The sequence below is a fragment of the Lactuca serriola genome, chromosome 2 (assembly GCF_051521515.1).
Source record: "Lactuca serriola cultivar US96UC23 chromosome 2, Lser_US96UC23_V15, whole genome shotgun sequence".
NCBI lineage: Eukaryota > Viridiplantae > Streptophyta > Magnoliopsida > Asterales > Asteraceae > Lactuca > Lactuca serriola.
In genome coordinates, this window is record NC_136409.1 from 211632233 (window position 1) to 211704321 (window position 72089).

Here is a 72089-nt window from a genome sequence, read left to right on the forward strand (position 1 = left end):
TTAGCATACCATATACGAGTTGAGGACCGAGTTGTGTGCCAAACTCGTACTGAGGGCTTGAGGGTATTGGAGCATTCCGGTTGCGAGCTGAGGGCCAGGGGAGCATGCCAGACTCGCACTGAGGGATGATCAGTTATATTTTAGTCTTAGGACTGAAGGAGGCAAGCCAATCATAAGTTGTGGGCTCGAAAGCAAACCAAACTTATGTTGTGGGCTCGGTGGCAAGCCAAATGTGAGTTGTGGACCGGAAGGCAAACCAGACTCACATTGTGGGCCCAAGGGGTAATCCTGTCTATAGAGCTGTGGACCCATTACATATTGTTATTTGTATATGTGTTTTTTGCTGTGAATCAGTATTTTGGGGGAACTCAGTAAGCTTTGTGTTTACGGTTTCAGTTTATTGTTTCAGGTGCTTCAGGTGTTTTGGAAAGGTGAAGGTGTGATCATACACATCCTCGTGTTTTTGGACTTATGGTTTCTGGTATACTCTCATATGAAACTATTCTGAAAACATTTTGTAATAACTAATGGCATTTGGATGCTTGAAAAAGTTTTAAATTGGCTTGATTTTTATGGGTGTTACAATATTCTTCATCTTCTCCCTCTCTCCCAATCTCTTTCTTTCACTCTCTTTTAGACTCTCTCTAGCCTTCTCAGTTAAAAACACCCACACACCACAACAAACCACCACTTCCACCACCCTAAACTCACCCAACTCCACCCTTATAACCCCCCTTAAACAACACCATCATCTCAACCCTTCCCCCTCATCGTGATCAGCTCAAAACAGGAAGAAGAAACCAAAGAAGAACCCCTCGGAAACCTCCCCCTGCCGCCAAATTTGGAGCCTTCTTGTCGCTGCATACCACCACCATCCGCCACCCTATTTGGCTGTAAGTCTAGCCATCGACCTCCTTTATAATTTTCGATTTTGGTTCATAGCCTTTCATCGATCACAACAATCACACGAACCATTTGTGCGTTGGTGCGTGGTTGTTGACGAGAGGAAGAAAATTAGGAGGTTTTAAACCTCCTAATCAAACAAACTTGTATGTTTCCAAACTTCCGTTCCAAATAAATGCTTTAAACCCTCATTTAACAATCCTTTTCAAATCAAGTCCTAAGTCCCTAAACTTCCATTAAAAATGTTCAAAACTTACCCCCACTCGAACATGTCTTTCAAAACAGACCTAAAGATACCAAACTTTCATTTTATTTATTTAAAGTACACCCCTCCTTGTGATTTATTTGCAAAATAAATCCAAAACTCAACCTTAGAATTTAAATAAAACATTTTAGTCCCTCATTTGAAAAGTATTGACAAACTGTGACATCCCCAATTTCTCGGCCAGAAAAGACCGATTTGTTTATGCTTTTTTTATAAAATCAGAGTAATCTTTTAAAGAAAACAGTTGCGGAATTTGTTCCCAAAACAAAATATGATAAAAAAATTATCAAAGCATTTCTTTGAAGAAATGTATTTTCATTATATAACAAAATCTCGGGATGTCATGTTCAATACAGACCAAAAGCATAAACAGAACAAAATAGACCTTACAACAGTTATTCATAACTACTGGCCTATAATCCAAAATCTCTCGTCAAGTCCACCAACTTATACTCTTGTGCCATTACCTGTAATGCAAAGAAAACTGAGTGGGTCAGGCTTGGGAACCTGGTGAGCATATAGGGTTTTCAACCCACAATAATATAATTATTATATTCAACCATCAAACTATCAACTCAATTACCCATCCTTATTATCTTTCTTAGGATTTTACCCTAGGAATTTAACTACCCGTCATTCATTCATTCCTAAGGATTGACCTACGGAATTAGCACAAACTTTCATTGCTACATAAGGCGCATCTGCCAACATTATCCTTTAAGCGCCTCTGCCAGGATTACGTCATACACTATGAGGTGCGACTGCCAGGTTTATGACATTCTCATTTAGGCGCATCTGCCGACATTATCTTATAAGCGCATCTGCCAAGATTATCCTATAAGCGCATCTGCCAAGATTATCCTATAAGCGCATCTGCTATTGTTATGACAATCTCTATTTGGCGCATCTGCCAAGATCACGACAATCACTACTTGGTGCATCTACCGATATTATTCTCAAGCGCATCTGTTAGTTTTATGACATTCTTTAATTGGTGCATCTACCAATATCATTCTTAATCATCTTTCATACCTCATCATTTTATCACATACCAACTATCTCATCTACCCATGTTCTACCCAACATATTTGTAGATATGGAATACATATACAGTTTAACTCATTTAAAAACTATATAAAACATTCATTCCATACTCATCTCACATAAACAACAATATATAAACACATAGCATGTATTTTATAACAAATACTTCATATTTATGTGTTGGAAGAAAGTAATCACACACTCTCCCAAACATATACTTAATACATTCAAACAATACTTGTATTATACCCGTGTTTATGAAAGGGACTATACACCCACACATATAAATAACTTTATATTATACACATAGCACGTATTTTATAGAAAATACTTAATATTTATGTGTTAAAAGAAAGTAACTACACACTCACGCATATAAACAACAATATATATATATATATATATATATATATATATATATATATATATACACATAACACGTATTTTATAAAATACTTCATATTTATGTGTAAAATGAAAGTGACTATACACTCACTTGATCAGAAGATAATCGGGCAGCACTACGGCTTGTAGAAGTAGTGTACTTCGATAGATCTGGAAGATCTTCACCAAAATCGAACTCCTCGCGGGCAGAGCTTCGGCTCGGGAATAACGCTCTTCGGGATCCTCGGGGCTTCGGATCTTGCTTCGGGGCTCGGGAATGATACCGGGGCTTTGGGATATGATTGGCACGCAAATCGAGGCAAAAATTAGAGAGAGGGAAGAGTTTGAACAAGAGAAAATGGCTGATTTCGAGTTCTATTTATAGGCTGAGGGTCTGGGATTACGCGGGGCGTAATCTCAAATTACGCAAGACGTACTCAGTATGCGGGGCGTAACTTGGTTACGCGGGGCGTACTTTGACGTCACTGCATGCGTCGATCTGTGGCACTCGAGTATTGGTCAGGCAACTTGCATCCGCCAGAGTACGCGGGGCGTACTCAAATTACGCTAGGCGTAATTTGACTCGTCAAACTTCTAAATTCCGTAACTTTCGCATACGAGCTTCGTTTTCGACGTTCTTTATATCCACGCGTAGGTGAGACTACGCTCTACAACTTTCATTTAGACTCCGTTGGCTAACTTTGACTTTATTTTTTATTATTTATTTTTAGAAGGCCCGGACAGGAAAACTTCGTTATAAAATCATAACTTTTTCGTCCGACGTCCGTTCACGCCTATCTTTTCATCGTTACGCTACTAACAACGAGATCTTCGATTCTCATTTAGATTGTTTCGGCTAAAAACCGCTTGATCTCAAATCGAGTATTCGGGCTGCATATTGCTAAGCTGAAACTTAGAAAAATCATAACTTCCTCAGACGAAGTCAGATTTGGACGTTCTTTTTATGCACGCTCACGGTTTAACGAACTCTAAAAATTTCGTTTAGATCACTAAGGCTAAATATTGCTCTAACATAAATTCACTTTTTACGTCGCGCTGTGTCGTGTTGGTTCTGTCGCGAAACTTCGACAGGTCATAACTTCTTCGTTATAACTCGGATTTCGGCGTTCTTTATATGCACGAAAACCTTGTAACATATACTATAACTTAGTTAAGATTATTCATTCTAAATAATCTTTCATTAAAAATTCATTTTTGACGCCTATTGTCTCTAAATTGACTAGCCCTGATCTACGGGCGTTACACAAACTTAGTCCCATTTGATTTATTTAAATTAGTTCATGAACCCTATATGTTGGTTAAATTACCAAACAAACCTCCACTATTACTTTATGATAATATTTCCTAGGCAATTAAATTAATCTCGGAGATTTGTGTTCACGGCAATACGTCTCGGTTTCTCGTGTCAATTCTCGAAACAAATCGACAACCACACTTTAAGGTGAGTGTTACGGCCCCACTTTTACATATTTTCGGGGGGGGGGGGGTACATGTACTACTTGTACTATATTGTATATACATGTTCCTAAAAGCTTTGTTTATACAAACAACATGATCAATTTTATGTGATATAAATCATAAAAAAGTATTCTTTACTACTCTACAAGTTACGGAACGGGGAATTTGGATTGAAGATGTAAGTCCCTAAAATGTCTGTGTATCAATCAGATCCGTTTGATGGTGCGGAATCCCAATCAAACAGATGATTTCAAATCAAATAGAAGAGAAGGAGAAGAAGAATAATATGAATCTATGTATGAATTGATTAGAATGAAGATCCGGATACAAAATATTCACACACACAAAACTTCTCTCTAGTTTCTCTTGGCCGTACACTCCTTACTGTTCATCAATCTCTACTCCTCACCCTAACACCTATACACATACAAGGGGAACATGGGCTAACTGAACATGGGCCGTAAATGGGTTTACGGTCGTAAACACAGCCGTAAACACGTATACGGCCGTAAACACCTAGTTGTTTACGGTCCAAGACACAAAAATGCATTTTCCTATAAAAGTAAAGTATAAACCATATTTTTGACCCAACAATCTCCCCCTTGGTTTATAACTTTCTTTTCTTAATTGGCCCAACAAGCTCCCCCTAAAAAGTAGCTGACTTTTCTTGTTAATCTTCATTGAGAGCTTAGCTTCAGCATTTATATTCATATTCTTCACAACTTCAAGATGAACTTGATGAATCTTCAATGAATGACTTCATCTTGAGCACTTAAGCTTTTCTTCATAATTTGGCATTAAACGCACATTGGGTGAGGAGGCTTCTTGTACTGATTCTTGAAAAATAGCGTTTTCAGCTTGAGAATCTTCAGAGAGAACATCAGAGAGAAAAAAATGTTCTGGATCACTTTAGCAGGTACAACGATAGCACCAGACTGATTGAGGAGGCTTCAATGCAATCCGTCACATAATCTTCAATTTCAGCTTCACCTTGCTTCTAGGGTTGAAAGATTGAATTTGAAAGAATAATCTTCATTTCTTTCTCCTTCGGATGAGAATTCTTTAATGCTCACGGACGACGCCTTTGGCTCAGAAATCTTCGACACAAACTCCACGAGTTTCATCTTCACCTGAATTCACTTTTCAAGACAAAACAATACTAAAAGAAAATTTAGCACACAAATTAAAATAGAAACAAAAATATTTTTGGATTTTTGGATTTTTCTGAATAAGAAATAAAACAGAAATAGCACTATTTTTGATCTTGAATTTTATGATTTTTGTTTGTTTTTTTATTTTTAATTCTCCCCCTTATATTTAAATTAGAAGAACACTATGAACAAAATTAACAAAAACAAAAATAATAGCTAACTTTAAGAGTGATTTGGGATCAAAGTTTTTAGACAACCTTTATCCGTTTATCAGTACCTCTCCCTTCATGAATAGATCTGGTCAATTGTCGGTATTGTGGTCCACTTAAACACGAGAGATTGTGACAAAATTAGGACATACTATAGGTGACAAGACAATGTGATCCTTTATTCTTAGATGAATTTCTAGGGACCATTTAACTGACTACGACTAGGGATAGTTGTCCACCTAAATTGAGCAGCGAGATCTACAGACAACCTGTATGTGTTCAATTTTAATTGTACTAGAACGTGTTTCCCGCTTCCTGGCATGCACCAGCCATCAAGGACTTCCAGAATACTCCTTACACCGGGTGAGCAGACAATTATTAAGAGGGAAGATAGATTTAGAATGCATATGTTGTACATCCAGGTCGGATCTCTTCCAATCACGCAAAGGATGAAACATATGACTGACTGAAGTTTTTAGAGTGATTGAGAAGAGAATGGTGCATATACTGTGTACCAGGTCGGATTATGAGTCACGCAAAGGAGACAGTATATGGCTAACAGATAGAAAGAATTGCATAGATAGAAGATGCAGAGAGATAAAGTTGCATATGTTACAGTCCAGGTCGGATCTCTCGATCACGCAAAGGAGGCAACATATGACTAACAGACAGAAAACAAGAAAATAACCTTCTACAGACCTAGTTTATCGAAATTCCCCAGTCACCCCATCCAACTGGAATTAAGGACAGAATATGCACATCGAGGAAAAGTGAATCCACAGCTCTAGATACGGGTTATTTAATGTGACTGGTAGATTCTCAGGTATATCTCCCGGCTCAACCTATCCGAGTGTCGTGATGTCAGGCTAAACGGATCTAACTAGGTCAAGATTTGTCAAGTCTTTGGATTCCTAAAGTTCAGCTCTGCCCAGTCAAGTCCATTTAGAATCTTTCGTGCCTACCAGCGCATCGAACACAGAGCCTAGACAATTCAGATTCAGTCCCTTACACAGATTCAGATTGCCTGTTATCACATAATTATTTCACTTCCCAAAACATCTCCTGCAAGCACATTCCATTAACACCATATTTTTGATTTTCTGATTTTCTAATGTTTTTGGATTTTTTTTTTTAATTTTCAAATTTTTGTTTTGTTTTTATTTCTCCCCCTAAATTTGTGCATATGAGAAAAACGCAAGTAAATGCGCAAATTTAAACTATCCTAAAACAAAAATTAGTCTTTAAAGCGAATCAGCTTAAGAAAAACTCAGGAGTATAGAGAAGAAAATTCAAACCGTAAGTCACCGATCGAATTTGCATCCAGAAGGTCTGAGAACATCACGCGTAATCTCAGAACAGATCCAAAAATTCTTCACATCGTTAAGTACTAACCCCATGAGTGATCCCTTCCTTTCTTCCCTTCCCGCAAAGGACACATACTCTCAAATAACGTTCTGAGTGTTTTACAGTTAAGAGATGCCTCCTATCATGTGCCAGGAACAACCACTACCAACAAACCGAAGTTTGATGATATGCTTCCATAGCTGCTCTGACACAGAACGGGATTAGTTGGTCTTTGAAACCCAGTCCATTTTGAAATTAGGTCGACCTTTGTCATCAACGCACGATACTCTCTCCCATGACATATTCTGCTTATCACAAATAAAAGACGATGAAATATTAGAGTCATTAGAAGATTTGGGAGTTTTCACCTTTGGTACCCATCTATATTCGGGTTTAACCCATTTTTTGTTGGATCGGATGGGTGCCTTGGTACTTGATGTTGAACACGAAACCGATCGCCGAGATGACTTTGACATAGCCGGTCTTGGTTTTGTTGGGGCATCTCTTGGATTAGACTTATTGGTCGGCATTCCCTTCTTGCCCTTGGGATTTTGGTTCTTGGCCTTGGAAGATTGATTCTTTGCCGTCTGCGCGTTCCAATCATCATTGTCTGAACGTGACCTGGAAGGGTTTCTTTTGAAGTATCTCCCACGCGTTTTGCCATCCTTGTGCGTTTTAGGGAACATATGCGCAATTAGAACAATTTTTGGCAATGTGTCCAGGTGTTCCACAGTGAAAACAAGTCTTTTCTTCATTGTGAAGTTATTTATTCCTGTCCCTGGTGGCGTATCCATGCCTTGTCTCCTATTGATCACACATGCACACTTGCAATAGGCACTCTGTTGCGCTGAAATTGGAGGCCTATATTTCTCAACGACAGGTTTGTTAGGAGTAACAGAATTCGAAGCAACAGATTCTGAGTTCAAGGAGATGTTGGATTGTTCATTGGTTTTCTCCTTGTTCTCATCTTTTGCTACTTTACCTGCACATGAAGTAGAAACATTAGTATTTTCAACATTAATAACTCCTCCTGACACAAATCCAGCTCGTTTTCCATATTGAAGATGTGCCTCCCTGGCAATTTCTTCCTGTGTCATAGGGATGGATGTGTAGTTATGATTGAAAGGTGGAGGAACACTATCATACCTAGACCCTTCTTTTGATTATCTTTAAATTTTAATTGGGTTTCAAATAAGGACTCGACTGTCTGACTTGACGCAGTATAATTTTTGAAACTGACATCTGTTTTTCCACACTTAATTTTCAAGGTGTCAAGTTCTTCATTTATAGCAGCAAGTTGTCTCTTAATATAGTCATAATTTTCACACTTGTTGCTATACTCTTCCTGAAGCTTCCTAAAGTCTTTGGTTTTTGCTTCTAATTCAACCTTCAGGGGTTTCTGTCATTTCCTAAGTTGATATCCTTCGTATTTTAGGTCCTCGACTTCCCTTTTTAGCAAATCATTATGTTCACGAAGAATTTTAATTGTATCTTCACAAGATGGAGAGCATGAAACTTCACATGATTGAGAACATGAAACTTCATTGACCGGAAGGTTTGCAGAACTCATTGTTTCTCCACATTTCAAAGCATCAAGCTCTTTAATTACATCAGCAATACTAAGACGATTGAGATCTTTTGTCTTCTTGACGACAGCTACGTTCATATCCCACGATTTTGGAAGTGAATTTAGCAGCTTTTTGTTTATCTCGGACTTAGTCAATAAGATCCCAACTATATTCATCTCAGTAGTGAGTGTGGTAAATCGCTGCAACTGAGTTTCGAGGGTTTCTCCAGGGATATAATTGAAAATATTGAAATTTTGTCTTAACATATCCTGATGACTCTCTTTCATGTTTTCTACTCCCTCGTAGACCTTAAAAGCCATTAAAAAGCACAACTAGAAGCCATAATCAAACTTAAAAGTCAAACCCTTTGATTATAAACCTCAAAAGTCAACCTTAAAAGTCAAATTTAAGAAGTTAAACTCAAAAGTCAAACTTGAAAAGTCAAACCGAAAAGCTAAATTTGTAATTTTAAAACTCAAACGAGAAGTCAAAGTTTAAAATCAAAGGTCAAACCTGAAAGTCAAAATCAAAATTTTAAATAAAAAATCAAAAATAAAAGTTAAAAATATTTTTTTTTAAATTATTTTATTATTATTATTATTATTATTATTATTATTATTATTATTATTTATTTTATTTTAATTTTTTATTTTGGATGAAAAAGGAATTTAAAATTAAAAGAAATTGAGTTTTGGGGTTAAAAGTGTCAAAAATCCGAAACTTGAAGCGAAAAAAGACGCTTTATGAATTAAATGGGGAAGGTATGTATTAACTCATGGCCCAGAGGAGTTGGAAGAAGCGTCGCTTGGTGAACCAGAGGTCGTGAGTTTGAACCCCGACACCTCCGCTTTTGCTTCCTATTTTTTATATGCGAGGCTGCTGAACATGCGATGACGAGGACCAAGGTGCGAGGCGAAGACCGAGATTGCTGGAATGCAAACTCCGAGGACAGACCGTAAACTCCGGACCGTGAACCTCGGGCTGTGAACTCCGAAACCCTAGCCGCCGGCCGCAAACTCCGCCACACCCTCGCAGGTTTCGACCAAAAACACCGATTTTTCGACCTTGAAGCTCCAAAACTCAATCAAAAACATTTTTTTATGAAAAACACGAAGAACAAACCCCCTTTATTTTTCAGAGATCTATCCAAAAAATGCAAGAATATTTCAAAAATAAGATCAAATAATGCTCCAAATCTGACAAAATTGACTGATACAACCAAGCTCTAATACCAATTGTAAGTCCCTAAAATGTCTGTGTATCAATCAGATCCGTTTGATGGTGCGGAATCCCAATCAAACGGATGATGTCAAATCAAATAGAAGAGAAGGAGAAGAAGAATAATATGAATCTATGTATGAATTGATTAGAATGAAGATCCGAATACAAAAGATTCACACACACAAAACTTCTCTCTAGTTTCTCTTGGCCGTACACTCCTTACTGTTCATCAATCTCTACTCCTCACCCTAACACCTATATATATACAAGGGGAGCATGGGCTAACTGAACATGGGCCGTAAATGAGTTTACGACCGTAAACACAGCCGTAAACACGTATACGGCCGTAAACACCTAGCTGTTTACGGTCCAAGACACAAAAATGCATTTTCCTAGAAAAGTAAAGTATAAACCATATTTTTGACCCAACAGAAGAGCCACATAGGGTTGTTGGATTTTAGAATGGCTTAATTGCAAAAATGATTTTTCCCTCCGATGTTTCATGTCCGACCCTCATCTGTAAATGTACTGAGTAATATTTATCATACAAAATACACATGAAATACCATTATATTGTGTAAACACATTACTAGTTTGTGAAATATTTGTTTAAACACTTATATGTTATAAGTAAACAAACTAGTTTTAAAACGCAATATCAATATATGTTATGTTGTTAAAATGACACAACTAATAAAAATAACATATACTTTCCGACTATAAAAGTGCTATGATTGTCTAGATGGTTATCAACTTGGTAGTTTCGACATACATCATACATAAACACACACACACACACTCACATATATATATATATATATATATATATATTTATATATTTATACAACATACATCATACATATACTCCCCGACAATTGCCAGCTCCTTAGCAGCCTTCTTCCCCTACTCCACCCCTGGTGCTACGCAAGTAGGGGTGTAAGTGAGCCGAGCTACTCGTGAGCTACTCGGGATCGACTCATTAAAAGCTCGAATTAAACGATCCTAAGCCGAGCTCGATCCTAAATATGAGGCTCGTTTATTAAATGAGCTCGAGCTCGAGCCGAGCTACAGTTAGTGGGCCCGCGAGCCTAAACGAGCCTATATATATATATATATATACACACACATACATACAGTCATACACACACACACACATATATATATATATATATATATATATATACATGGAGGCTCGTTTAGGCTCGATTAGGCTCGCGAGCCCACTGAATTGTTCACGAGCCGAGCTCGAGCTTGGTCAGGCTCGGGCTCGGCTCGGCTCGTTTACACCCCTATACGCAAGCCACCCGCATCTGCACTAAACCCTGGAGAAACCGGGGGCTCTCGATTACCCGGTCCACCACCCGGCCAAGCCCGTCCTTAAGGGTCCAAGATATATCCTTTTCCAGTGCTCCCCTTACGACATTCTCAGCAACCAAATCAACCTCCAGTTCCGTCGTCCGACCACTCAGACCGTTGTTCTTCAAAGTCAGGATCCCCACACGATCCTTCAAGCGCCCCACCTCTTCCTTCAGCTTCTCCACTTGATCCACCAAGCTTGCCCTCTCGAGCAGCATCGCCTCCTGCGTAGCCTCCAAGCTGCTCCTGTCGGCTTCTTACTTCGCCACCTGGGCCTTCAGCTCTTTGCACTCAATGCCCCTCATGTCAGAATCATACTGGAGGGTCTCCATTTTGGAGATACGTTCGGTGGCCGCGACCAAAAAAGATGACACTTGGGCGGCAGTGTAGCGCAAGTCGTTGGCCATATGATCGTTGGATAGGACAGGTAGGGCCTAAGTCGTCACTGGAGGAAATGCGTACTGACACCATACGAGAGCGGTGTCATGATCGGAGACAAGATCTTGAGCAGTTAGTCTCTAGGTTGGCTTATAGGCATCCGTATGAGAACTCACCAGAAGGGGGTGGTTGCGATTTTACCATAAGAAGTTGAAGCAAAAACATGGGGTGGCGAAGACCCAGTTTTCTCCTCGGCTCCCCCGGTTGCGGGAGAAGGCCTGGTTTTCTCACTACTTTTTTCTCCTATATGACAGGGCGGTTCAATTGCCCCAGTTTTTGTCCCATCCGACAGTTTCGAAGGACCTTCATCGGGGGTATAGGTGGAATCCTTGGTACCCTCCAGAAATAAACTTAGATTGCGTTTCTTACGAAGAGGATGACCGGTGTTGGCTGACTCGGATCGACCACCAGAAGAGGCTTCCACGAAACCATAATGCCTCTTAACACGGAAAAGACTCCTCAGAGACACTGAAGGTGTAGGATCCTTATGAGAAGCACTGGTGACAACAATGTCCTGCAGATCTAGGTCATAGCTGGTGCTGGCGGCACTGTCAGAACCAACAGTTGCCTCGATTCCTAGTCCAAAAACAGGGGGTGGAAGAGCCTCCACAAGATCAACGTCACGACACTGAAGCTCATCTTTGAACTAGCACTGAAGAGCTCTCTCTAAAGAAACAACCTCCTTCACACCTAGAAACAAAGCAAAAGATAACGATGGTAAAATAGAATGCCGATTTAAATGGGCTTTGCAAAAATTTCAAAAAAAAAGGGGGGGGGGAAGAGGAGCAAGAGAAATACCCTTTTTCTCAATGAAAAATCGGGCATCTTTACGCGAGGCCTCCAAGCGGTGCTCATTCTGTCGGCAGCCAAGAAGCAGTCAAGCCAGTCTTTACCATTGATGTTGATCTTCTCAAGGAAATCGTCCAGCTCCTTGTCAGCACCAAAAAGCATCGGAGCACGTTCGATGTACACCTTATCCCTCAGATAACTGTGCACCACGAGATCGTTGTTCACCCAAAAGAATTTCTCCTGCCAATTCTTCTTCGATTTCTTATCGGAGCACGGTCGATGTACACTTTGTAAACCCTAATGACTCATGACTTTCCACATTCTCATGCTCCATGTATTTTACCTCCAGAGACTATCCATGGATTAGTTTATCCCATCTACATACTCATATATCATTGGCCCACACTACAAGAATCATTGATTTATATAATCAATCCCCATATATTTAATTAGTCTCTTTTGACCACAAAATTAATTACAAATTAATTCTTGATCAATACTAGTTAAATAATATGATTTCATATTAATATATTATACTTGTAATATACTAATAAACCATAAATAACCTTATTCTCAAAATCCATCCTATCAAATTGCATTGGTGAAGGCAACCCAAAAAGGACCATGCTACAATCGGGTCAAGTGCATCTCAGTTATAGTTATGGGCTTAGACACCAAATCCAACATAGCCTTGTTTAGTTATTGATTATGGTGTTGGGTTGTTTTCCTCAGTTCGAGAGACCGTTCGCAACAGTAGTGGCAATGTAGGATTATTCGCATAACGTTTGAGGTGAGTCTTCTCACTATATCAATGGGTCGAAGGCACCAATGCTGGCCCATTACGTGTTATGTGGTATGCTAGTTGTCTCTGTAATACTTACATGGAAGACTCTGGGGGTGCCCATGGCAAATGGATATCATACCATGGGGTGAGCCCATGACATTTCAATTAAAGACCATGGGGGAGCCCATGGCATTCTAGATAAAGATCATGGGGGAGCCCATGGAAACTATATATATGTTGCATGATAATATGTGGTTGTATGTTGTATGGTATTTTTGGGAACTCGCTAAGCTTTGTGCATACACTTTTCACTTTATGTTTCAGGTACTCCAATTTTCAAATGGAAGGGCTCGAGATGATTGCAGAGTACACACCACATGTTTCCAGATTTTGTGAATTACTCTAATTTAATGATGTTTAGCGAAAACTTGTTGAACTTGGTCTTATGGACATATATGTATTAACGATTTATTAATCTACAAATAAAAAAAATCATGTCTTGATTTTTGGGACGTTACAAGTGTTGGATTAGGTGTCTAAGCCATAACTATATTTGGTATGTATTTGACCCGGTTGTAGCATGGTCCTTTTGGGTTGCCTTCACCAAGGCAACTTGACTGGATGAATAATAGAGAAAGAGGATAAATATGGTTTATTAATATATTATATGAATATTATATTAAAAGAGACATCATATTAATTAATTAACATTGGTCAATAATTAATTTAGAATTAATTATGTGGTCAAAAGAGGTTAACTGGATTAAGGGGACTGAAGTTGTAATTATAGGATAATTGCATAATGGTCTGAGGAACCCTTGGGAAAGGATTGGATGAAATCTTATGGGAGCCCATAAGGATTTCGTCCAAGGGATAGGGTTCTAGAAGATTCTTATGGGTTGCTTAGAGCCTAAGAAACCGGGTGAGGTCTTTGACCGAAACCCTAATTCCTCACCTATATAAAGACCCCTTGGGAATCTAAATTTTGGCCACTTGAACCCTAAGGATCTTAAAGACGATTTTAGTATCCTTTCTCCCCTCTCTCTAACATTCTCCAATTGCTTTGGTGTTTGTGATTCATTAGAGGCGTCGCATTTTAGGTGTTAGGTTCTCAAAAGCTCAAAGATCATCAAGCTACAATCAAAGGTAACTTTCTAACTTGTTTATTAGATGTTAATTTCAATTTTGGTATGCTAGTTTTAGGGTTTGAGAGCTTTAGATGATTATTGCATGTACAATTAGAAAAACCTAGATCCAAAGCTTTAGGGTTTGCATGTGCACCATAGGATTGATGATTTGCTCATAACCCAACAACAAGTTGGTATCAGAGTCTTGGTTTGAGGGATTTGGACATACTCTCGGGTGTGTCTGAACTCAAATTGAGGATTTGGTAAAGTGTTCAAAAGAAAAATGTTTTTTTAGAAAAAGGAATTTTCTAAGATAAGAAAAGGGTGTGGTGCATGCAATCAGCCGAGCTCAAGTAAGTTTTACCAAAATACCCATATGTGCTATCTACTATGATTTAATTTATGAATTGGAGCTAGTTAGGGCTAAGGATCTGCTTAATTTTTGCATGATAGAATGCTAGGATAGATGCCTTTGTATGTTTATTGTATGAGCGAGTAGACTTCCATGCTAGAGTTGATGAGTCAGTGATAGATTGGCTTGATATGTGTGATGTTTTGTAGTATTGGGAGTATTGGATGCTACGTTATAATGGAAATATTTATTTGTATCAGTAACTGCTAAGTGTATGCTTTGAAAATTGTATACGGTTAGGATCTTATAGCCCTAGAATAATTGATTTGGCCTTACTTCCTGTTCCTTGTCTAGTTGTAGTCCTACGGTAGAGTCTATTATTCGACAGTCAATTCGATCCTGTTTTGTGTATAATTTGCATGCATAAGGCAGCTGACAGTAAGGGTTGAATTTCTATCATGTGTTGTGGTGTGTGGGTTGAGTGTCATGTGATCGTTATATGGATTGGAGTGTTATTGCACGAATGCTGCTTGCTTTGTGCTTTGTGGAACTCTTAGATGGTGGGAGTCAGGTACTAAGTGAATATGATGGTATTCATGAGGTGGATGGTTGGCATTATGGGGAGTTCTTTAGCAGCTAATATCAGTGTGAGTTCGGGAACCTAGGTGAGCCTAGGCAGTGTTGCAACGGTTTTAGTCGCGTTGTTTAGTGAGATTTGGTGCATCTGTTTGAGTAAGTGTGGAAGGTAGTATTGGGACCGTACTACTGAAAGCACAGGATCTATACTCGAATAGGGGAGAGTCTTGGAGAATCTAATAAGCTTGTGATAGGAGGATCTTTGGGTGTGTTCCGGTCATTGGCATGTTGTAGTTCAATTTGGTGATGGGTGCTCGGGGAGAAGGTTCATGCTCTGGTTTCGGCTCAAGTGCAGGTGTCGATGAGCGAACAAATATGGGAATTCATCTCATCGGTGATTACTCGTGGTATTATGGAGCAGACTCCTGTAATCTTTTGGTTTAGTTAATGAGGAGATTTTGGAAATCGTGGGTGAACGCTTGGGCGCGATCCATGCCAAGGATTTGGCTAATGTTGGAGCTTACACTCTTTCATGCTGTGAGCGAGAGATTGATTCGAGCACCTAGGCAATAGGGGGGCAGATCAGGTGCGAGCAAGGGAAGGTCCCTGGGAGAGAACCAAGGTTTCAGATCAACGATTCGGAGGCCAGCGGGGCCAGGGTCAGCGCGACACGTGCGAGAAACTGTACGATGGAGCTTTTCGTTCCAGGGGTATGGGTTGTTACAAGTGTAGCAAGATTGATCATGTCAACAGGGATTGTCCTCAGGGGGCAAGCCCGTTATGTTTTCTCTACGACCATGTGGCCCACACGACCACCTTATTACCCTCAATATCCACACCACCCTCCACCGTACAATCCACAATTTCCACAACAATATCATCCTCCATTTCCACCTCAAGATCCTCTTCAGTAGTTCTGCTCTCTTCCTGATAATCGAGAACGATGTTATATTTTAAGCTTGGGGAGGGGCTTTTCATTTTATTTTTCTCTCGTTTTTGTTTTCATCTAATTTTTTTTTTAAAAAGAACGAAAACGTTTTCTTTCTATTATGTTTTTAATATTCTTGCATCTCAAATTTTGCATTGCATAATTTTCAAAAAACAATGTTTGTTTTGATCCAATCCAAGCAACCGAATCTTCTTCAAACAGTTTAGTTGGTAAGTGAGTCGTATGCCTTGAGATTAGACTTGCTCTTTTTATTGAAAATCTCAAAGCAAACTAACCACACACGAACACAACTCCCGAAGCTACTCGTGCAAACAAAATTTTCAAACAAAAATTTCATTTAAAATCACATAATTCTCATAACAAATTTCACAAAAATCTCATTTATTTAATTTACAAATTGCAACTCCATAACTGTTTGATTAAAATTCAGGATCCTCAAAACATAATTCTTTCACTGGTGTGTACAATCAAGCCGGTGCCTTCCTGCGATGCTAAGAAAAACCTAAAACACATAACACATAACACGGTAAGCACGAAGCTTAGTGAGTTCCCCAAAATACCACACATATCTCAATAGCCTCTCATGGTTATACTCAGATAAGACCCTCCGGTCAATGTGTCTAAGTGGGACCCTCCGGTCCCACAACTTGGGTGGACCCTCCGGTCCTAACTTAAGAAGCTCATAATAATAATACTCAACATAAATCACAAAAACATAATGCAGAATATCACAATACACATATAAGCACATAAGAACTAAGTCCAAACTCTCACTCATTAGGTCTAAAGGTAGCCCACTAACCAACCCATCAATAAACTAAAACCCATTGGGCCCACCAAGGCCCAATAATAAATGGTCTCTCCTGAGGCTCAACTCTCAAATCTAATGGCAAGCCCAACCCAAGGGCCCAAAGCACACACACACACACACACACACATATATATATATATATATATATATATATATATATATATATTCCTCTGGTCCAAAACTCTAGTGCAACAAGCCCAAACTCTAGGCCCAACACTCAAGGCCCAAAATAAGACTTAGCCCAAAAGTCCACAGTGAGGTCACGCGGGGCTTACCTCCCTTAGTACGCTCAGCGTACTCACGAATCCATATTGCTCATCGGGGACCCTTGGTTAGTACGCAGGGCGTACTGGAATTACGCTCAACGTACTTCCCAAATTCACTCTTTCTACTCATTTGGTCTTAAACTGTTAAGACCTTGGCCCTGGAATGGCTCTTACTCCATAAATCCAGTGACTTTAAGCCTTGGAATGGCTGATAAGGTCACAAACATACAAAACTTTCACTATTCTATCACAAAATGCTCATATCTCGTGCATTGCTTGATTCCCACGTCTAAGTCTTGATTTTTATGACATTACACCACTAAATACACTCAAAGGGGTTGATCAACATATTTGGAGCTCAATTTCTCATAAAGTCTCCAACTTTTGGGACAAAAACCCAAAAATACTCTACTAAGATGCACAAATCAAAAGAGTGAGAAAGTTTGAAGCTTTATACCTCTATATGAAGCTCCTAACATAGATATGCTCATATCCAAGGGCCTGGAATCTCACTCCTTCTTCTCCAAAGCTTCTTCTTCACTCCAAGAACACACAAAACACACAAAGGCTCTTAAATGCACTCACAAGCTCCATGAACGAAGGTTTAGGGTTTAAGAGGGTTTGAAATCTGAGGATGGTGGCCAGGAATGAGGCCGTCTCATTCTTTATATAGGGACACACCCAAAATTTGGGTTTTCACTCTGTGCCTAGTACACCCAGCGTACTAGGTGGCTCCGCTTAAAAATCACGCGCATGAGTACGCTAAGTGTACACACATGTACGCCCAACGTACTCAGCCGCCACCTTTCTCAAAAAAGGGATTATTCCTGCCAAAACTTCAAACTTCCATTGCTTCCTCGATATAACTCCGTTTCCAATGAACCTCATATCCACGAAAAGGTGACGAAATGCCCTACGCTCCTAGCAACTCGTCACAACCCCGTGACTTCCTCATACCTGTGCTGCAGCCCACGAACCCTAATCACGGACGATCCGAAACAGGATGTTACACGGGCCAGTAAACCCGAGGAATTTCTCTAAATCTAGCACACCAAGGTCATATGACCTAGATGTGTTGGTTGGAAACCCGTTACATGGATTTCAAAGAAATCCATGAGATTTATTTGTAGGAAAAATATAATTAGATGGTATGTATGTATTTATGTTTATAGTTTAATTGAATAATATGCATTATTGTATTGTAACGCCCGTAGATCTGGGCTAGACAATTTAGAGACAATAAATGTCGAAAATGACTTTTCGGAAAAATATTATTTAGAATAAATAATATTAACCAAGTTGTAGAATATGTCTCAAGGTTTCTGTAGATATAAAGAACGCCGAAATCCGAGTTATAACGAAGAAGTTATGGCTCGTCGAAGTTTTGCGGCAAAACCGGCACGACACCGGGAAGAGTAAATAGTGAATTTCTGATAGAATACTTTTTGGCCTTAGTAATCTAAACAAAAGTTGTAGTGTACGTTAAACCGAGAACATACAAAAAAAGAACGCCCAAATATGACTTCGTATGAGGAAGTTATGAATTTTCTAAGATTTAGCTTAATAGTGCACGACCCAAAACTCGAATTTTAGTTCGAGCGGTTTTTGGCTTACATGACCTAAATAAGAGTTGAATATGTCATTAATAGGAACTCAACGGTAACAGACGAAAACGGAGTCCGTATGAAGGAGTTATGAATTCTTCGCGGTTATTTAATAGTCTAATCTCCTCGCACTGTTAAATTTAAGATAAGTCGAGAATTAGCCGACGAAGTCTAAATGAAAGTTGTAGATCTTGTTTTTAAATACGCGTGGAAAAAAAGAACGTCAAAAGCGGAGCTCATATGCGAAAGTTATGAATTTTTGAAAATCGGTTGATTTCCACCCTGTGTGCGATGCCATGTGTCAGCACCAGGCTACGCCTGACTTACAACGTGAATATAAAAAATTCACAACGTGAACCTTTCTCCAGCCCCTATAAATAAGTGGTGAGGCCTTCATTCATTCTCACACCTTCCTACTTCTTCCTCTCTCTCTAGAACCTCTCTCTAGCCCCCGAAACCCCCCGAAAAGCATGGGAACCTCCTTAGCACGAGCCGGAAGCCCCGGAGCGCTCGACGGCTCCGAGAAAAAGAGCCTTTCGGCTTGGGAATGCTGCTCCAACGGAGCCCGGTTTTGAGAAAAAACCGCTATAAGTGAGCTACACCTAACTTATCTTTAGTATAGCTTATGTTTCAATATAGTAATGTTATTAGGACCTTATAATAAATATTTGGGCTATTATTATGAGTTATATAAGTGTCATTATAATATCTTTTTAACCACTCACGATACGGGGGATCCGGTTTGGAGGGCCGCTTGGGTTGTTGGATTCAGAAGTGCCTATATGCCAAAATGATCATGCCCTCCGGTGTTCCATGTCTGGCCTCGTCTGTATATAGTGGGGTGAAAAGTATTGTGTTAAAGCTTATATAATAGTAATAATATCTAGAATATTAATTATTCATGGTTAACGTTAGACTAAACCCTAGTGATATTGATACTAGGTTTTGTCGAGGAAAATTATTTTAAGAGTAACGAAGTGCTGTCCGAGTACCGAGTCACCACCTAGTCAAGTGAATGCATAGTTACTTTCATCTTACACATAGGTATGAAGTATTTTATATAAATTATGTGTTATGTGTGTATACTGTTTGAATACTTGTTGTCTATGCTGGATGAAACGATTTCATACATGTTTTAAATGATTTAAACTATATATGTATTTTATATCTACGAAAATGTTGGGTAAAACATGGGTAGATGAAATAGTTGATGTGAAATAAAATGATGAGAGATAGGTGATGATAATTAGGTGAGGATGGATAGGTGATGATGAATCGGTGATGTAGGATGAAAGATACTATAACCTTGTCCGACAATTTGGAGATGTAGTCATCTACCAGAGTATAGATGGCGACCACGGACTATTATAGACAACCCCGTGGAAACACCAGCAGGCTCATAACCTGTATGTGATGAATTACGAGTTCAGGCGATGTTGTAACTATGTATTCATTTGATGATACTCTAACCCTTAATATGAATTACGAGTTCAAGCGATGTTGTAACTACGTATTCATGTGATGATACTCTAACCCTTACTATGAATTACGAGTTCAGGCGATGTTGTAACTATGTATTCATGTGATGATACTCTAACCCTTACTATGAATTACAAGTTCAGACGATGTTGTAACTACGTATTCATGCGATGATACCCCAACCCTTACTAGGCACGTATGGAGGGAGTAATCCCCGAATCATTGTTGTCTATGGGATGTAGGAGATGATCCTTAGGAACGAACATATAAGGAAATACGATGTAAAGAGACGAGTGGTAAATACGATATAGGAGATGACCCTTAAGATAGTTCTTTAGGGAATATTAAATGAAGAAAATAGGGATGGGTAATCGGGTTAATTGTTTGACATGTATTATGTGAAGAAACAAATTAACTATATTATTGTGGGTTGAAAACCCTATGTACTCACCATGTTTTTCAACCTGACCCACTCAGTTTAATTGTATCACAGGTGTCGATATAAAGCTACACTACACTGAGAGATTAAGGAGATGTAAATCACTAGTGATAATGAATGTACGTTCTGTTTATGCTTATGTTTTTGTATTGACGATGACATCCTAAATGTTTTAAAATGAATAAAAATACTTTTCTTCGGAAATACTTTGATAACGTATTAATCATGAAAAATACTTTTCTTCGGAAATAATTTGATAACATATTTATCATGTTTTACTGTGAAGAATTTCTGCAACATTTTTGTTAAAGGAGGCACTCTGATTTTTTTTATAAAGCATAAGCAAAATCGGTTTTTTCTGGCCGTAAAAATGGGGATGTCACATGTATGTACTCAAGTTAGTAAAAACGCTTGGCTGCCAAAAGATCCCCTTGGACTTGGATTTGAACTTATGACATTGGGACTGACTGTTAACTACTTTGACTGGTGTAAGTGGTTTGAAATATTTATCCAATCTGGGTAAATTTTAAGGAATTTTTAGATTTTTTTTTTAGAAAAAAGTTGTTGTTAATCAAAAAATAGTTGGAGTCGGTCATTGTCGTATTTTGTGAAATAAAGACGATTGAGCATATTTTTCATCATATGTGTTTTCACGAGAGTAACTCCACAACTTGTTCCTTGTGTTGACTCAATTCTAGTCAGAGTGAACAAGTGTTGTGACTTTGGATTCTCTTGCATTAGGGAGTGGCCAAAAGCTTTGTTTTTACTATTATATAATATTGTGAAACTAATGCCAAGTTAACTCAAGGCACAACAGGTACATTCTCAACTATGCTACAAAAATGAGGTTAATTGGGTTGGATCTTTTTCATGTTTGTTTTCGTTATTACGTTAAGTTTCAAAAGTTTGGATTTTGATTTTCCTTTGTTCTGCGTTCTTTTATTCTCATTAGTCTAAACTTTTCTTGTTCTTCCTTGAGGACAAGAAAGGGTTCAAGCTTGGGGAGATTTGTTAGGTGCATAAATTGCACCTTTTCATAGGTTAATTTCATGTTTATTTATAGCATTGCATTGCATTTTTAGTGTAACTTTCATGCATTTTGCATTGAGGGACATTATCGAGGATTTATCGATATTTCACCATTTTTTGTGGATGTTTCAGGGTAATTTGAAGATTGGAGTATGCTTAGGATGTTCGAGGGAAGCTCTGGTGAAATTTCGGAGCTAAGTTGAAGAAATGAAAAAAAATCAGAAATTGACTATATTGTACTGCGTTACACGACGCGTGCTTTGGCAAGGCATACATTACGCATCTGTGTTTTGCATGTAATTCAGCACGGGAGGACCATTACACGGCCGTGTAACGGCAATGCATGCGTTACACGGGGCGTGTAACGTGATCTGATGGATTTTGAAATTGTAACTTCCAATTTATCTTTGGTGCCTGGCACATTGAGACATAACTTCGACTTGGGATTTGGAGAGGGCGATTTTGGGAGATCATATCACTACTTAGCACTTTGGACACACTTTAATTTGCATTTTATAAGTTGATTTGAAGATCAAATCAAGTTGAATTTTTAGTTTGAGTTAGCCATGTGTGGCTATCTTCTCTATCATTTCTGATTCCAAATTCTTACGTGTTTGTTGTTAGATTGTAATTTGCACCTGATTTTATGTTTATCATCAAGTAATCTTTGATTTGGTCTTAAACATATGTTTGATTGGTTCTATTTTCACTTGATCAATGAATCAGAGTTTTTATCAATCTAGTTAGTCAAATTGTGAAATTCGTATATGTTTTATGATTTGATGTTAGCAACATGCACTTGATTGGTTGTAAATAGATCACAATTAGTGTAATCAAAGATTAGATGTTCATATTCCCAAACTTATGAGGAATGTTGGATATTGTTGGTAATTGTTGCAAAAACTTAATGTCATTTAGTAAATTGATGCAAGAGCCTATTTGAATTAAATTAACTAAATTAAGTTTTATTTGAAGAACATATTTTGAATGAAATGCTTTTGTTAACTTGGATATTAGAGTTTATTAATATCTAAATACCAACCTAGATTGAACATGAATTATAGTCATATTATATCTACAACATAACACATACAATGGAATCAGAATCAGAAATGTCTTTCACTTATTAAATTTTAGTATAAATTTTGTTTGTTTATGAAGTTCAATTTGCAGTCATACAAAACCCCCCATTTTAACATTGATTGTATGATGTGTGAGAACATGGATAAATAAGAAATCCTGTATTCCTGTGGACTAACCCTGTTTACTCTATACTATCTTTAGTGTACGTAGTAGTAGTAGCAGTGACTTGTACTTTATTATTATTATTTTATCCCATTATTTGTTGGTTTGACCACCAAACAGTGTGTGGTACTTTGGGGAACTCACTAAGCTTTGACTTATAGTTTCAGTTTTATGTTTCAGGTACTTTAGATGACCATGGGAAAAGCGACGACATGATCATGCACATCCTCTTGGTTTTGATGATACTGATTCGAGACACTCTGATATATATGATTTCTATTTTTGAGAACAATGTTTTGTAAACGTTTGGTTTTGCTTTGGGTTTTGTTTGAAAACAACGGTTCCTATTGATTTAAAAATGAAACATTTTATCGTGATTTTTGGGACATTACAAAAATTGAGTCGACAAAAGTGTCAACTTAGTTGACATGGGTGTTAGTAGGATTGTATATAGTCGTACCTCAACCAAAGTATCACAAAGGAACACGACAAAGGTGGTACATCAACACACTGAAAACATTGTTATATAATTTGTTTAAAAAAAATCATTTATCAATTCATAACCGAACTAACATATTTTTTTAACAACTAACATATACCCACTAAATTCTACTCCTAAACTACTTTTTCAGTCCACTAGACTTGAACTCTCATAACCACTTAAGGGAGAGACAATATCAACACCTTGCTACTGTTATGCCAAACACACTTTTCCATCGAACTAAGGGGACATTTGGTTTGTTGGAATTATAATCCAATTTCTACACTTTCTTATGTTTGGTTTAAGCTTTGAAAAGAACTAGATTCCTGAACGAGTCAAACTTTTCTTCCATTGAGTGAAAATAAATTATATCCAAAATAAATTATCCTTTTTATTTTTAACAATACATATGAAACCCCTCTACCACCACCACAATCGCCACCACCACCTTCGTGATTACCCCACATCATTGCTAAGACCACCACCCATGATTACCGCCTAGTTGTCTTTATTACTCTTGCATGTATTTGTATGTATGTTTGGGCGGGGCCCGTTATATGTGTAAGACGATGCCCATTACATGTTATTAACAGACCTTTACCGGGTAGGACCCAATGTATGTATGGTATGTGATATTTTAGGGACTCACTAACCCTTACGCTTACAGTTTATGTTTATGGTTTTAGGTTCATCTGGTTTGAAGTGGAAGGGCCTGTCATGATCGCACAACATCCACCGATGTTCCACATTCAATGATTTTGATTTTTGTACTCTGATAACTATTTTCTACATTGTCACACTTGATTGGTTTTTGAAATGAATGATTGATGGTTTTGGTTGACTTAAAAATAAAAATTTTACTTAGTATTTTTGGGATGTTACATCTACCACCACTGCCATTGACACCACCACTATCTCCTCCTCCACTACCACCACCACTCACCTTCGCTATCAGCACGACCTCCGCCATCACCACCTACCACCTCTGCCACCACCACCTACCACCACCTCCATCACCACCATCAGTCATCACCATCTCCACTACAAACCACATCACCACCCACACTACCACTACCACCACCATCTTCCACCATTGTCACAACCACGACTTACTATTTTTCTTAATTTATATAGTATATGCTTATATATAAGTTATAAAACAAAATAAAATGAAGCAAAAAACAAGGACAATTATGCTATTTTATATTATTTCAATTCTATTTCTAGCCAACCAAATAAATATATAAAATTAGATTCAAATCTCATTTAATGTCAACCAAACAAAACATGAAATTGAATTACAATTCCTTATATATTTAAATTTTTTGATAAATTTCAAATATTTAAAAACATTATACGATCCAAATGCCACCTAAGAAACTTGTTATATGATTTTTTTTAAACCTTTTAAATAATATATTTTCAATTTGAAAACTAATCAGGAGATGGATGCATTGTATTTTATATTTTTTTAATATACCTAAAAAAATCCAAATAAAAAAATAAAAAAAAACTGCGGATTTGGACATCCAATCGCTATATAAATCAGTCAAAGTCTTTTATCTCTTTCCGGACTCCCAAAAAGCGAGAAACTCAAATCTAGGGTTTTGTACGAACTTCCGCCTTCTTCAGGTACCTCCTTGTGTGCGGGCATCTGGTTTTTCGATATTCTTTACTACTTGTGCGCTTATATGCAATACTTGAATCGATATAATTTCAAAGGTTTTAGTTTGGTGGATCTGGATCTGTTAACTTCATGTTTTTTCTCCTTACTTTACATTCAGGATATTCTTTTGTTCTTCTTGATTATTATATGTTTCTGTGTTGATATAAAAACAATCTGTATAATCTTTCTAACCTCTTTGGTGTTTTAGACGACTTGGCTATAAATTACGCTCTCTTCGGGAAAAGCGAACGGATTGTCTTGGACTTCGAAATTGATATTTATTTTCAATTTTTAACAGAATTTGTTTCCTGTAATAAGGATGGCTCAAACCTTGGAGGTTTACTTGCTTTGATCTATCAAAGCGCTTTCTTTACATTCAACATGCAAATCATACAAAATTTCTACTTGTGTCAATAAAAGAGTCACCGGTTCCTCTACATGCTCTTTAATGTTTCAATTGAGCAATTCATCCTAATAATCTTTAACTCTTTTGTAACCTTATTGTCTTTAGTTAGGAGTGATAGCCATCATCATTTAAGAATTTAGTCTTTCTGATGGAAAAGAACAATAAAATATGACAATTTTTTAACTTCTAATTTTTGTATTTGCTAAAATGTTTGGGGATGCATAGTCAGATGTCTGAACAAGTAAATTTTTATGAATTCTTGGGTACATGGGTTGTATTGTATGCTTACTTGGGAACTTGGTGTACATGTTACATTGCGTAAATGTTCACCCATTTGCAATTATCATCAAAATAGTGCAAAGAGGGATTCTGATTTGTTCATTAAGCTATGTTTTATTCTCATATAAAGATTCAAGGTGGTTGTTTGCTTCTGAAAAAATTGTTTGATGTTATTGCTTTTTAATAATCTTTATTGTTATGTAGGAAATATGCCTCGTTATGATGATCGCCATGGCAGCACTCGTCTCTATGTTGGCCACCTGGCTTCACGTACAAGATCGCGTGATTTGGAAGACATTTTTAGCAGATATGGAAGGTTAGCATTCAACTATCAACTATTATTAACACTCTATTTCTGTGATCTGTCTGTTTGATATAGTTATGCATATCCCTCTATGTTCATCATGTTACATAAGCCTCAATGATGTCTATGCACCATTGTACCTTCCTTTATTCACTTTTGGGTAGTACTAGTAGTTTTGCATAGCCCTTTTCCTTCTTGGACATTCTACTTGAAGGTGTGTACAAAACTAAACCATTGCCATTACTGGCTTAGTTTTTGATATATTCAACAACCCCTCGTTTTAAAAAAGAAAAAAAAAGTGCCATCCATCAAGTAAAAAAATTAACTTGAATGATCTTTATGAAGGTCTATGGTGAGAGGTTGCCCTTGGTGGGGAGATTCTGTAGGGAGACTTTTGGCGAATCTTTCTAAATTGTTTTGCTTGTTTTTTTGATGGAAATGGCAAACAATCTCAAAACTGGTGTTTAGTTCATCTTTGAGGGGCGAAGTAAACGTATCAAAACCCTTTGTGGGTACTTAATGTCATGATGTGATGGCCTTACTATTTCTGGAATCCATTTAACGCAGAATACGCGATGTGGATATGAAGCGCGACTTTGCCTTTGTGGTATGTAATTTTTCTTTCTCTTTTTTTTAATATTCCACCCCTTATCTTGATATATTTTACCGTTTCCCTCCTCTCTCTCTGTTTATACCCTTATAGGAATTCAGCGATGCAAGAGATGCTGATGATGCAAGATATAGCTTAAATGGTCGTGATGTTGATGGAAGCCGAATAGTGGTGGAGTTTGCTAAAGGGGTAAATCAATAATGAAATTTCCAAAATTTTGATATAAATTTTTTTTTTCTTGTGACAATTAAAATACATTTTTTTTTTTTTTTTTTTTTGTAATTTAATAGGCTCCACGTGGCGGTGGCGGCGGCGGGCGTGATGGTGGCGGTCGTGACGGTGGTGGCCGTGATGGTGGTTCTCGTGAGTTTCTTGGGAGAGGTCCTCCACCGGGGTCAGGGCGGTGCTTTAATTGTGGGCTTGATGGGCATTGGGCTCGTGACTGTAAAGCTGGTGATTGGAAGAACAAATGCTATCGATGTGGTGAACGTGGTCATATAGAAAGGAATTGTCAAAATAGCCCAAAGAAAGTCAAGTAAGCTATTTTATTAATTATTATTAGTATTTGATTAATGAAAAATTTAATTTTGTTTGTTTGTTTGTTATCAAGTGCTGATAGCAGGCGTGGAAGAAGTTACTCGCGGACCCCATCGCCACCTAGGCGTGGAAGAAGCCGCAGTCGTAGTTTTAGCAGGAGTCGCAGCTACAGGTTACTTTGTCTTTATTGTTAAATGCTAGAAATACCAACATGCTTTCATTTATTTGTGTAATATTTTAATTATTAATTAGTGTTATTTTGATTGAATTATGTATAGCCAATCAAGGTCACCTGTAAAGCGGGAGAGGGAGAGAGAGAGGAGCATTGAACGTGCAGAAAGAAGATCGAGAAGCCCAAGGAGACACAGGGGGGCTTCACCACCACCATCGAAAGGGAGGAAGCGCAGCAGCAGCCCATCGCCTGATGACAGAACCGCCGCCCTGCAACCATCACGATCACCATCGCCGTCACCAAGGCGGCCCAAGAGTAGGAGTCCCATGGAGGGTGATGATGGTGTCCCTGTTGAAGAAAATGGACACAGTAGGAGCCCTAGCCCTGCTCCTAGAGGCAATGGTGGGACTGGGACACCTGTTGAGGAGGATGATGATGTCAACAATGCTTCACCAGAGGGGAGTGAATCTGGTTAAATCAAAATGGTGAATTTGCCAACTTTTTAAGGATTGAGGAAATATATTCTCAACTATGACTTTCTTGATTTTGGACTAGTATGAGTGATGGATGATGATGTTAAACAAGATATAACTGGAGCTACTTGATTTGTTATATTTTTTTTTTCTGTTTTCGACTTCTTTTTTCTGCTTTAGGGATGTTAAATGATGGAAATGTCCCAAAACAATCTAGGCTTAAATAATTCACTTGTTTTAACAAAATTTAAAATCGACTAATCATTTGTAATTATCGGATATAATTATGTTAGTAGATGCAAATAATGGTCTCCCTTTTACAAATCAGCATGCTTCAATCCTTCCCACTGAAATACTTTACATTTGTTAATTTAACATTACATTTTACCGAAGTTTTAAAATTCGGTTTATATCAGCCTGTAAGGAAACTGGTCAACCAGCATCAGTTTAATGCATATTTTTAGACTGGAATGAACTTTTGTGCACTTTTTTACATCTATTTAAACATTTATTTTGATTTCTAATACTTATATCGACCAACTTTATAGACACTCAAAATAACAAAAAATTCTTTATATCAAATCTTTAATACGTTTTTGTCTATTGTTTAAGTAGTGTGGTTTTGTTACTTAAAAATGGTAAATATAATAAAGCTTTTTTTATGTGTTTAAATCTAAAACTATATTTTGGTTTGTTATTACCTTTTATGTTTTTTTTGATGTATTTGATAAGTCTTTCTTTAGAGCTTAAGTAGTGTGGTTTTGTTACTAAAAATGGTAAATATTATGAAGTTTTTTATGTGTTTGTATTCATCTAAAAATATATTTTATTTTGTTATTACATTTTATTTTTCTTTTTTAATGTAATAGGATTGATGTATATATGTATGCAAAAAACTAAAAAAAATTGGAAACGGGATTGATCCAACTGTGAAACCGGGAACCAATCATCAAAACACTACATTTTACAAATTTGTATGATTGACATGGTCACATTCTATGTTTGACAGTTTCCTATGATGTGATTTTGTTTTATGTAATAAAACAATCAATTCTAGTGATCTGTGAATGAGAGCGATTGATTCTCTTAAATAAACCATTTCGTTTCAAATTGAGACAATAAATTTACTATTATTTTTGTTAGAGCGTAACCATCATTTCCACATCAACATCAGGGGTCACATCTGTGCATGGATACACCAATGGAGATACGTATGAATTTTTCAAACAACATTTGAAAATGGCTTCCATACAAGCCAAATGGCACAACACATGAAGAAAATATATATATCTATCATCTTAGTGAAAGGACTGTTTTGTCATAAGTTTTGTACTTGAAGGACTGAATTCATAATTACGAAAAGATGACACCTTTAGACTTTAGTTTAGCCTTTGGACCATGATTAGTGGAAGGATCACAAGCATTTTATAAGGGCTTCATGTCGAAGGTATTATGGAAAAGTGGAATGAAGCTCCTGCGTGGACCCCATATCCATATGGATGATGAGATTATGCATAATGCTGCATCATGATGTATGACAAAAGATAAACATAATTGTACCATATACCATGCTTTTCGTATTTAAATTTTAAAATACATACACAAGCCACTCTTATCTTGTAAAATACATGATGATGCAAAAATAATTGATCTCTATTTTATCTGTCAAGAAAACATTATCGGTTTATTTTTTGTATTTATCTTATAAAAAACACAATAACTTATGACTGTAGATAATACTTAACAAAACTATAAAAAAAGACGAAATTAGATGAAACTTTTTTCCAAATATATTATTTTAATGTGAGTTTGTTGGTTTCAAACTAACAAATCAAAGTTCAAACCAAATTCAAGCATAAAGCGAGTATTATGTAGTCAATTAAGTTAGTTGAGTTTTCGGTTTAAGGTTTAGGATTTGAAGACTTTATAACTTATATATTATAATATAAAAATTTTTATTTAGGATTTCTATGAAACTATTATTTTGTTTTTGGTTTTTTTGGTTTTTTTGGTTTTTTTTTTTTTTTCATTTAAAGGTTTTTATTTTCAAAAAAGCCACTGCTAGTTTTATTTGAAAAACTCCCAAATATAATGTCTTTTTTTTTTTGAAATATGTCAATTAATATAAATGCAAAATCACTTTTTCAGGTCCAAACCAAAAATTAAACGTCCGTAATAATTTATATATTACTATACGTACCCCCTCCTAAACGGATGGTATTAATTTTGACATTTCATAATTAAAAAGACATTTATTGTGATTCATAAAGTTTTTCACATTTATTAGTAGGTGTTGCTGATTTTGCAAAGTTGCATTCCACTGACAAAACGTTTTTCTTGCTTTTACATGCAATGTAACAAAAAAAGGTAATTAAGTTTTTCAAAATAATTGATGATATCTATTTAGATTGACATTTAATAAAATAAAATTATGTGTAGGGATTAATATTTATGCATACTTTTCCTTTTGACTGAAACCTAAAATTGTGCAAACTCAATTTATATATTATGGTACTACATTTACAAACTTATTTTATGAATCCACTATTGGTTATGAAATTTTTTTTAACAAACAGAAAATTATATGTACATAGTTAAAGAACAAACTGTATAAAAATAGATTTACAAATCTGAAAATTCTAATGTGTATCGTCTTTTATATATCAAGTCACGATAAAACATAAAATTTATATCCTTATTGTGTGTAAAAAATAAAAAAATTAAAACATTTGATCTTGATAGGTAAATATGTTACTTTTTTCAAAATAGTTTGATGTATTAATTATTATTATAATTATCTCAAATTATTAAATTAAATGTTGTAAACTTAAACGTGAAATTATCAAAAAATTAACAAAGTTTAGAAAGAAGATGAAGGTACACCGATAACTCCTGCACCCGTGCGCTCTCGATCCCTACACCGAAAAAAGTACGCTCCTCCCTTCCGCCGTCTCCGCGGCATCGAAACTTTCAAATTTTACAGTTATGAACAAAACCACCCCCTCGACTTTTGGCTCTTTCAATCCACCCCTAATTGCGAGCCAACAAAGCACAAAAAGATGACCACAACCACAAAAGCAGACTCCATTGCCATTTCCTTTTTTCTTTCACTTCCATTCCACCTTCTTCTTTCCTTCTCTATCAACGCTTTTTCTATATGCAACACCCACCGCTGGCTAGTTCTTCATCAGCGCCATTATCGGTAACTCTCCAACTCTATCACAAGTCGGGTGCATTGCATTTTGTGTGTATAATTGCGTCTGTGACTTTATGGGGTTTGATCAATCACGTATGTTGAATTATTTATTACATGATTTTGATTTGACTTGTTCATGTTAATTCGCTCTCAATCAGTACTCCTATTTTTGAAATTTGAAAGGGATGGTTGTGGTGATTTCGACTTGTTCATGTTAATTCCCCCTCACTTTCGGGGGGTTTCAATTGATATCTGAGTTTTTAGGGTTTTAGGGATTTCTTGTTTTTGAGAGAATTAGGGTTTCAGAATATCAGAGAAATGAAGACGACGAGGGTACTTTGGTCCTTTTTTCCCACATGAACAGTTTGATATATGTATGTAGAAAAGCTACTGACACATGTTATTCGATCATAAATGAAATCCACGTTTATTGATTCTTTCAGGGTTCTGTTTTTCATGATTATAAAAAGGGTTTTCTGAAGTCAATGTCAGCATGTATTGTTTTACTATCAGAGTAATTTATAGTTGCCGTTTCTTTTGTGGAATTTAGGGTTTAATGCATTGGAATTTTCAACTTGTGGGCTCTTACTTCTCTACATCTTCTTCATCATTTTGAAACAATCCCATCTGGGTAATGTCTGAATGCAATCACACTAGCTTATTTCTAAAAGCTCTTCTTGTGTTCTTCATTTCAATTATCGATAGTTTGACCATTTTGCTAATCAATTTCTATATAATTTCAGGTAGTTTTGTGATTAGTAAAAATTTACAAGGGATAGAAAGATGAAAAAGCTCTTCTTTTTCAAGTCATCCACATCTAACAATCAAGCACCATCTCAATCCAAAGAGAATTCATTTGGAGATGGAGTTCAAGATACCCATAAATCAAGATCTAAAAAGGCTGCATTTGAAGATCAAAATCAGATTCAAACTAGTCCACATCTTAGAAGGAGTCGCTCATTTTCTTCAGGAACTTTTGTTGATAGTGTGATGCTCAGAACTCAAAGTGACTCTGCTTGTAGCAGCAGCAGTAATGTCTCTCACAAGCAATCTGCTCCTCGTTCTTCACGGTTAGCCATTCTTTGTAAATATATACCTTTTTTTTTTAAAAAAAAAATTGTGATGGTTTTTGATTTTGTGTTGTTATTTTTGATTGTTTCAGTCGAGCTCTTACCCCCGAGAGGCATTCAAGGGCAAAATGGTTTGAAGAAAATACCGGAGTCGATAATGTTTCATTAGAAAGCTCATCTTATTGCTCAACAAATGCATCAAACAAGATTCTTGATCGATACATTGATGGTGAACAATATCAAGAAAAGATTAACAGAAACAACAATTCCAACATTAAAGGTCATCATTCTCAAAATGGTGGTGGAAAAAGACCACCAAGATTCCAATATGCAGCACCATCATCACCACCACCACCTACTGCTACCGAAGGTGGTGGTTTGACACAGAAACCGAGGTCACATTCCTTCAGAGACCCTAACAGAGAATCCAAACTCTACATGTCTACTAGAGATTGGGTTGAAAATGGGGTTGTTCATGGATCCCCAAGAAAACTAGCAAAACAAGTGATCGAAAGGCTTTCTCAGTCTCGTGTTTTGCCAAGGGTTGACTCGAAAGACTTCGAACATGACATTCCAATCACATTAGAAGATATCTATGGTGGGTCCCACAATCATTTGTCTCCAGATGGGCTTGATGATGATGGTGATGATGATGATTGCAGTAGGGTTTTGGAATATGAGGAATCAGAAGAAGCTGATGAGGTCTCTTTACTAAGGGCGGAATTGCATTCCCGGACTCGGAAACTGGAAAAAGAGAAGAAGGAGTTGCAGGCGGCATTGGAAAAGGAATTGGATAGGCGGTCAACCGAATGGTCAATGAAGCTTGAAAAATACCAAATGGAAGAGCATAGGTTGAGAGAGAGGGTAAGGGAGCTTGCTGAACAAAACGTGTCTCTTCAAAGGGAAGTATCATTGTATGGTGAAAGGGAGTTAGATAGTCAAAGTAGGGTTGAGCATTCGGGTCAACAAGTCAAGGATTTGACTTTAAGGATGGAGGAAGTAGCTGAGGAGAATCAAAATCTACATCAAAATCTTTCTGAGTTACAAGATAAATACAGAGCAGCTGAAGAGGATAGGGATTGTTTCAAAAGAAACTACATTGAGAAAGAAAAAGAATGCAAGGAGTTGCATAGGGCTGTTACAAGACTTCTCAGAACTTGCAATGAACAAGAGAAAACAATTGAAGGGTTGCGTGAAGGAGTTAGTAAAGAAGTGAGGAAAAATGGTTCATTGGAGAATAGTAACTTTGACCAAGAACTGCGGTCAAAGTTGCAGATGGAGCAGTTGAGGTTAACCGGGGTTGAACAGGCTTTGAGAAAGGAGGTGGAATCTTATAGGGTTGAGGTAGATTCTCTTAGGCATGAAAATATAAACCTTTTACACCGTTTAAAAGGTAGTTCAAAGGAAAATGGCTTTTCCGCCTTGAAGCTTGATCAGGAACTATGGAGCCGTGTTCATTGCTTGCAAAATCAAGGAATGTGTTTGATTAAAGATAGTGTGGTTTTATGCTCAAAGTTATTGGAAAATATCAAAGCAAGAGCATGTCATTCCTCTTTGGAAACCAATGAAGCATTACAGAATGGGTTAGATAGTCAATTGATCATGGAAGCTGATATGAAACTTCAAGGTTTTAAAAGGGGAGCTGAAAGCTTAACAAGGAGTTTGCAGACTGTGTCTGATGTGGTACGTGACAAGTCCAAGTCCTCCACAGGAACTTCAAACAGCGAATCTCAGGTAAAAAAATATATATATATAATCCAACTTTTAAGTTTTATTAATGTAAATTGTCGTTTTTATACAGTTTAATGTAGAGTGTTATTATTATATTATATTTAAACTTGTGCAGGATGTTGGAAAGTCTGATTTGAAAGCAGAAGCTTTGATAACAAGTTTACTGAGGGAAAAACTGTACGCGAAAGAGGTAGATGTAGAGCGGCTGGAGGCTGAGCTGGCAACTGCTGTCAGAGGAAACGATATTCTGAGATGTGAAGTTGAAAATGCAATGGATACGCTTTCTTGTATAACTCACAAGATGAAAGAGCTTGAGATGCAGGTAGGCAATTCTGGAAAACAAACGAACCCTAATTTTAGAAAACAAAACTAATTTGTGTTAACAAACAGGTGATGAAAAAGGATGAGGGGATTTATCGACTGCAAAACAATCTGCAGGATTGCAAAAAGGAACTGTCGATTGTGAATGGGATCTTACCGAAAGTTTCAGAGGAACGGGATATGATGTGGGAGGAGGTGCAGAGGTACAGCGAGAATAACATGCTTTTGAGTTCGGAAGTTGGGATGTTGAAGAAGAAGGTGGAAGCGCTTGATGAGGATGTGTTGATGAAAGAAGGTCAGATTACGATTCTGAAAGATGCGCTTGGGAAGCCCTTTGATCTTCTTTCCAGTCCTGTTCCTAGCGGAGGAGGATTCTTGTTATAATAGTTACTTTCTCGCTGTTCATACGCCAATAATTTTGTGTGGATTTTTTTTTTTTTTTTCTTAAAAAGAGTTTGGGATTTTGGTTTCTTTGTAAGTAAACTGGTAAATGATATGATAGTTTGTGAACAAATCAACAAAAGGGTTGAGGACATTTTTTACCGGTAAGTGGCTTAACTAACTCTGGTTTGGTTGTGGATTCTTTTTTTTTTTTTTTTAGTTTTTTTAGTTTTTAAGAGAAATTTTCTGAAATAAAATGAAAAGTTAGAAAACGCGTTTGATTCCATATTTTTTCAAAGTATTTCTAAAAAATAAATTTTCCAATTATTCAATTTATATATAAAAAAAATTAAAAAACCCTACTTCCTCCCCACCGTCATCCAAACTCACACTCCCCACCTATCAACTATGTAGCACAATTAAACTGAAAGTTTAAGAATAGCCTAATGTAAAATGTTATTTCCAGTAAAATGTAAGGACATAGTCATTCATGGATCATTTATGTGATTGTACTATTACATGGAGATTATATCTGTAATTTCTACATTTCTTGAGATTATACAGGGGCATTTATGAAATTATGCAAATCAATAACACATGGACCATTTCTTAATTTTTGCATTTCCTTGCGAACAATGCACAATATTTGCTAAATTTTGTGTAGGTAATATGTTTAATATTATATTATTTGAAATAACTAGAACTGGAAAATGGAACTGATAAAAAGTTCAATCAGTTTTAACCAGATATTTTCTAAATTTTCTAGTAAAAACGATAACTCCATTATTATTATTATTATTATTATTATTATTATTATTATTTATTTTTTTTTTTCTGAAAACAATCAGTTTTAACAAGGTAATATGTCTATTTGTTTGTTATGTATATGCATCTTGATAGGTCCTCAAGGACTACTCAGGGTTTTAAGGCATACATTATAAATAATTGGTGAACAAAACTTAAAACAATGATTGTGATATATGCATAATGGATATAAGTATTCGTATATGTATATGGACATAACCAACCACACAATAACAAGTTGGTCAATCTTAAAAATCAGATTTACCAAATCCCCTCATTACATGTTATTTCTTGAACAAATTATTCTTCATTTCATATAAAAAGTAACAGCATTTTTTTTTTTGAGTTCCTGCAATGTTTCTGGTGCAATCACTCTGCAGCAAGCTCTTGTCTTCTTCTGTGGTTAGACCTTTAACCTTATTTGGGAGACTGCATAATCAAGAAAAACAACACAATGTTTGACATAATTTATTACATATTTCAGGTCAGGCGTAAATAAATCTTTGAAAACAGAAGATTAAGACACTAGACTGTTAATTCATAATTGGGTACCCATACCAAAAAACGTTTCTTGTAGCTCTCTACAAGTTCCTTTGGATCACGTCTTGTTTGGTTGAAATCCTCATTTTTGTTCATTTCCTGCAACACAAACACAAACACAAACACAAAAGCATTAGACATTTAGACATTAGACTAGATAGATGGTACAACAAATCTTGCATACAGTACAAGTTCTTTAAAGAGTGAGCAGTGAGTAGTAGTACCTCAATCCATGCTGCAAGTTTTGGCCTACCCACCTTAATATCATAATTTTTCACATCTACCAAATATGGCTGAAATCTTTCTATAAATGGAGCATAAGCTATATCCACCTGTACATTAATTATTCAAGAATCTCATGACTCAACAGCATCAATTATCAAAAGTAATAAAATTGGTGAAAATACTTACCAGGCTCAACTGACCTAGAAAGAATGGTCCATCATCAAACTTGGAAAGAGCATTCTCAATATAATCAAAAGCAGCACCTGTTGAAGTTATATATATTTATATTTAGTTTTAAATTTTCAAAACTGGTCTTTAATTTCAAAAGGAAATAGTAATGCAGGATATATATATACTACCAGCTTCATCAACCCCATCTCCCTTGAAAGAGGTGGTCACGGATTTATTGAATGTATCAGTGTATGATAGCAACTCTTCTCCAAATTCTTTTTTAAGAGGATCCTATATTGTAGTTTTGTAATTATAAGTGACTGAATCAGCTTATTCTTTTAAAGATTAGGGCAATTAATTTCACTTATGGATGAAATCTTACATCAGGATAGAGTGAAGGTCCTTCGAAATTGGTGTTGATATATTTAATGAGATCAAGACTCTCTCCCTTTACTTCATTCTTGTGTTCTAAAGCAGGCACCTTTTAACATAACAACACACCACAGCTTAAATTTCATGAAAGTTTGCTTTGTGTGTTTGTACTCTGTGCATTGTTGTTTGTATCCAATCAAAAAAAGTAAAAAAACACCTTGTTTGGTGGGTAAACTTTCTCCTTGTACCAATCTGGTCTGTTATGTAGATCAATAGGAACTAATTTAATCTTTTCCTGCAATCCCTGTTCATAATTTAACAGCAAAGGGTAAATATCATGTAATAATCAAAAGGATTTTTAAGTAATAGTGATTGATAGAGAGAGAGGGAGAGCCTTGCAATTCCGAGTAATCCACACGCGTTGGGCATACGGGCAAGTGTAAGATACATACAGCCTAAGCAAGAGAATTCAGGAAATTTATCTTTAGAGAACGAATCTAGTTTCAGATAAGTACAATTAAAAAATGCATATGGGAACTCCAGTTCCATTTTCAGAATTGGAATTTGGAATCAAAGCAAATTTAGTTTGGATTTTGATGAAAAGGAACTCCGATTCCAACTCCAATATGTGAATTCCGTTTGGACGATCTAGGCCAGGTTCATTTGGGCATTTTAACAAACAGTTGGTGATTCATAAGTTTACCTAGTGGTTCCATCAAAGACTGGAGGTGGTTCTGAAGTAGAATCAAGAGCAGGCGGAAGATCCTCTTGCACACTTCCAACAACAGCCAAGAAATCCAAATCAGATATTAGAATTTAGAAACAGAGAATCTACCATCCTAGTGATTACAAGAGCTCTAAACTTATGAAACAAATTTGAAATTTCTTTAAATCTTTTAAAAGCTTCTTTACGGGTTTCTCGATTAAGAAAAAAGATGCGGATATATTACCTAGTAGACATTGTTGTTGCTAGAACCAAGAGGTTGTTGTGAAGCTTTTGCCGATGAAATGTTAAAGGCGTTGGGGAGAGAGCGATGTTATTACGACCATGAAGAATGGAAACAGAGGCGACATTCCGTGGTGGTGGGGAGTGAGAAAGAGAGTGAAAGAGATGATAATAGCAGCTTAGATTCAACGCAGCCATTTTTATGATTTGATGATCAAGTAGTAATAACAGTATCTGATTTTGATGTACAACTCTGCCTTCACCTTCGTTTGTGAACTTGAATCAACCACGTTGATCTCCGTACTTAACCTTCATTATTCGTTCCTTTTAAAAAAAATGTTGTATTTGAAAATTTGTTCTAGTAGTCTACTACAAAATTCATATAGAAATTCTTTTTATATAAAATGATTTTTATAAAAATCAAATATACTTTAAAAAGTTTAGTATAATGTTGAACAGAAGACCTCTTTGTGTCAACTTGGATTTATCTAGAGTTAAATGTCTACAAAAAAAAAAAAAAGAAAAAAAAAGATTGCTTTTGTTATTAACCATCACTTCATTAGACTTATCAATTTCCTTTAACAAAAGTTTTAATCAGGGGCTTCAATTAGAGGTGGTCAAGGAGTCAATGAGGTAACTAATTGTCCACGTACTTATATCTTTACCAAATGATTGATCATCTTTTGGGAAAAACATTCTAAATGAGAATACTCATGACAATGTATTTTTATTTTTTATAATAACAAAATATTTAAAGTATTTACATAACAATAATAACCGATCAAAAGTCTCTCTATTGAGATATTTTTATTTTTGTTGGCGGGACATGTCTATTTAACCAAACTACCAAAGTATAACAATTGGTTCTAAGGTGCTATCTTGAGGTTTCGGAGTGTAAACATATACGTATTTTAGGTCTATAATGACAAAAGTATCTCTACTTAGTTATACTATTACTCTTTTGTGGTGAGCTCTTTACCAACTAGATAGTTCCCGATCCAAATAGATATCAATACAATTTTTATTTGTTATATGATACTCTTTGAGATAATGATGTTGTGGTTTAGTGAGAATTGCTAAAACCAACTTATTTGAAGTTTTAGACAAGAATACATGGACATTAATGATGTAAAGCTTCTTTTACTTTTAATTAATATTTTATTTTTTGATTAATCTGTTTATTTTTTAATCACATACATAAACACCAAGATCATCTATACAAATCAAATCAAAACTTCAATCAAAATCAGATCTTCAAACTTTTAATCCAAAAAACATTTATCAACAGCAGTACTCACAAGTTCCATAGTAATCGGATAATAGTAAGGTACTATGTAAACATCTACCTCATGATACAGAAACCGATTCCGTACATACACTTCTAACAAAACACACAAACCCACGCTTGGGATGATTTCATGCATAGTGAATGTTAATACACTTGGGATGATTTCATACCGAACGTGTACACAAATAGTGAAAACATATACTAACACTAATACAAAAGGTTAAAACAAACAACACCATTTGAAAGTTAAAAAAAATAATGCTAAAACGGCAAAAATAGAGCCACAAACACTAATAATGGGAACGAAGCTAGTACCTAAACTACTCATATATACCAACACAAGTTTAAATTCTAAGCCTCTAAATAATCCTATAGGACATTTTCTTGGTAATGGTTAACTCCGCCCATGTTTCCATTTTCTTCTTATTCTCTTTCTTAATCGATCAACATTCAGATCCATACAACACTAGAACTTTCTCATCAATACATAATTCTACTCCACCATTTACATCCGTGCTGAAATTGCATCATACATATCCCATCTCAACAATGTTGATTCATAACCCATTTTCATCGGACAATGCATTCAACTCATTACTAGTTTTTGATCATCAACCAAAGCGAAAATTCAAGAGAAATCTTGTCCATAACCAAAGCGAAAATTCAAAGACAACATTTTGGAAGAAAAAAGGAGACTGAAATATGCGTTTAATCACTTTCTAAACAAGAAACACAACACATGACAAACCCAAAATATCTCCATCCAGTTTGATATTAAATTGACACTAATCTACATCATTACTATTATTTATCAATCAACCTCAGAATATGAAAAAAAAAAAAAAAAAAAAAAAAAAAAACTGATATTCTTAAAGTAACCAGTTTACAATGCACGTTTATAAGACCCTGGCATAAATTTACCTCGGGTCAACTAATTTGATAAATAAGCATCCGAAACATATAAAGAAAAAAATGACAAGATATATTTGGTGATGCAAGTTAACCTGCATACATGAAGGGTTTTGAAAGAAACAAGGTATTAAGTTGTTGATGTTGCATGTTGCTACATCATCATCAATACTTTCCATATCTTCTTCATATACACAACCAATGACCATACAGCTAGCCCTGCTGATACATAAAGGAAACCAACACCTGCTGTACCAAGAAACCCTACTTCTGTAAAACTGCATATTTTCAGATAAAAAAAGTTTAAAACATGACTCAAGATTACTGTATTTCCAAAAAACGTATACAAAAAAAGTATACCCAACTTCCCCATTTTGCCCCTTTTTAATGTTTACCAACTTTAAATTTACAAATCTTGAAATTTAGAAGAGACTAATGAAGAATAAATAACCTGCTGTCTCTAATTACAAGAAGAATGGTTAATGAAGTCATTTGAGTAGCTGTTTTCCACTTTCCAAGATTATTTACAGCAACAGCCTGAAAATGATGCATTATTTTTTTTTTTTAAAAATGAAAGAAAAAATATAAAGTATGACTGCTTTTCACAGGAATAGAATAGAACCTGTGAAAGTTTACTCCCTTGAGAAGCAGCCCACTCTCTAACTGCAGACATTGTTATCTGGAATACACCATGCATTGTTGATCAGATTCTTAAAAGAATCTAAAAAGCATCATCAAAGCTTAGAAATTAATGAAAAAATATCACTGTCATTTTTATGAACAATGTGCTAAGATTAGGAATTTACCTCCCTGCCAATGATTGCAATTGATGGTACAGTCAATAGCCATGGTAGTTGCCCAAAAATAGCAGCCTCTGGAGGTCTTGTACATAGCAAGACTAATGTAGCAGCAACCATAAGCTGTGACCATGAATGATCAAACAATTCTTACTATAGTCTATATATAAAAGATAGAAGATCTGTTGTTAATCTAATTCTTGAAACTGGAAAGATAAAAAAAAGGCATACCTTATCAGCCACCGGATCTAAAAATGCACCAAAAGCAGTACCTAAATTCATCTGCAATCACAAACAAAACCAAGATTCATTGATTTTTGTAATGAGAAGATACAAGTTTATAAACATATCAATGCATACCCTTCTTGCTAGATACCCATCAAGCCAATCTGTAATTGCTGCAGCAATGAAAATACCAGTGGTGGCAGTTGTTCCTAACCGACTGTTCATATGAAAAGCTAATCAAACAGGAAAAATGATATGTTAGTCTTGTAAAATGGTTTACCAGGATCTTTTTATAACTAAATGCTACATCATAGATTCATATCCAATATGGATCCTGACCCTGATTGAAACTAAGCTAACAAATTGTTGTGTACAAGGTACAGACTACAGAGATTATGATTCTTTTTCTTGCAGGATGTATGATACGGACAATAACCTATGGTCTAATGGAAACAATAAGACATAAACCAGCATCATGCTTCAACAAAACTCACAGGATCACCAAAAACCAAAATTTTAGAAATGAATCAATCTAATGTGCGTAAATCCTCTGTAGAAACCAAAGAGATTTTCACCAAATTTGTTTAGATTCATAAGATTTTGCTTTTCCATCAAAATATCTAATTGCACATCTGCTGAACAGCTTTCAGATGTCAACGATTCAGAGAATTCATAGTATTTGTCATTTTTGACGCTTGCTAAAATCAATCAGATTTAAACGGAAAGAAGGGGACGTACTGCTGATCAAAAGAGGAACGGCCGCGACACGAGCGATTGTTAAGATCGTAGGCAATGTTAGCAATTTAGAGGACGAATTTTGTTGAGACGGAGGAGGTTTTAGGTGCCGGCGGTCGTCCGACGGCAATGCAGGCATGACAGAGGAGCCGTGGTCAGTTTCCGCTGTCCTTTTGTCATCTCTGTTATCACTGCTTGCCGATTCCATATTCACTTTTCCACCAACAAACACTTTTCCTCCTTTATTCCCGGAACAATATCTGAATTTTTTCGGACTACGAAACCCTAGTCTGTTATTATCGTTGTTATTGATAACGTGAGCTTGCGGTGCAAATTGTGTTGTTATCCTCCACCAGCCCGAGCACATCGCAGGCAGTGTTCTAGAATTCCCGGTGGTAATTGCCCGGCGTAGCCATTTATGGCGGTGGCGTTGGTGGTGGTGGTGGTGGACGGAAATAGAAGAGGTGAGTTTGAGAAGGTTTAGGGGCATGGCGGTCGGCGTAGGGTGTGGGTGAAGGGATTATATGCGCCACCTGGCTTAGGTTAGCAGGAAAGGCGTCCGTGTCTGGGGAGGGCATAGGTTAGCGATGTAAAATCGCCATGATTGATTAAAGTTCAAGAATGAAAGCGTAAATTACAGAAATAACCCTATATTGTTTTATAAAGGCACTTTCCATAAATATGGTTACATCCACACTTCATAAGTAATTAAATACAAACTTTAAGTTCTTAACTTTTTTATGCACATATAGTCAATAAACTTTACAATAAGGGACGTGTCCGGCAAGTAGCGTTACGGAGCTTCTAGCTTCTAGCGTTTGACAAAAAACTTCGTTTTGAACAGAAAGCTTCATTCAGCACTACAAGCTTCTAGCGTTTAATTTAAACAAAACATTTCAAACCCAAATGTTACTTCATGTAGAGTTTAACAAAACGCTACAAGCTACCCGTTATCCGCTACCAGCTAATTTTGCCGAACACGCCCAAGATCATTTTACAAATAAGCACAATGCCCTTTTTACCTTTAGGGTTTAATAATTTGAGCGGGTAATATCATGCATTGTGTATATATTTACTTAATGAGTTTTTTTATACACATTTTTACTATTGAACTCTTTTTACGTACTCAAAAAACATTATTATTGTAGAAATAATATTTCGGTAATGTATGAAAACAAATAAGAAAACAAAAAACAGAGACATGCGTTTAACACCATAGACGGATCCACTATAGATCCCGGGATACCCTTCAAAAAAATTTCAGTACTTTAATTTTTTTAGAAAAAATTTGTTTTGAGTAAATTACTGAAATCGTCCCTATGGTTTGGTCAAAATTGCACGTTTGATCCCTAACTTTTTTTTGCACTCGAATCGTACCAGTGGTTTGATTTTGTTGCGTTTTTCGTCCTTATGGTTTGGTCAAAATTGCATATTTGGTCCCTAACTTTATGTATGTAAGGGACGAAAAACGCAACAAAATCAAACCACATGGACGATCCGAGTGCAAAAAAAAAGTTAGAGACCAAACGTGTAATTTTGATCAAACCATAGGGACTATTTCAGTCATTTACTCTTTTTGTTTTATATGTGTATATATACATAATATTAATATGTTTAGCAAAATAATAACACAAATTGTAGCTGGTTTAGATGGTTAAGGCCTTAGTGAGTGTTTTTAGAGGTTGCAAGTTTAAATATTCTTTTAAACATTTGTTTTCTTTTGTTTTTGCAACTCCTTTTATATAGCATTATATGGATTATACATATTATATTATGATGTTGTGAAAATTAAACACAAGTATTAAGTTGTCCAAGTGGTAAAGAGCTAAACTTTTAACTTTGAGGTCACTATTTGGAGTCTTAGCCCTTACACATGTGTAGTTTATTATGTTTATCAATTTTTTCAACTTGTTTCTTAAAATTACTAAATTTGTCCTACATCGTTCATAACATGAAACATAGCTTCTATAAATATGTTATATAAGCAACATAAGCTTCTCAATTCTCAACAAGTTAAACTTTCGAATGAGTTTGGGTTTAAACCAGAAACCAAGTTTGGAAAACCGAGACACCGAACCCATCAGCTTGGGATACTCCTTTATTTTGACCCTGGCTCAGCCACTGTTTAACACATTGTCCTTAAAATAAATTTGTCCGCTACCGGGTGTTTGTTTCTCATGATACAACAATTTGAAGTGACTCTTCAAAACCACCCGAACCATCAAAAGACATAGATTATACCTTCGATATAACAAGAAAATGAAGAAGAAAAAATGGAGAAGAAGATATTTTTATTGCATTCTTGGTGTGTCTCAAATGGTTGTGGAAAGGTTGTATTTATACTACAAACCATAACCAACAAACAATTAAATTGTCATTAAAACACAATTTGTAACCGGCATTATATTTAATATCGTTCTTAATTACGAGTTGTAACCGAAAATTGAATATCAAATTTTGATTATACACCATTCAACCTTGCAACTTTGGTGATTAATTTCAATTCACCAATTATTTTTCCAATAATCTCCCACATGAATTGAACTTGATCAAACATTTTCAAGCTACTTAGCAGTTAAATCATGCATAGGATAGGTATGTGTTACCCTTTGAACCTTCTCTTAAGATACATATTTATTTTACTAACTGACCAGTAGTCTCGATGTCTTTGAACTATTATGTCGTTTGTGTAAATAACTAATATGTGTCTCATATGATTCTCCCTGACCTAGTTAGGTTCTCCTTGATGTGTCTGTTATGGTCATGGACACTTGCATGGATCTGTAAGAGCTCTTACGAATGTGCTCATACAATTCCTTTTGAAGCGACCCCACTTCTCTCTCACATAGGTGATTCTATAATAATCATTAAAATCTAATTCGTGATAATCTCCAATTTATTATCCACGACTATAAGCTTAACCTGCATCATTTTTTGTTTTAGGAATGGGTTGGGGTTAACCCTCACGGTGATTCACAACTGTTATAAGTAGGTTGTCCCATTGAATCTAGATCTTGGGATCTCCATTAAACTAGGTTGGGTTTTCCTTTACAATAACTTATTAATCTATGGGCTTTAGTACCATTCCTCATAACTACGTCTCATTCCAAGCATTTCGTTAGCGGATCCGCAATCTTATTTTGACTTTATATAATCATTAAAGATAATTTGAATGGTGTTATGTATTTGACAAATATGTCTAGACTCGCCATTATTTATATATATAGGAGTTATTGGCTCATCATGGGACGTCTCCCAATAACTTACAAAGCCCTTTAGTTCATTGTCCAACCTTGGATAAACTTGTTCTCTTATATTTTCCAACAAATGTTGACCATTATCAATATGGTTATTACTACACCATGGTTATCACTATTGAATATGCATAATTATGTCAACATAATACGATAAGCACATGTACTACATGTATTTGTGAATTCACAATTACATTTTCCAGGTGTAGTTATGAATATACCATACATGAGTTTCCTTGTAAATATTGTATTTTTCCATGCAACTTCTTGCTTTAACCATCTACATGTAAAATTCTTAAGGCATCCTATCTAAAGGATCCTATTATGTCATAAAATAGAATAACACTTTAAAGGATCTATTTCATCACATCATTGATTTTGAACGACATATTTAAACTCTTGATATTCGTTGCTCCAAAGCTTGCTTTGAGTCATATAACGACTTTACTACTTACACATTTTGTTTCTTTTCCTCGGGTAAAATAATTACTTGGCAGTTCTATGTAGATTTATACTTCTAAATATATGTTTAGAAGTTTTAGTTTTATATAAGAATGATATACTTCCAAATTTCGAGAAGCCACAACCACATATAATTATAAGAGCATATAAACAAAATTAATCAAGGCATTCTTATGTTTGTAATCCAAACACATATTTCAAATATGTCATCAACTCTTACTTCTCATTTGAAATCCACTAAATCGCATTGATTTCTCAAACTCAATAATTGAAACGATAGAACCATTTACAAATATGAATTTGAATACTCATATTTCCATTCATAGTCCTTTCAACTTCATGTTGAATATCTTAATATTCATCAAAACCTTTATCTTGTTTTGATGAATTCCAACCAATATTATTACATTTAATGGAAATAGCTTCTTGGAGTATGGAAATATCATTTGATTCTAAATTTCCAAACAAGAAAGCGATGCATATTTCTGTTGAAATCATAGACCATTATGTTCTACTGATTCTCATATTCTTTGGATCTAATCTGCTTTCTTTTTCATCTTGAAAATACATATATAACCTAGTAGCTTACATCCTAGAGGTATATCTACTAGCTTTCATGCGTGATTTTGCAAGATAGAATCCATTTTACTTTTAATTGCCTCTTTTCATTGAGATCTTTCAAAGGAAGTGAATTCTTTTTTGAAAGTTCGAGGCTCTCTTTCAACCATATACATGCATAAATCATCTCCAAATGATTTCTCACTTGTCCCTTTTACCCAATCATGATCAATTTATTCATCCATTTCTTATTCACGAGAGGATTCTTTCTGCCCAATTGTTTTGGAGCACTTGTCTTTTATTTATCAAGACATGGAAACACATTTTCAAAGTATGATGCATTTGTTGATTCCATTAGTTTACAAGAAAACAATAAACAATATTGTTTTGTCCGTAATAAATTAAGATGCAACCAAAAATCTAGTGTCCAATCCTTACAACCTCTGGGTTAGGTATAATACCATTTGCGAGACACCCCCACATTCGAATGTATTTGTAAGATGATTTTATACCCGACCATAACTCGTATGATGTTTTATTCATTTTCTTTCGGTTACCTTGTGTAACATCCATAAAATTTACGCCAAATTTTAACTTTTTTCAATCATACATAAAAACCAAATATCATATTTTACAAAATGTTTTCAAGTCATTTTCCATCAGAGTGTCCCAAAAATCATAACATAACGATGATGAGCGGTACGGTCACGCCTTCACCTTTCCATGATCTCCTGAAGTACCTGAAACAATAAACTGAAAACTGTAAGCCCGAGGGCTTAGTGAGCTACCCCCAAAATACCAATACCACACTGACAATACCATATCAGTAATAATCCATCAATCATCATACATACTAGGCCATCGGCCTGACTGGACCTCCCTGCCGGGCCTACAGTCTGTCTGAAACTATCCCGAGCCTTCAGCATGACTGGTCCGCCACGTGGGCCTACAGTCTCCCCGGACCGCTCATAGGGTATATTGGCCTTCAGCACAAAGCAGGACCGCCTCAACCCAACCACCAGCAAATAACCATGTGCGCATACTATCATATACACGCATATACAAACATTAAACATATCTGTCACACTGATCATCAGTCATAGAATTCTCCTGTAACTAGAGTACTGACCTAGCAGGTCACTAACATACCAATCCCTACGGATCATAAGAGCATAACATACTGTCTACCCCGATTATGATCTAACAGATCATAACCACATGTAGCATACCACAACAATAACAACTAAAGGGTCGGCCTTGGTGCCGTAGACCCTATCGATATAGTGGGGATAACTCACCTCGCAGATGTAGACACAAACGGTAGACTCTAACTCTCGGATCACTTGACACAGATTCCACCACCTATCATCATAGTACATCATACTCATAAGTCCTTAACCTTATAAGGTACTCCATCACCCACTAGTCAGCCCCTGGTCAAGGTCAAAGTCCTTAGTTAAGGTCAACAGTCCATGTTGACTTTAACTCGCCGAGTACCCTTGGCTACTCACCGAGTTCCCTGAAGTACATTTCAACTCGTCGAGTCATCGGAGTGACTCATCGAGTTCCTTTGATTCTCGATCAACTTAAGGTCACCCGTCGAGTTCCTTCCTTGCAACTCGACGGATACACACTCGTACATAATCCGGAGGAAACTCATCCGACTCGCCGAGTTGCTCTTCAACTCATCGAGTCTTATGGCGATCTTCATCGGACTCGCCAAGTTGTTCATCCAACTTGTCGAGTTCACGACCATCTTCATCTGACTCGCCGAGTCCATTTAGTCCTCTTCCTCCATACAGACATATTTTGAGCCATGCAACGGTTCCAACTCATAGATCCAAGCTTCTAGGGCATGCTTATCACGTAAAGTTGCAAACTTTACGTGCATGCATGACTCTAGAGGCTCTAAATGTCTATTCTAAGTTCTTAATGGAACTTCATGCTCAAGAGGGACCTTAATCACAACCAAGACTGTGACTTTATGCTTCTAGAATCCAAGGAGGGTCCAGATCTGAAGTTACAACTTCAGATCTAGCCCATAACTCATCATACCAACTTGAAAATCCATAAGAAGCCCTAAAAACTCAACAAAAGGGAAAAGGGAAGTAATAATGGCACTTTGATACCTCCAAAGGATGCTAGCTATGGAAATTCCTGCTTCCCACTCCTTCCTTGCTTCAATTTCCTTTGCACTCTTAGCTTCTTCCTCCAAGAACCTCTTTTCCAAGCTTCAAACACCACACCAATGCACACACAACGGATTAGGGTTTTAAGGGGCTCTCAAAGACTATAAAGATGCCAAAGGAGGATAAGGCCCCTTTAAATAGAGGTGCAAACCCCGGGATTTAGGGTTTCCACTGCCAGCTCCTACTCGCTGAGTCCAACATGGACTCGTCGAGTAGGTCACTTAACACGCGATCCCACCTCGCTGCTACTCGACGAGTAGGTCAACCAACTCGTCGAGTAGAGCTAACTCAATGAATCTCGTTTAAGCAATACCTGAGAATCGGGGCGTTACACCTTGTTTAAAAGTTAATTAGCTTACAAGATAGCTACCCCCACATTGACCGGGGAAACCATAACTTATAAACATGACATATCTTTTAAGATACATTTTTTCCTTTCTGTGATACTATTTTTATTGTAGTGAATAAAATGTAATAATCTCATGTCTTATACCATGATTTGCAAAAAATTCTTTAAATGGTGATATACATATTCACCTCCACAATCACTTCTTAGTACTTAAATTTTTTTGTTGAATTGATTTGGAACTTCACTTTTATACACTTTGAGTCTGTTTATCATTACTTTTAAGTAAATAGACATAAAATAGTTTAGTGCAATCATCAATAAAAGTGATCAAGTACTTATTTCCACCTTTAAATGGATTCAAATTCATATCACACACATTTGTGTGAATTAATCCAAGGGGTTTAAGTGTCTTGTCAAAAACTTGAATGATTGTCATGTCGACTTTGATTCAACACATGTGTTGTGTCCATATTTTGACTTAAATGTATATGTTCAAATTTTACTAACCATCTTAATGTGTCAAAATTAATATGTTTTAGTCTAGCATGCCACACATTAGAAGACACAAGCAAGTAAGTGGAATAATTAATCATTTCATTGATTTTGGGCTTATTATGAAACATCCAAAAAATACAACCCAAAAATTTCGTTTTAAAAACTTATAATAAAACCATAAATCATCCATTATCATAACAAAATCAAGAACCATGTATCTCAAAACATCATGTCAAATAATGTATCAAAATCATATGAGTAAATATCATAGTCTAAAACAATCTCAGGCTAAAACTGTGGTGTGTGCCATGTGATCATCCCGAGCCCTTCCCTTTGCTAGTGGAAGTACCTGAAACCAAAACTGAAAACTGTAAGCACGAAGCTTAGTGAGTCTCCCAAACTACCACATACCATACACATAAAAAAGAACATGTAACATAAACTTTGGGACACCGCCCAGCTGCATCGGGACGAACCCGACATCGGACTCCAGCCCAACATTGGGCTTACCCCGACATCAGACTACATCTGGCATCGGGCTCACCCCGGCATCGGGCTTATCCCGACACATACACAACATATCATATATCATAAACACATAACATAAACATATAACATACATCAGGCTTACCCCGACATCAGACCGAAATAAAGTAACATACATCGGGCTTACCCCGGATCACATAACACATAACAAATAAACTAACATACATTGGGCTTACCCCATAACACATAACACATAACATGCATGAATCACAAAGACATCAAGCATACATATACTCTTCTCGGGACTGCCCCTGTATCGGACCGTAGTCTGACACTACTAACAACTAAACAGGCTGACATTGTGGTCTTAGACCTGTTCCTACTGGAAGAGGACTCACCTATCAAACTGGATGTTGTACTCGTGCGTGAGGAATCTCTGTTGGGTGCTCCCACGACTCCCCGACTAGCTCTATACAATATTACTTAGTCAGAAAACTAGAAATCCATCTAAAGGTAAAATGACCATTTACCCCCAGTCAAATTCAAAGCTCTGGTCAAAGTCAACATTCTGAGTTGATCAACTCGCCGAGTCACCCTTTCAACTCCCCGAGTTCTATAACTCATAAATCTTGGAATCACGCTCAACTCGTCGAGTCATTCCCTTGACTCGTCGAGTCCTATCGAACTGCTTAGTTGCGACTTGGCGACTCAAATCGTCGAGTCCTTCTATAGACTCGTCAAGTTCTAATATAAAATGGAATCGGGACAACACAAATCGACTCGTTGAGTTCCCTTATGGACTCGACGAGTCCCTCTGTCTGCTTGGCCATCTCAATAGATTAAGCCCCTATCTTCTAGATCCAAGGTCCTTAGTTTGTTTGCTCATTGGAATAGCCTTTATAAGGGTAAATATTCCAACTTTACCCGTTCATAACTCTTCTTAAAGGGTTTAGACAAAACCCTAATTCCTTTAAGACATGGTTATTGTCCAAAAAGCCTTAGAATCTTAAATCCACACATGCAAACCTAGATATAGGGCCTAGCTATCAAATAATCACAAAAAGTCTCAAGCTTGCTTCCATGCATGGACTTTTTGAGCTCAAAAGGCCATAAATACTTATTTAGCACTTGCATGTGGACATTAAGGGCATAAAGTTTGCACCTTTATGTCCTCAAAGCCTCTCAAGGCACTATATCTGGAAGGACAACTCATGGGTCGATCCTTACCCACAAGTTAGCAAATCTTGGACCAAAAACCCACAAAAGAGGTCATAAATAGATCTAAGAAGAGAATGATCAAGTTTGAGGCTTTATTACCAGAAAGTACAGCTAAAGGGATGAAACTTTTGAATCTACAATCTGTATCTTGAGTCCTCCAACTTCTTCTTCTTCCACAAGCTTCAAAAGGAACAAATAACACTCAAAAGTGGCTTACACACTCAAAAGCACTCTAGGGTTTCGTAGTTGAGGGTTTGGGACAAGAAGGCTGCAAATGAAGCTAAGTGGGTGGGGATTAAAGTGTTTAAATAGGGTGCACAACCCTGGAATTAGGGTTTCCCCCCTGACTGAGCTACTCGTCGAGTCAGGGACTTGACTCGTCGAGCAAACAACTTAAACTCCGCGCATAGCCTGCCTTCTACTCGATGAGTTAGGGCTACCAACTCATCAAGTCCTTCTCTCAAAATAAATAAATAATTAATTAAATTCATACTAGGGAACCGAGCGTTACAATTCTCCCCCACTTATCTTAGATCTCGTCCTCGAAGTCTGCTGTGTCTGAAAACAATTCTGGGTAATGCTCCCTCATCTCCTCCTTGGGCTCCCAAGTCCACTCCGATCCATTGTGGAGTTGTCATTGCACCTTTACTAACTTCACACTCTTGTTCCTCAAATCCTTCGACTTCCTTTCAAGAATAACTATTGGTCGCTCAATGTAGTTCAAGTTGTCATCAACCTGAATATCCTCAAGGGGTACCACTGCTAAATCATCCACTAAGCACTTCTGCAACTAAGAAACATGGAAGGTACTGTGGATCAAGCTGAGCTCTGTTGGAAGGTCTAACCGGCGTAAGAAACCTGACCCACCCGAGCTAAAACCCTAAACGAACCGATGAACCTGGGGCCTAGTTTTCCCCGCTTTTGGAACCTAACAACACCTTTCTAGGGTGACACCTTCACGAGACCCATATCGCCCACCTAAAACTCTAAGTCTGAACGGCGCTTATCGGCGTAACTCTTCTGCCGACTCTGAGCAGTCTGGAGCCTGCTCTGGACTCTATGGTCTTGAGTACTACCTCCGTACTCCCCATGACCCTCTGACCGACCTCACCCTAACATATTGGGTTCCTATGCTTCCTCCCGTAAAGCATCTCAAAGGGAGGTCGGTTTATGTTGGCATGGTAATTGTTGTTATACGAAAATTCCGCTAACGGAAGATACGTACCCCAACTGCCACCGAAATCTAACACGTATGTGTGTAGCATGTACTCGAGAGTATGAATCATCCTCTCACTCTTCCCGTCCATCTGGAGGTGGAAAGCGGTGTTGAAGTGGAGACGAGTACCCATCTCCTCATGAAACCGCTTCCAAAATCTGGAGGTGAAACGGACATCTCGGTCTGACACCACCGAGACAGGCACTCCATGACGTTCCACTATCTCTCACACATAAATCTCGACCAACTTCTCGGCCGAGATGCTCTATTGGATCGGTATAAAGTGGGCGCTCTTGGTCAACCGATCCATGATGACCCATATCGTATCGACCCCACGTGCTGTCTTGGGAAGCTTAGTAATGAAATTCATGGTGATATCCTCCCATTTCCACATGGGAATGTCTAACGGCTGCATCTTGTTGTGCGGTCTCTGATGCTCTGCCTTGACCTTCCTGCAGGTTAGGCATCTCTCAACGTACCACGCTACGTCCCGCTTCATGCAGGGCCACCAGTAATCAGGTCGAAGATCTCTGTACATCTTTGTCGCCCCCGGATGGATGGAGAACCTAGACTTGTGGGCCTCATCCATCAATACCTGCCGTACTCCGCCCTGTTAGGGAAGCCAGACTCTCCCATGCAAAGTCAACAACCCTCGGCTGTCATAATCAAACGAGGCCAATCGACCCACAATCCTCTCGCACTTTTGGCGCTCCTCCTTTAGGCCCTTAACCTGCGCCTCTCGGATCTGCTCCAACAATGGAGTAATAACTATCATCCTCAGACAGATGTATCGGATCGAGGCATCAACCACTACGTTGGCCTTGCCCGGGTGGTAAAGGATCCCAGAATCATAGTCCATCACCACATCTAACCACTGACGCTGCCTCATGTTCAGATTCGGCTGATCCATAAGGTACCTCAAACTCGTGTGATTCGTGTAAATGGTACATTGGACCCCATAGAGGTAATGCCGCCAAATCTTGAGGGCGAACACCACTTCCCCTAGCTCTAAATTGTGTGTCGGATAGTTAGCCTCATGAGGCTTCAGCTTCCTCGAAGCATAAGTTATCACATGACCCCGTTGCATCAACACTGCTCCCATGCCTGTGATTGAATCATAACAGTAGACTACGAAGTCATCTACACCCTCTGGTAGAGTGAGAATTAGTGCCTCGCACAACCGCTGCCTAAGCGTCTCAAAGGTTGCCTGCTGCTTAGGTCCCCAATGAAAAACCACCGACTTCTTGGTCAGTCGGGTCAAGGGAACTACAATCTTAGAGAAGTCCTAGATAAATCTCTTGTAATACCTTGCCAAACCCAGAAAACTCTGAATCTCGGTTGGAGACCTCGGAATCGCCCACTGCATCACGGCCTCTATCTTGGCCGGATCGATCAGAATACCCTTTTGGTTGACGAGATGCCCAAGGAACTACCCTCGCACAACCAGAACTCACACTTGGAGAACTTTGCGAAAATTCTCTCCCTCCCCAGTGTCTCCAACACCACCCTCAGGTGCTCCTCATGTTGCTCCTGAGTCTTGGAGTAAACCAAAATGTCGTCAATGAATACTATTATAGATCGACCTATCATCGGTTTACACACTCGGTTCATGAGATCCATGAACGCGGCTGGAGCATTAGTGAGCCCAAACAGAATCACCACAAACTCATAATGACCATAGCGAGTCCTAAAAGTTTTCTTCTGTACATCATCATCTCTGACTCGCATTTGGTGATACCCTGACCGTAGATCAATCTTAGAGAGCCAAGATGCTCCCTGAAGTTGATCAAACGAATCGTTTATCCTTGGAAGTGGGTAACGGTTCTTCGCCATTACCTTGTTCAGCTCTTGGTAGTCTATGCACATGCGATGTGACTCGTCCTTCTTCTTCACAAACAGGATCAGGGCTCCCCATGGTGAACAACTCGGCCTGATAAAACCCTTGTCTAGAACTTCCTGCAGTTGCGTAGACAACTTCTGCATCTCGGGAGGATCCAGCCGATATGGTGCCTTGGCTATCGGAGTCGCACCAGGAACCATGTAAATCCTAAACTCAAACCGTCTCTCCGGAGTTATCCCAGGTAGATCCTCTGGAAATACGTCCGGGTACTCCCGCACCACCGGAACATCATTAGTTATCGCCTTACCCTTATCCTGGGTATCCATGACATAGGAGACGTATCCGACGCAACCCTGCTGAAGGTGGCGCCTCGCCCTCGCTACTGAACAAAGAATCGGTCTGTCCTATGGCGTCTCGCGCTGAATTACTAGGTCTTCTCCACTAGGAGTAGGAACCCTCACTAGCTGCTGCTCGTAGTCGATCACTGCCCCATTGGGGCTCAACCAGTCCATACCAACTATAACCTTATTCCCTCGCAGGGGAATAGGAACCAAACCCACTGAAAACTGCTCCTCAAATAATCGTAGCGTACATCCTCTATGAACACTCGCGACCCTGACGGTCCTATCATCTGCTATCTCTACATCAAGTGGGCAATCCAACTCCCCTAGAGCTCCACTAAATCACTTGCTAAGTGCGAGCGACACAAAAGATTGAGTAGCCCCCGAATCAAACAATACCATAGCTGATATGCCATTCACTAAGAACGATCCTATAACAAAACACATAAACATAAGCAATAATCAGAAATAAATAAGAGATAATGGAGAAGGTACATATCCGTAACCACATCAGGAGTTGCACGTGCCTCCTATGGTGTCAAATGGAAGGCTCTGCTCTTCGCTAATGGCGCCTTAGCCCGGCCCTGCCGGCCATCTGTAATCCTCAAAGTGGTAAGAATGGGTGCCACCACCCATCGTGCTGATGCTAGACTCGGACACTGGCACTTCTTGTGTCCCCTCTGATTGCACTGAAAGCAAATCAGATCAGATGTTGTAGTTGTGGTGGTGGTATCAGTACAATCCCTGCTGACATGTCTAGTTCGGCCGCACTTAAGGCAGCCTAAACTACCTGCACTACACGACCCTCCGTGCCCCCTGCCGCACTTGCCACAACGGCCTCAGCCCTGCTGGCCCTTCCCTCGGGAATCTGTCTTCTGCATCTTGCACGAGCCCTCCATGCCAGATATCGACTCTGGCTTCCTCTTCCTCTCCATCTCTAAATCAATCTCCCTCTCACGAGCCCTCACAATCATGTCCTATAGCGTCTTGTAGCTGGAGGGTCTCATAAACTGGCGGATATGACTCCGCAACATCTCATGATACCAGGCCTTCTTCATATCCTCATACGCCACGTACTGCGTAACAAGAAGGGCCCTTTCCTTGAAGTTAGCGGTGATCTCCACCATAGTCTCAATAGTCTGCTCAAGATCCTGAAACTCCCTCGCTAGTTGTTGCACCTCGATCACAAGTGCAAACTCAGCCCTAAACCGGGTCATGAAATCACTCCAGGTTATCATATCCACCATTGTATTATCACCAATGGCTCTCCCAACCTCCTCCCACCAGTTCCGTGCCATGTCCTTCAGAAGACATGACACAATTCTAACCTTGTCCACCTCGGGACATCTGCTGGTGCGGAACGCGTTGGCAACATCCGCCAACCATCTGGTACTCGCAATGGGGTCCCGATCCCCATGGTAGTCGGGGGCTCCACAAGCCCTGAACTCCCTGAAAGTCATGGTGTGCGACCCCATCATGGCCGCCACCTCAGTGCGAAAAGCACCCCACCTCTCATCCATAAGCTCAAAAATGCCCTCCTTGATCGTGCCAAAGATCACAGGAGTCTGGTCTAGTATGATGCGCGTGATCTCTGAGGAGATGAACTCCCTGGTTTACTCGTCTAGCTGCTTAACTCTAGAGCCTGAGCCTGATCCCTTACCGGCACCTGAATTGCCGACTGCTGGTCTAGGGCGTAAAACCACCATTCTGAAAATAAACACATCATAACATACATCAGAATACTTAACATAACTTAAGGAATCTCATACACTACAAGTTTCCTGGATCCATCTCAGCCTTCCTTGATTCAAGTACGGATTCATCTCAGCCTACCTTCCACATCTATCCGTACTTTCCTCAAGAACTGCCTTGACTCCGCCAAGTCCCTTTCTACTACTACTGCTTCACACGCTACTCTCATCCTAGGCTCGCCCTAGGGTAATCATCATCCCACCCTCTGCCATCAACTGCATAAGAAGTCCCTACTATCTTCCCCTAACTAGCTCGCGAATACTATTACATATCACTAAGACTAGATAATTCTTCGAATGAGAGGTTCTACCCTACTACAGTTAGACTCAGACGAGAGCTGCGAAGTAAGGCTAAACCTAACCTTCTGAAATTATTTAGTCCTCTCAATATGTAACTTAACATATTCATCTACTGGTTAGTAAAAGATAGTTAGAACTCCTAAAAGCACAAAGCAAGCAACATTTGAGCATTGAGTACACATAATCAAGCATATACTACTCTGGCTATCATACTTACTGATCTGTACTAGCATGCATTTCTCATAAAGCTGATACACATATAACAGACACAAAAGGCATCATCCCTAGATCCTTAGTCCTAATCTAGCATGCAATTCTCATAATACTGATAATCATATCATAACATAAACTTGTATGGGTAATATGGGAGTACTTACTTGAGCTCGGCTGATTGCATGCACCACACCCTTTTCTCTTTTCAAAGTTCTTTTCTTTTTCAAAATCCTATTCTCATTTCAAAATTCCTTTTTTTTTTTTTTTATAAAAATGATTTTCTTTTGAAAGTTTTCATACCAAGTCCTTAGTTTGAGTCCAGACACACCCGAGAGTGTGCTTGAATCCCTCAAAGCAAGGCTCTGATACCAACTTGAAGCGTCCCAAAAATACGGTCCAAAATTTTCGTTTTCAAATCATTGTTAAAACCATAATTCATCCATAATCATAAATAAAACCGTGTATCATTTATCATGTATCATAATATCTGTCGCATATCAAAATCTCATATCAAAATACCAGAGTAAAACTCCCAGACTGAAGACAATGGTGTGTGCCATGCGGTCATCCCGAGCCCTTCCCTTTGCTAGTGGAAGTACCTGAAACCAAAACTGAAAACCATAAACACAAAGCTTAGTGAGCTCCCTCAAACTACCACATACCATACAAATATCATGCAGCTAGGAGATATGGGCCCCACCCACTCTCATGGAGATTCAGGCCCCGCCCACACTCTGTTGTCTATGAGATTCGGGCCCCACCCACACTCCACTCTCTAACATGCATAAAAGTATCACACAAACAATAAGTATAACTACCAAATAATAACACATCTATACTCAAATAATACTATGAGGTTCGGGCCCCGCACATTCTAGACTGCTACGAGATTCGGGCTCCGCCCACACTTGACTGCTAACATATCATATATACGGGCCGACCTTGGTGCCTTGGACCCGTTCCTACTGAAAGGGAACTCACCTCGTACGACTGACTACTGAAAACCCGAGTGAGGAATCATTGTCTGCTGTTCCGGCGACTCTACGACTATAAATTCCATAATAACACTTAATCAAAAACTAATAACTCTTCATAGGGTAAAATGACCATTTTACCCCCTGGTCAAAGTCAACACTCTGGTAAAAGTCAACATTTTTGGCTGACCAACTCGCCGAGTCAACCTTTCGACTCGCCGAGTTCTATAACTTAGAATTCCTGAAATCGCGACTCAACTCGTTGAGTCGCTTCACCGACTCGTCGAGTCCTATTGAGTTGTTCAGTCGCAACTTGGCTCATCTACTCGTCGAGTCCCTGTTCAGACTCGTCGAGTTCTACTAACTGAAATCAGGACAACACGACACAACTCGTCGAGTTCCCTTATGGACTCGACGAGTCCTTCTGTCTGTTTAGCCATCTTAACAGATTAAGCCCCTATCTTCTAGATCCAAGGTTCTTAGTTCATTTGCCCACCGGTAAGGACTTTCTAAGGGTAAAGTTTCCAACTTTACCCATTCATAACTCTTCTAAAAGGGTTTGGACAAAACCCTAATTCCTATAAGACATGGATCTCGTCCAAAAGGCCATAGAATCTCAAATCCACGCATATAAACCTAGATCTAGGGTTTTAACATTTGTTGGACACATAAAGTTTCGAGCTTTCCTTCCATGCATTGTCTTTTAGGGCTAAAAAGACCATAAACTTGCTTATATGCTTGCATGGGGTTTTCATGGTCATAAAGTTTGCACCTTTATGCCATGGAACCCTTCATAGATCCTAGATATCAGATATAAGTCACTTGGGACATCCCAACCCTAAGGACCAAGGTTCTAGAACCAAAAATTTCATAAAATGGAAACAAATAGATCTAAGAGAAGAATGATCAAGTTGGAAACTTGATTACCAGAAAATATAGCAAATGGAGTTTAGTTCCTGGATCTACTCCTTCCCTCTTGAGTCTTCTATCTTATACTTCTTCCACATGCTTCAAAAGGCACAAATAACACTCAAAATGGCAAGAAATAGCTCAAGATCACTTATGGCGGAATAGGGTTTCGAAATTAGGGGTTTGGAGGTGATGGAGGCTGGAATGGAGGCCATATATGATGCTTAAATATGGTGCAAACCCTAAAGATTAGGCTTTCATCCAGCCTGTCCTACTCGTCGAGTCAGGGCTGCTACTCGTGAGTAGCTCACTTAAACCCCACGTACAAATTGCCTTCTACTCGACGAGTCACGGCTACCAACTCGTCGAGTCCTTCTTTCAGAATAAAATAGATAAATACTTAATTAAACGCGTACTAGTGAACCGGGCGTTACAGTCTGTTACCGATTGTTTGTTTCCTAGGATACATCAGTTTGAAGTGGCTCTTCAAGACCACCCAAACCCTCAATGTGCATAGATTATACCTTCGATATAACAAGTTAATGAAGAAGACAAAAATGGAGAAGTGATTTTTATTGCATTTTTAGCATGTCTCAAATGGTTGTGGAATGGTTGTATTTATACTACAAACCATAACCAACAAACAATTTAATTGTCAATTAAACACAATTCGTAACCGACATTATATTTAATATCGTTCTTAATTACGAGTTGTAACCGGAAATTCAACATCAAATTTCGATTATACACCGTTCAACCCCTTAACTTTGGTGATTAGTTTCAATTCACCAATTATTTTTCCAACAATTATAACTTGTTATTTTATGTTATTGTTGATTTGGCATCTTACATGGCTTAAGATTGATGCATTACGTAGATGTTTGCTTATATTAATGTGACTTGCATATGTTGTGCCCTCAAACTGAACAAAAAAGCTTCCAAGCATGCCTTTTTCTTCTACCTTCTCCATCACATTTACATTTGGAGAAACCAAAATTTTATGCTAATGTGGCTTACCCTTGAATATGAATTTCTTGGAGTGAAGATAACTTTGAAAGAAGGTTTAGGTTGTGCTCTAACCCAATGGTAACCGGTAAGTGTCGTGTTTCCGAATTTGTCTTATTTATTCGAAGCAGTCTTCCCTCTATAAACATTTGCTTCTGTTTACGCAAGAATCCAAAGAAAAACAAAAGTTTTTTTGAGAATAGGTTGAGCCAGAATGTTAGTTTTTGAAATGTAATGTAATGTAAATGTAATAAAAATATGAATTGTGTTTGACATTTTGTCCTAATATGTTATTTAATGGAAATAAGCCAAACAAAAGATATAATGCGAACAATACAAAGCATTCCCACTTTCATTTAGAGGTGGCAATCGTGTTATGTCGTGTCGGGTTCGTGTCGTGTCGAAACACTAAACGGGTTGAAAGTGCTTGACCCTAACCTGACCCATTTAATTAATGTGTCGTATCGTGTCAACCCGTTTATTTTCGTGTCGAGTTCGTGTTGGGTTTCGGGTTAGGGCTATAGCTCGAAATATGTCGTGTCATGTGAGGTTAAAAGATTGAGCATGTTGAAAGAGTAGTAGTTAGGTAGGCAAAAAGGAAAAGCTAATACTTTGGAGGCAGAATAGATGAAGTCATAGCAAGTTCAGATGACAAAATTAAAAGAGTGGGAGTTGGGGAGGCGGATGACAAATGTCATGAGGATGCGAGAGTGGTGAAAGAAACTGTGTAGTTTAGAAGAGAATGAAAAATTGAAATGAAGTATTGATCTAGATGGCTAAGTCATTTCAACATTACAAAACAATTTAATTCGAAGGCTTTCTTTTACTTAAGGTTTTTATTTTGTATCTCTCTAGTTTATTTAAATAATTCAAAATACTTGCATATAAATAAACGGGTCATTTTTGAGTCATATTCGAGTTGAAATTCTCAACCCTAACCTTACCCATTTAATTTTCGTATTGTGTCGTGTCAACCCGTTTATTTAAACGGGTTGAAATGTCTTATCCAAACCCGTTTATTTCGTGTCGGGTTTCGTGTCGTGTTAATTTTTGTCACCTCTACTTTCATTGCATATACATCAAAAGTTGTTCCTACTTTCAAACATAAACGTAAACAAGTGGAATTGTACAAAAGTTGTTGTCTAGATTCATCAATAAACTACTAGTTTGTTTTTCATCCTAAACTTAAACAGAAGACTTCTTATAAGAGCATTGGGTGTAGACAACTGGATGTAACATCAAATTGGTGTCACCTCATTCATAACACCAAGGGGGAAATGGTGTTCCACATGTTATATCATGTTAAGAGGTAGAGAGAGAAAATAGAGAAAATTATTTGATTGGTTGATGAAGAAGATAGCCAGTCATCTTTCTTGTTTTATCTTGTCCTTGTTACCACAAGATGCAACATAACGAACAAAAACGAGTAGGGTGGTGTCCCCCCCCCCCCCCCCCCCCCCCCCGTCACGACGCCGTTGGGGATGCCATATCACCCGGTCGCTTCTCGTTTTTTGCCCATACCGCATCCTCTAAAAGGTGTCCACTTCCATTGCCTATACATTGTTATCTTCCATCCCTAAATCATTTCAAGTCCACTAACTCCAACGATCGTTTCAACTTCCATCATTTGCTACAATTTTCTTCATCATCCAAGTTTAGTGATATGTTCATAAAGTTTCTTAGTCATTTGTACAATCGGTTCTTCCGCTCACAAATTAAATAAGTCTCACAGATTCAACATCTATATAATTATTTTCATCATTTCTATTGCGATATCTATCGCTCCAAAAATATAACTTGTACCCAATTAATTTCTTGAATTAGATATAGTATTAAAGTGTAGAAAAGAATCTATTTTTTAGTAATAAACATACTCTTTTATAATTAAATAAAAAATGAAAATTAGATACAAAATGTTTTTTTTTTCTCTATAAAATGGGAACTTATAAAATAGGAACTTATAACGAATTAAATAAATCTTATAAGTTCCACGTTGATATTTAGTTATTTTTATCATTTGCAATGAGATATAAATTTCTCTATCGCTCAAACACTTTAAACTTTAATCAATATCCATTTAATCTCTTTATTAATCATAGTAGTAGTAATAGTAAAAATCTAAAACATATATATCACCTTTCGTATATATTCTTTCAGTAAATATCTATTATATGAAACGTATCTACAAGATTACGGGATATCGTTGTTCAATTTAAAAAATCAAAGAATTCGAAATTTGATATCCTTTCCATAATCATTATTGAAAGTTATGTATAAAAAATGTGCTACTGTTCGTATATTATGTTTTCTTCAGAACCTTTGCAGCATCACATTCGAACAGTATCACCTTTTGCAACATCACGTTCATCATCTAGGTTCCTTCTTTAATATGATGTTCTTAATTTTTATTAATTATATTTGATTTTTTGATTCTCATTAGTGTTGTATTTGACTGTGATCTTTGAATTCATGAATAATCTTAATTATAAATGTTAGTATTAGTTTTTCAGTATTTTATTTTGTCTTTTTAACCTTGCATTTGATGTTGCACTCTATATGTTTGATAAAATGCCCATGAGAAAAGCATAGTGACTTTTAATTAACTGTATGCATGTATATATGTATGTATGTATGTGTGTCTTATGTGATTAAATTTTTATGAGATTCTTTGGATTGCACGACAGTTGATGATTAAAAACTAACCATTTACCCTTAAGTGTTTTTAATTATCAATATTATACTGCTATTAATTTGACATATTTGCCCATAATTCTTGGTTTTTAACAGATTTAGTTAATAGCAATGTACTTTGACTTTAATCAATAATGTTTTGAATTGCAATTTCTAAATTTCTTTTGAGTTGTTATAACTGTGTTCAGTGGATACAAAGTGCACTGTAATTTCTATTTTGTTTTTAACATATTTAGTTACTAGCAATGTGCGTATGTGTTTTTGTTATTTAAAAATCCAAAGCTTTTATTTCAACATTTTTCCCCAATTTGTCCATGTCCTTGAAAGGTCACATATCGGTCATGGGAAACCCTTTTTGGTCGAAATCAGTGAACAGAGTTTTGTATTTAAGACAGTTAATCTTGAAATCTTTATATATATATTAAAAGATAAACCTTATAACATCATCTTCAACAATCAGGATCATTCATTATGTTTTCTTGATTAATTTCAACCCTTGGATCATTTTGATGATGTCATCCTAAAATTAAATTTATATTGACTAAATTTGAAGGTTTGGCTAATTTTGATGATGTCATCCTTAAATTAATTTAAATCAAATTAAATCAAATCAATTAGTCAACCCTTGGATCATTTTTATGATGTTATCCTAAAATCAAATTAAATTAAATTAATATTGACTTAATTTGAAGGTTTGACTAATTGATTTAATGTAAATATCATTTATAAAAGGAATATATTCAACTCATTTGAACCTCATCATAATTTTTGAAAGTAAATTTCGTTCCTTCCTAATTAAAATCACGTTCATAACTATCACCTTTCCTTTATTGGTTTAAATTAAGTAATCTTAATATTGGTTTATATTAAGTAATCTTATTATAGAATGAATGTCTAATTTGAATGTTTATGCTTATATAACATTATAATTAAGTAACATTTCCAAATAACTGAAAAACATAGAATAATAACAAGTGAAAAATAATTAATTCAAAAATACCAAAAATTGTCACGTGACAAAATGAATGAGAAAATAATATGTGGCAAAATGATTCTTATTTATTAGGATATATATATTTTTATTTGGCTTTATCTTATTTTTTTTTATTTTTTTTGACTATTTATAACTTTATATGTATTTTTTTATATATTTCCCTGCATTTAAAATTTTATATTTTGACGACTTACACATTTCCTTTATCAAATTCAAACTTTCCAAAATCGGATTCCGATTGTAACCTACCAATTTTATCGTCATTAATTTTATCTATAATTTTACTCAATTTAAATTTGTATTTCCTTTATATAAATTTTTTTAACGATCTTGATTTTTCCCTCCAAAAATATTTCAAGCATTTATTTCTTAAGCGTTCTTTTATCAAATTTAAATTTGCATTTTCCTTATATCTATAAAAAAATATTTTGATAACTTACGCGTTTCCTTTATCAAATTTAAATTTTTCAAAATTGGATTTAATCGTAATCTATCAATATATTCGTCATTAACTTAATCCACAATTTCAAACCCAATTAAAATTTTATTTTCCATATATAAATTTTTTTAGAGATCCCGATGACCCGATTTTCCATCCAAAAATATTTCAAGCATTTATTTTTAGATAATGTTGTCCCCTTATAATTATTACTTTTCCTCATATAAAATAATAAAACTTACCAATATATATATATATATATATATATATATATATATATATATATATATATATATATATGTCGATTTTATAAGCAACATTAACACTAGAACAAGTGATTAAATTTTTTTATTTTGTATAATATACCAACCTACTTTGTTTTATCTTTATATAGTAATAATAAAATTTGTAATTTTACACAACAAATATACATATTTCAAATTTTGTCATATTATTATACCTTACAAAATACAATTCTCTCCAAAATAATATTCGTTAATAATTTCATACATAATTTCACCAAATCTATATTTGTATTTTCCTTATATAAAATTTTTTAATGATCCTGATTTTTTCCTCCAAAAATATTTTAAACATTTATTTTTAAGATAATATTGTCCCATTATAATTATTACTTTCCTCATATAAAATAATAAAACTTATCAATATGCCTGTATATTTATATTTAACTTTTATGAGCAACATTAACACTAAAACAAAGTGATAGACTCAAGTGACGATTCATTTTTTTCGAGAAAAGAAAAAAGCTAAATGTCTTGTCCCTAACGTTTTACCTATCAATCTTTCGTTAAATTACACTAATGTAATTATCTATGATTTTGAAGGTACTCATATGTGATGAAGGATGTCGTTCAACTAATAAAACAAAAAATGTTGTGTACAAAGAGGTACTTCAACGATTATATATATTTATAGATTTCAATTTATGTTCTGCATTTTTCAATAATACCAATAACCATAACTTTTTTTAATAATTATCATGCAATATCTGTAAACATTTGTATGTATTTTTTTATATGTTCTCCTGCGTTTAACGCGGGTTATAATCTAGTTAAACTTTAATCAATATCCATTTAATCTCTTTATTAATCATAGTAGTAGTAATAGTAAAAATCTAAAACATATATACATATTCATTTTTTAATCATTATGTTAAAACAACAAATATCAGAAATTATATTTAGTTTTATTCATACACTAGGTGTGAAACCCGTGTACTACACGGGTTGATTAAAAAAAATTATATATGAAAATACAAACATTAAATATTTTTTTTAAAGAAAACTTTAAATATCAAAGTGTATACATTAAGTATTTTTTAAAATAAAATTTCAAAATATATACAAACAAAATGATGAATAAATAAATAATTCAATTTATACCAATAATACAAACTACAGAAAAATAATTATATTTTGACCATATAACATTTTTTTAGATTGTCAATAAAAAACAACAAAGTTTGATTATTTTTTTTCTATATAGATCATTTTGTCTAAAATAACAATGAACTTTAAAAGAAACATGTCAATTTTAAATTATATATATTGAAGGAAACATATTAAAAAATTGAAAATATAAGGAAATAAATTAATGACACATTAATTACTTTCTATAACCTAAAAATTAGATGGTTATTTAAGAAAATAAAAAAATTACCACAAAATGAGATGTGAAAATTAATTTCTAAGAATTAACCACAAAATTACATGTGTCAAAATGCATGAAAATGTGACATGTGACAAAAAAATGTATTTATTTGTATGGATCTAAGCAGTTACCGCGATCGGAATTTCAAGAGCGGTCATATGCCGCTATTTGAATCGCGATTGTCACGGTGGTATAGCGATGATATATCATTTTTTTAATATTATGTGTAATTTATATTATATATTTATACAAAGTTTATATATATTGGAGTATTAATACTATATACAATTCATATTATAAAATGTCATATAAGAACATCAATATTCTAATAAATAGTAACATGGAACTAAAAAGTTTTAAAATGTCATTGCAATTTAAGTCGTTCGTGGTTTCTAAGTACAGAAAGAGACACGAGAAAGAGAAATTGACATTTGTTGCTTTATAGTTTGTAACTAATTAGATTTATTATTTGGACTTATTAAAACAAAATTATAGTGGACAAATTAAAAAAAATACATATTTAATATTGAAATAGCCAACAATAGGTTTCTTCTTTTTAAAATTATCCTAATGTGTATGAAATTGTAAAAGCGGGTTTAACGTCGCTATAACACCGATGAGATTCGCGGTAAATAGCGGTCAGTAACGCCGATGATAGTGTCACCGCTATTCGTAAACGCTATTTCAAAATAGCGGTTCAGTAATACCGCAAAACGCTATAGCGCGCTATTGATAGCATAGGTATGGATAAGCCTTAATTGAAAAACATTGAATGATATGATCCAAATAAATATTTATTTTATACATTCAAAATAATTATAATGTTAAATATCAACTTAGTGTAACCATTATTATTTATAGTTAATTTCATTAACATAATTATTTTCCCCATGTATTTACCAAATTCTAAACAAATAATTTTATTCTACGTAACACGCAGCCACTTGTTTAATTTTATTATAAGTTAGACAAACATTATACGTTGCACATATATAAATTTTATAGTTAAAACAGACACATATATATTACAAATATAAATAATATTATAAAAAACTTGTACTTTTTATTTTATTTACGTGCACTTAACTTTTTTCCCTTACATAGGAATAATTGTTTAGTTCTTAAATAATCTTTAGAGAATGAGCACATAGTCAAAACAAAAGGAGTTCAAAGTGTGTCCATAAACACGACATGCAAAATCAAAAGGACTAAAATTTTGTAACTTATATATTAGCTTATTAGCTTATGTTAAGTTCTTGGCCCAATTCAAATTAGGTTAACATTGTTTTTAGGTACAACAAGTACGAGTTATGACGCAAGCACACAAAGGTAGCGAAGAGGTAAATTTGAACCTTCGAAAAAAGAAAAAAAAACTCTTCGATTTCTTGTTTGTCGATTTACGCAAGAGGCGGAAATTAATGATGTCCGGTCAACCGATTTCAGAGACAACAATCTCTAACAATCTCATTTCTTTCTTATTTTTCTTGAAAATCAGAAACAACAATTCTACAGTCTACTCAAATCAGCTTTGAGTGCTTACAATCTCAAGGAAGAAAACACCGAATCTTAAAATCTTTTTTCTCCTCTTTAAAAATCAACCTTGAGGTTTCGAAATCTGAAGGTAAAGGATTTCTGATTTTTTTATCTTTTTTGGTTCTATTTTTTGTGCTTTGCTTTTATGGTTTGAAGTAAGAAGATAAGAGATTATGATTTTTTGATTTTGAAAGTACATACAAAGGAGTTTCGAAAATCGGAAGGCATGAAGAAATCGATTTGGAAAATAAGAGGAACAAGTAAATCAATATCTGATTTTTGAAGGTACAAACAAACCAAATCATGTTTTTCCTTTTAGGTTCATTTTTATTTTTATTTCTAATAATTTTGATTTATAAGAAATAAGTTATTTTTTTTCTCTCATTTTTTCTTATTCCTATTTTATTGAATTCATATGCATCATAGCAACAATCTATGGAGTGTCAATCTTTCTTTGACGTTTAGAAGTTTCCGATTTCATATTTTTTTTTGAAGTTTTAGAAAATTAGAAGGTAACTTTATGATTTTTGCTTTTCTATATAAAAGCAAATAAGAGTTTTATTTTTTGGTAGTGTAATATAACTTGCTTATTTAATTTATGTTTTTTACATGTTTACTAGAAGCGAAACATTGTATCAGAGTTCTATTCTTCAGAATCAAGAACCAAAAATCAAATCATTGAATCAGAGTTTTATTCTTTAGAAGGATTACGATTTTTTTTAAGTAGAAGCAAATTTCTTTGTGTATTATTTTGTATGAAAATTTTAATTTATGTATTTTGGAATAAAAATGAAAAGTTATAATTGTTTTGCTAAAATTGTTAGATCATCACCTACTTTTTATTAATTTGCACATGGCCTTCTAAATCTCGAGACATACCCCGGTGAACATCATAAAAACAAAAGTAATATTAGAAATTAGCATAAAGATAATGATAAACAACTAAACAATTGCAACTTCATTTATTTAGTTATCACATACTAATGCATTTATATCAAAATATCAATTTGGGGGAATTAGAAGCTCATTTACAAGTGAAAAGAAGAAGCACAAGGCCTCGTACATTCACACATCGGTTTTTTCTTATTAGTGGGATCCATAATTTTGCAAAGACCGCCTTCATATTTATCTGCCTTGCAAGATTCCTTACATTTTTCAAGATCGCAAACCGGCCCGATGTCTTTCATGCGTTTACAAACTGAGCTCACCTTCTCCTCTCTTGCCACTTTCCGTAAACACAATATGCATGCCACAATTAGAAAAATTAAAAGAAAATTAACTGTAAACAACTAAACATAATATGAGTTGATATTAAACATATATATAGTTTGGTATGATATTAAATAAACTTACTGGTACAAACAATCAAGAGCAACAATGCTAGAGTTATTACGCTTATATGGGTTTTGAATGGAGTAGAATTCATTTTTCTTGTATGTAAAAGTATCATTGTGGAACCTATTTAACGACACTTATAACACGAGGCAATAAACACTTTCTTATTTTTCATTTATTAATAAAATATGAATACTAACAACTTTTGGTGGTATATAGATAAAAATATAAGTAATAACTCTTTTTGTTTCTTACATCAACAAAAATTGAGTAATAAGTTTGTATTGGTATAGCGGATAATTCGATGTAAGACTCATGTATTACATGAATTAATTAAAAAAATATATAAAGTTCTAAATATTTAAGAACTTTGGGTTTATAAGAAAATAAAAAAATAATGAATTATTAAAATTGACTTTTCTATCTTTTAAATTTAAATAAATAAACAAAATAAACTAATGAGCTTTAATTTATGAACTTTGAAATAAGAAGGTAAGTCTATTAATGAAATTGATATTCATTTATTACTACATTTATTGTAATTATTATTACATTAAAGTATTATTTGAAATTTATTAGAATAAAAAAACTTATAAAATGATATGTGGAAAAGAAATTAATTAAAAATAACCACAAAATGACATTTGGCAAATTGAATGAGAGTGTGACATGTGGCAAAAAAACCTTCATTTATTAAAATAGAATCTTTGTTAAAGTAATTGACATAAAATTAAACATCGATGGTTCCATTAAAATTTTCAACCCGTAATAATTTAATTAATATTTTAGAATAATATAGTATTAATCAACAAATATGTCTTCACTTTTGATTTATATTAGTATTAGAGTTACCATTCTTATCTAACAAACTATGAAATAATAATAGTTATTGTACAAAACTTAATCAATACTCACGTGGATTGGTTTTGGCATGCCAAACAACGCCTTGTTTTTTCTTGCGTTGGAATCTTGAAGTTCTCACACATGGTTTATCTCCGTTGTCGACCATCCCTTTACCATTTTCTTTCTCAAACTCTCCCTTTTTGTTCATTTCGTATCATTCTTCTTTTTAGGCAAATGATGGAGATATGCCCATATTTGTTACAACCAGAGCGTTTTGTGATGCGCTGACTTTTGTGACTAGTTTATCTCGTGTGCAACTCAGTTTTTCTTCGACTAAGTCAGGATACTCCGACAATCTTAAATGTACTAACGAAATTGGAAAGCAAGATACTGAGACTTCGAGAATACAAAGAGTGTTTGTATTAAAAACTCAAGAGATTACAACAAACAACTTCTCGATGGTTTCCTAGTAATGGCTCCACCCCTATTTATAGGGTTCTTACACCTCCTCAAATGGAAGTGTCCTGATCAAGATCTTTCTTGACTATTCTAGATCGTTCCTACATGATCTTTATATTTACAAGGTTCTAAAATATAACATACTAGTCTACAATGTCCTAGAGAGTTCTAGGACGTTCCTATATTATCCAAGTCATTCTTGTACGATCTAGTGTGTTCTAGATCGTTCCAAAGTCTCCCGAGCTATTCTAGCTTCGTCTAGAGCCTTCCTGATAACTTCGAGCCGTTTCATCTTATACTCGGGACTTCTATAGTATTCTAACGTCTTCTTGGGTCTCGTAGGGTATTCTTGATATCTTCGGAGACTCCTGAGTATTCTCTATCATTCCGACGTTCTCTAGATGGTCGAGGAGATTTCCAAAAATGTAACATCCAAAATTTTGAACAAACTGATAAAAGTGTTTACAAAAACATTGTCTCCAAAACATGATTTAAAATCAAAGTCTCCCAAGATCTAGTCCGTTGTAAAACCAAGGATGTGTACGGTCACGCCTTCGCCTTGCCACAAATCATCTGAAGAACCTAAAACCATAAAAAAAAACTGTAAGCACGAAGCATAATTAGTTCCCCCAAAGTACCAACACACAAACAAATAGCACATATACAACAATAACATGTATTGGGTCCACATCTAAAAGACTAGATTACCCTTGAACCCACAGTATGAGTCTGGTTTGCCTATCAGGTCCACAGCTCACACCTGGCATGCTCTTAAGCCTACAACATAGGTCTGGCTTGCCCTCGGGCTCACAACTCAAACAATCATCAGAGTGGAATATAAATGTTCAGCCCTCAGTACGAGTCTGGCATACCAACCAGTCCTCAGATCGTATCTGAAATGTTACTGAGCCCTCAGTATGAGTCTGGCATGCCCTACCCGACCCTCAAATCATATCTAGATTGCTCCAATACCCTCAAGTCCTCAGTATGAGTCTAGCATACTACCGGGTCCTCATCTCGTATCTGGAATGCACCTGAACCCTAAGTATGAGTCTGGCATGCCCTACCCGGCCCTCAGCTCATATCTGGAATGCTCCAGGGTTTGGTGGCTATAACACGAAGCAGTAAAAACCTCAACCTAACACAAAATTCTGACAGATAACAAACATGTAACATCCCCTTCTGGCACGTATCACGATATTTTCCGTTTTGGGCTCCCAGCACGAAAACTTCCCAGCAGGTCACCCATCCTTGAATTGCTCTCGTCCGGGCACGCTTAACTGCAGAGTTCTTATGGGATATGTTGCCCTCACGGTTTTAAAACGCGTTGTGATAGGAAGGTATCCACACCCAATTTAGGGAATGCTTAGTTCTCTTTCCCAGCCGATGTGGAATCAGGCGCAACCCACCTTCACCCCCCTTATTATAGGGTTTGACGTCCCCGTCGAACATATCTACCCTTTCCCTAGCTCTGATACCAATTTGTAACATCCAAAATATGGTCCCAAAAATTTTTAGTTTTAATAATAGATAAAATAGTAATTTCCTGTATCATCCAAACATTTTAAATAAACCAGTGTATCAATTTGCCCTAAATCAGAGTCAAACATCATAATAAAATCCCAATGGTGTGTGCGATGCAGTCATCGCAAGCTCTTCCCATTGGAACCAGAAGTACGTGAAACATAAACTGAAAACCGTAAGCACAAAGTTTAGTGAGTTCCCCCAAAATACCACATACCATATATATCAAGCAATAATGAGATACGGGCCCCGTCCACACTCCGATAATAGTGAGATACGGGCCCCGCCACACTCATATAACAAGCCCCGCCTAATAGACATACATATACAAGCACATACAAGTATCACACAAACAACAAGTATAAAAACATGATCAAACAAGGGTCGGCCTTGGTGCCTTAGACCCGCAGAACCTGGTGAGGAACTCACCTCGAATGCTGGAAGATAAATGGATAAATCTCGGCCTTGGGATATCATCGTCCTATAATCAGCAATCTCCACATCAAGAGGACGATCTAGCTCCCCTGGAGCTCCAACAAATCTCTTGCTAATAATAAGATATACAAAAGATCGGGTAACCCCCGAATCGAATATTACCAAGGCAGAGATATCGTCCACGATGAACGATGCTAAAATAAAACACATAAACATAAGCAACAATTCAATATAAATAAAGAGATAAGCAGAAGATACTTTTGGATTAGTGTCTAAGTCGATTATTATAATTTGTATGTACTTGACCCGAGAGTAGCATGGTCCATTTGGGTTGCATTTCACCGAAAAAATTAGTAAGGATGGACTTTTCAGAAGAGGTTATTTATGATTTATTAATATATTATAAGTTCTAATATATTAATATGAAATCATATTATTAAATTAGTATTGATCAAGAATTAATTTGGAATTAATTTTGTGATCAAAAGAGACTAATTAAATATATGAGGATTAATTGTGTAAATCATTCATTCTTATAAAGTGGGCTTATGATCCATAGTTTTTTATGTTGGGTTAAACCCATGTGGTGACCCATGGATACTCCATGGAGGTTAAAACCAATGGAGCCTAAAGAATGTGGAAAGTCATGCACATTAGGGTTTGCATGGTGTAACCCTAATCATGACATACTATATAAGAAACCCTCTAGCTCATGAAATCGACACTAGTGAGTTGTAACAAACACATTTAGTTATCGTGTTTTGTTAGTTTAAAAATGAATATTATTAAATAATATATGGTTTTGAGCAATGAGTTCTAACAAGATAGTTTTATGAGAATTGAAGTAAAACTATGTTTAGAATCATTCAGAAAAGTATTTGAAGTCTTATGAGATTCCAATCAAAAGTCAAATATTGAAATTAATGAAAATATAAAATTAAGTTGGAAATAAGTATTGAAAGTTGCCTCATCGAAATCTGAGTTATAACGTAGAAGTTATGACTTGTTGAAGTTTCGCGACAGAACCGACACAACGCCATACGATGTAAAAAGTGAGTTTTCGATAAACTACTTTTTAGCTTTAGTGATCTAAATGAAAGTCATAGTATTCCTTAAACCGAGAATTTTCATAAAAAGAACGTCAAAATCTATCG

At 36.3% G+C, this 72089-nt stretch overlaps 4 protein-coding genes and 1 long non-coding RNA gene across 5 annotated transcripts; 2 read left to right on the plus strand and 3 right to left on the minus strand.

The window, feature by feature from the left end:
- The first annotated feature begins 24800 nt into the window (after positions 1 to 24800).
- Positions 24801 to 27892, plus strand: LOC145088391 (uncharacterized). The gene is made up of 7 exons (XM_079026742.1): positions 24801 to 24925; positions 25849 to 25960; positions 26516 to 26555; positions 26652 to 26747; positions 26849 to 27093; positions 27169 to 27267; positions 27374 to 27892. Exons 2-7 carry the CDS (start codon positions 25854 to 25856, stop codon positions 27741 to 27743), a joined length of 957 nt encoding a protein of 318 aa, XP_078882868.1. The 5' UTR covers positions 24801 to 24925; positions 25849 to 25853; the 3' UTR covers positions 27744 to 27892.
- A 2652-nt stretch (positions 27893 to 30544) lies between these two features.
- On the minus strand, positions 30545 to 34351 carry LOC145088393 (uncharacterized). The gene is made up of 2 exons (XR_013701090.1): positions 34216 to 34351; positions 30545 to 34069 (listed from the first exon to the last, which is right to left on the minus strand). It is a non-coding gene; the product is annotated as an uncharacterized LOC145088393 (long non-coding RNA).
- On the plus strand, positions 31720 to 34593 carry LOC145088392 (uncharacterized). The gene is made up of 4 exons (XM_079026743.1): positions 31720 to 32006; positions 32099 to 33740; positions 33853 to 34059; positions 34128 to 34593. Exons 1-4 carry the CDS (start codon positions 31720 to 31722, stop codon positions 34440 to 34442), a joined length of 2451 nt encoding a protein of 816 aa, XP_078882869.1. The 3' UTR covers positions 34443 to 34593.
- A 928-nt stretch (positions 34594 to 35521) lies between these two features.
- Positions 35522 to 37798, minus strand: LOC145088395 (glutathione S-transferase L3-like). Its single transcript, XM_079026744.1, has 10 exons — positions 37502 to 37798; positions 37255 to 37326; positions 36946 to 37006; positions 36769 to 36855; positions 36562 to 36660; positions 36368 to 36470; positions 36195 to 36271; positions 36008 to 36115; positions 35802 to 35882; positions 35522 to 35672 (listed from the first exon to the last, which is right to left on the minus strand). Exons 1-10 carry the CDS (start codon positions 37693 to 37695, stop codon positions 35661 to 35663), a joined length of 894 nt encoding a protein of 297 aa, XP_078882870.1. The 5' UTR covers positions 37696 to 37798; the 3' UTR covers positions 35522 to 35660.
- A 1829-nt stretch (positions 37799 to 39627) lies between these two features.
- LOC145088396 (CDP-diacylglycerol--glycerol-3-phosphate 3-phosphatidyltransferase 2-like) lies at positions 39628 to 42060 on the minus strand. The gene is made up of 7 exons (XM_079026745.1): positions 41455 to 42060; positions 40852 to 40949; positions 40723 to 40773; positions 40501 to 40614; positions 40317 to 40373; positions 40146 to 40231; positions 39628 to 39972 (listed from the first exon to the last, which is right to left on the minus strand). Exons 1-7 carry the CDS (start codon positions 41939 to 41941, stop codon positions 39849 to 39851), a joined length of 1017 nt encoding a protein of 338 aa, XP_078882871.1. The 5' UTR covers positions 41942 to 42060; the 3' UTR covers positions 39628 to 39848.
- Positions 42061 to 72089: the final 30029 nt, after the last annotated feature.

Bases quoted from the DNA above. Each gene is read 5' to 3' on its own strand.
- LOC145088391 (XM_079026742.1), top strand. From the start codon at position 25,854: ATGCCTCGTTATGATGATCGCCATGGCAGCACTCGTCTCTATGTTGGC. The intron at 26,556-26,651 runs GTATGTAATTTT...ATACCCTTATAG, and splicing joins AGCGCGACTTTGCCTTTGTG to GAATTCAGCGATGCAAGAGA. The intron at 27,268-27,373 runs GTTACTTTGTCT...AATTATGTATAG, and splicing joins AGCAGGAGTCGCAGCTACAG to CCAATCAAGGTCACCTGTAA.
- LOC145088396 (XM_079026745.1), bottom strand. From the start codon at position 41,941: ATGCCCCTAAACCTTCTCAAACTCACCTCTTCTATTTCCGTCCACCAC. The intron at 40,615-40,722 runs GTATGCCTTTTT...TCATGGTCACAG, and splicing joins TAGATCCGGTGGCTGATAAG to CTTATGGTTGCTGCTACATT. The intron at 40,232-40,316 runs GTTCTATTCTAT...CATCATTTTCAG, and splicing joins AAGGGAGTAAACTTTCACAG to GCTGTTGCTGTAAATAATCT.
- LOC145088395 (XM_079026744.1), bottom strand. From the start codon at position 37,695: ATGGCTGCGTTGAATCTAAGCTGCTATTATCATCTCTTTCACTCTCTT. The intron at 36,471-36,561 runs GTAAGATTTCAT...ACTACAATATAG, and splicing joins GACCTTCACTCTATCCTGAT to GATCCTCTTAAAAAAGAATT. The intron at 36,116-36,194 runs GTAAGTATTTTC...ATTAATGTACAG, and splicing joins TTCTAGGTCAGTTGAGCCTG to GTGGATATAGCTTATGCTCC.
- LOC145088392 (XM_079026743.1), top strand. From the start codon at position 31,720: ATGAAAAAGCTCTTCTTTTTCAAGTCATCCACATCTAACAATCAAGCA. The intron at 32,007-32,098 runs GTTAGCCATTCT...TGATTGTTTCAG, and splicing joins TCTGCTCCTCGTTCTTCACG to TCGAGCTCTTACCCCCGAGA. The intron at 34,060-34,127 runs GTAGGCAATTCT...GTTAACAAACAG, and splicing joins TGAAAGAGCTTGAGATGCAG to GTGATGAAAAAGGATGAGGG.